The 60,948-nt window shown below is 42.4% G+C and overlaps 1 protein-coding gene across 1 annotated transcript; it reads left to right on the top strand.

Moving 5' to 3' along the window:
* The first annotated feature begins 13,840 nt into the window (after window positions 1–13,840).
* On the top strand, window positions 13,841–57,463 carry LOC111965151 (diacylglycerol kinase beta-like). The gene is made up of 22 exons (XM_023989170.2): window positions 13,841–14,326; window positions 18,915–19,040; window positions 23,347–23,423; window positions 23,801–23,821; window positions 23,930–24,077; window positions 24,742–24,891; window positions 26,623–26,672; window positions 28,076–28,150; window positions 28,341–28,460; window positions 30,669–30,786; window positions 31,008–31,096; window positions 31,373–31,489; window positions 31,955–32,053; window positions 32,251–32,355; window positions 33,296–33,369; window positions 34,059–34,133; window positions 35,725–35,810; window positions 37,352–37,441; window positions 37,804–37,964; window positions 42,922–42,986; window positions 55,834–55,924; window positions 56,968–57,463. The coding sequence occupies exons 2-22, from the start codon at window positions 18,971–18,973 to the stop codon at window positions 57,190–57,192; spliced, it is 2,106 nt and encodes a 701-aa protein (XP_023844938.1). The 5' UTR covers window positions 13,841–14,326; window positions 18,915–18,970; the 3' UTR covers window positions 57,193–57,463.
* Window positions 57,464–60,948: the final 3,485 nt, after the last annotated feature.

Genomic DNA, 60,948 nt, shown 5'->3' with positions numbered 1-60,948 from the left:
ACCCAGAGTCTCTGGTGCCCTAGACCACTGCGCCACCCGGGAGGCCTTCAGTTCCATTTTTGACTAAAAAGTTTTCTGTTACCTGTTTCACTCATCAATTTCAGAAATAAACGCTGTATTAGATATTCATGTATTTTATATAACTAAAACTGTGATTAATTCGTATTAGGGTATATGAATAAGTAACACTACAGTAGAAGCCTTCTCTACTTCACTACCATGGGCTGGAAAATAGTTTCAGGATTCTGCACCAGGTGGCACTATTGTTGCCTTAAGACGTCATTCATTTTATAGATAAGGTTTTGCCCCTAGATTCTGATCTTGGGTGAGTTTTGTATTTTCCCAAATAATAGTTAAGGTAAGGATTGGAGAAGGAAGATCTGTACCTGGGGTTGCCTAATACAGGTAACTGACAAAATAATAGAAACGCTTGAGTAAACTAGGGATTCAAAGTATATTGAAAACAGGTGCTTCCACACAGGTGTGGTTCCTGAGTTAATTAAGCAATTAACATCCCATCATGCTTAGGATCATGTATAAAAATGCTGGGCTGACCATTATTTTGGCTTCCATGGCTATGCCCCCATAGGATGACAATGCCCCCATCCACAGGGCAAGAGTGGTCACTGGAGCGGTTCTGGGGTGACACCAGAGACAGAGTTTTCCACCATCATCAACAAAACACCAAATTATGGAATTTCTCATGGAAGAATGGTGTCACATCCCTCCAACAGAGTTCCAGAATATATGCCAAGGTGCATTGAAGCTGTTCTGGCTTGTGGTGGCCCAATGCCCTATTAAGACACTTCATGTTGGTGTTTCCTTTATTTTGGTAGTTACCTGTACATCACACCGTGGGCAGCTGGCCTGGTCATAGAATAAAACAAACAAAAACAGTGTAGGTGGCCTACCCAATAGAAGCCTAGTTGAACTGCAGAAACGTGAGTAGACTCGTGGGCCTACAGTACATATCTCTGGTGCCTGTTATTCAATGTCCAATGAGCTGTTCACTTACTTACCGTCGGGCAGACGGTATCGGAGTATGAGGTCTGATACCCACAGGCTCAGAGACAGTTTCTATCTTCAAGCAATCAGACTGCTGAACACTTGAACTGGACTGGCCACCTGCTCTGATTCTCCTCACCTTAGCACACGTACACCCACACAGACATACACTTTTGTGTACGAAACAGTAAGAAAACACCTGCTCTTTCCATGGCATAGACTGACCAGGTCAATCCAGGTGAAAGCTATGATCCCTTATTGATGTCACTAAATCCACTTCAATCAGTGTAGATGAAGGGGAGGAAACAGGTTCAAGAAAGATCTTTAAGCCTTGAGACAATTGAGACCTGGATTGTGTATGTGTGCCATTCAGAGGGTGAATGGGCAAGAAGTGCCTTTGAACAGGGTATGGTAGTAGGTGCCAAGAACTGCAACGCTGCTGGCGTTTTTCGCGCTCAACAGTTTCCCGTACGTATCAAGAATGGTCCACCACCCAAAGGATATCCAGCCAACTTGACACAACTGTGGGAAGCATTGAAGACATCATGATTCCGCATCCCTGTTGAACGCTTTTGACACCTTGTGGGGTGGAGGAGGGGTGGGGGGGGGGCAATTCAATATTGCGAAGGTGTTCCCAATGTTTGGTATACTCAGTGTACACACATCCACAAAGACACACACATATACATTCATGCTATACACACATCACAACCGCTACTACCAGACTCTTACTATGACTGCTAAATACTGCACAATTTAAACACTTTCCCCCCAATCCCCCCTTCCCTGAAACACGTGTAAATATTGGACTATACATTGTGCCTTCCTGTATTATACTTATGCTAAAATGTTTATTCAATTCTACTGAGCCATTTACTTTATGTACGTGTTCTTATACTATATTGTTTCTTATTGTTGCGTTGTTGTGTTCGTATCCCGTACACACGACTAATCAAATTTGAAACAATGTCTCTGCAGACATGATCATGGTTGGTATAGAAGTGTATCAGAGTCACTAGCTGAGCCCTGGTCTTCTGATGCTACTGTTTGTTCTGTTGTTGTTGTGTGAAAACACTGTGAATTATTCAGAAACAAACAGGAGAGTCAGATGGCTTCTGTCTCACATATTCCCTCAGCACTGTTTGATATTGCACTGTCGCTTTCCAAAATGCCAGTATGTTACACAGCATATGCCAAATAAAGCTACATGAAAGATGTGTTCCATTCAGTCAGTAGCATTTACTGCAGGTTGTTTTGGTGTAGGAAAGGATATCACATGCACTGTTATTTGGCGATACACAGTTAACAGGATTTTGCCTCTTACCTGTAAGGTAGGCTTCGACCAAGATGTACTGTTATGGAGTGTAGGCGAGCCTGCTCCTTTTTACGTCCAAGGACTTTATTTGTTATGCAAATGTTGACCCTGTGTTTTGCTTGATCATGTCACATGACCTGGATTTTAACCTTTATTTGAAGCCTTTTCCAGAAATGATAATTACACAAAAAATGTAAGCAATTGTCATAGGATGGTGCTGGACCATCTGATCCAGGTCATGTGACAGAGGTAAACTGGCTCTGGCAGCCAAAACAGCCAAAAACGACATCTAAATGTGAATTGATTCTCATTGTGATACAGTTATAGAAACATAAAGCCCTTTACTCTCATTGCAAATCAAAATCATTTCACAAATGCAAATTATACAGTCACTGTATACGTTTAACTCTGTTTTAACAGTATTTGTCAGTTACAAAACTTTTCTGACGTCCTTCCATTACACACAGGTGTTCGGAGATTCTAGATATCTCATAAGAATAGCTGGTCGTCTCTGCTTTCGTAAACGAGAGCTGTAACATGGACATATGGCCGTGTGGGGACCCTAACCATATAAAAGTGTGTAATAATTTAACATTTAGTTTATTGAAAATTATATCTTGCCGATATGAAAGTATCAGCGTTTCGACAGAGCATTTGGGCAGCGTCAGACCCCCTCCCCCCAGCATATAGGTACTCGAAACATCCATGTAGTCATGGATGGACCCGAGCTCACCCACTGGGGAGCAAGGCCCATTCAATCAGATTGAGCAACAACAAAAAAATACATTATTATATATTTTTTAATGCTCTACTTGTCAGTGTTCCAAATGGGACATTATTTTTCGTATTTACCTAAACATGCAGGTTAGGGTAAGGGACGTGGTTAAGGATAGGGTTTAGAGTAAGGTCATCCCAAGGATCTCTCTTAGCATCTACCGTTTGAAAACATTTTACCCACAATGCATTTAGCCTTGGAACATGCCATTAGCCTAATGTTCCCCAATTACCATATTCCCCCAAAGCCGGCTTGCCTGTCACATTCTCTGACCGGGAAACATGAAGGACCTCTCTCTATAATTATGTGGAAAAACAATTAAGCATTAACATTCCTTTAGCTTAACTATGAGCGTTTTAATTGATAAACATGATCCCTTTTGGTAGCAACATTAAATCATAAAATGCATGAACAGGAAGGGTAACCTATTTGTACCGGGGGACGTGCAGAATGTTGTTTGGCAACAATCTTATTGCCGGCGTTCTGACCATAAACATACGTTTCTTCTCTTTTCACAGGGGATCAACAATATGCAACTTCGGGAAAATATCGGACAGTAAGTAGGCCTACATTTTTCCTCACAGGTCGTAATGCTTGGCTGCCATAATCAGGGCATTGTAGGGCTGGATATGGCTCGACAACGTACCTCAATCCAGGGATGGAAGATGTCGCTGTCTTGCTACTTATCCCAGTTGACAAATTTAGATGATTTAAATACTGCTAGTTTTTAATTAATGCTAGGTAGCAGAAGCCACAGCAGCCATTTTGGAATGGCATGTAGAACGTTGTGTTAACGTTGTGTTAAACAACAAAGGATAGTCAGCAAATCAGGCAGCAGAAATGTAATCATCCGAGATATCAAAAGGACTGAACATCCATGATATCAAAATGATAATTTTAAGGTTATATGGTGTTTTGTTTAAATGTCCTTTTTTTTTTTACAAACATTGGAGTAAAAGAAGCTTATATTTTGGGTTCTGATGGGGTACAATTATTGAACTAAACTCTTGAGGCATTTCTAAGTTATATTCTTCAAGAATCAGTTGGTACATACAGTGGGGAGAACAAGTATTTGATACACTGCCGATTTTGCAGGTTTTCCTACTTACAAAGCATGTAGAGGTCTGTAATTTTTATCATAGGTACACTTCAACTATGAGAGACGGAATCTAAAACAAAAATCCAGAAAATCACATTGTATGATTTTTAAGTAATTAATTTGCATTTTATTGCATGGACATAAGTATTTGATACATCAGAAAAGCAGAAGTTAATATTTGGTACAGAAACCTTTGTTTGCAATTACAGAGATCATACGTTTCCTGTAGTTCTTGACTAGGTTTGCACACACTGCAGCAGGGATTTTGGCCCACTCCTCCCTACAGATCTTCTCCAGATCCTTCAGGTTTCGGGGCTGTCGCTGGGCAATACGGACTTTCAGCTCCCTCCAAAGATTTTCTATTGGGTTCAGGTCTGGAGACTGGCTAGGCCACTCCAGGACCTTGAGATGCTTCTTACGGAGCCACTCCTTAGTTGCCATGGCTGTGTGCTTCGTGTCGTTGTCATGCTGGAAGACCCAGCCACGACCCATCTTCAATGCTCTTACTGAGGGAAGGAGGTTGTTGGCCAAGATCTCGCGATACATGGCCCCATCCATCCTCCCCTCAATACGGTGCAGTCGTCCTGTCCCCTTTGCAGAAAAGCATCCCCAAAGAATGATGTTTCCACCTCCATGCTTCACGGTTGGGATGGTGTTCTTGGGGTTGTACTCATACTTCTTCTTCCTCCAACACGGCGAGTGGGGTTAGACCAAAAAGCTCTATTTTTGTCTCATCAGACCACATGACCTTCTCCCATTCCTCCTCTGGATCATCCAGATGGTCATTGGCAAACTTCAGACAGGCCTGGACATGCACTGGCTTAAGCAGGGGGACCTTGCGTGCGCTGCAGGATTTTAATCCATGACGGCGTAGTGTGTTACTAATGGTTTTCTTTGAGACTGTGGTCCCAGCTCTCTTCAGGTCATTGACCAGGTCCTGCCGTGTAGTTCTGGGCTGATCCCTCACCTTCCTCATGATCATTGATGCCCCACGAGGTGAAATCTTTCATGGAGCCCCAGACCGAGGGTGATTGACCGTCATCTTGAACTTCTTCCATTTTCTAATAATTGCGCCAACAGTTGTTTCCTTCTCACCAAGCTGCTTGCCTATTGTCCTGTAGCCCATCCCAGCCTTGTGGCAGGTCTACAATTTATCCCTGATGTCCTTACACAGCTCTCTGGTCTTGGCCATTGTGGAGAGGTTGGAATCTGTTTGATTGTGTGTGGACAGGTGTCTTTTATACAGGTAACGAGTTCAAACAGGTGCAGTTAATACAGGTAATGAGTGGAGAACAGGAGGGCTTCTTAAAGAAAAACTAACAGGTCTGTAGAGCCGGAATTCTTACTGGTTGGTAGGTGATCAAATACTTATGTCATGCAATAAAATGCAAATTAATTATTTAAAAATCATACAATGTGATTTTCTGGATTTTTGTTTTAGATTCCGTCTCTCATAGTTGAAGTGTACCTATGATAAAAATTACAGACCTCTACATGCTTTGTAAGTAGGAAAACCTGCAAAATCGGCAGTGTATCAAATACTTGTTCTCCCCACTGTATAATACATTTACTGCATGAGTCCAAAAATAGATGTAGTATAACCGGTGTCACTGTGCTGGCTTAGTATGTAGAGCTGCCTCACTGAACTTGAACCAGGGCCCTCTAACTCGTCAACACACATGACCACGCGCTTGACAACGTACGAGCCGTTTGAGCTATACAAAAGTTAGCTGTGGAGTGATGTTAAGATTCGCTCTTAACTCTGTTACAGTAGCGTAACCTTTAAATGCGTAGTGCACAAGCTCTGTGACACCGATCAATGTCTATTTTAGATAGAAATTAAGCTACAACCATAGGCTTCAGAATCCAATTTGATAGGATTACTTCTCCAACTCACTCCACCTATCATCACTTTGAGACGAGCCAAAGCATGCCGTCTCATTTCTAAGAATTCTTCACCATTCAGAGGCTCTATTAGGAAATAAAGGCATACAAATGCCAGACTCAATGTTTGAATAGAATGTGTCAAGCCCAATTAGTCTAGAAGTAGTGCTGCAATTCGTTCTACATTATGTACAGAGTGTGTAGGCCATATACATTTGCGAGGCTGTTGGTTATGATGCTTCCAGATGTGTACTGTTTGTCTTTAAATATCAATTAAGCCTGTTGTATGTGTATCAGTCTATCATGTAAACTCAGCAATAAAAGAAACATCCTCTCACTGTCAACTGCGTTTATTTTCAGCAAACTTAACGTGTAAATATTTGTATGAACATAACAAGATTCAACAACTGAGACATAAACTGAACAAGTTCCACAGACGTGTGACTAACAGAAATTGAATAATGTGTCCCTGAACAAAGGGGGGGTCAAAATCAAAAGTAACAGTCACTATCTGGTGTGGCCCCCAGCTGCATTAAGTACTGCAGTGCATCGCCTCCTCATGGACTGCACCACATTTGCCAGTTCTTGTTGTGAGATCTTACCCCATTCTTTCACCAAGGCACCTGCAGGTTTCCGGACATTTCTGGGGGGAATGGACCTAGCCCTCACCCTCCGATCCAACAGGTCCCAGACGTGCTCAATGGGATTGAGATCCGGGCTCTTCGCTGGTCATGGCAGAACACTGACATTCCTGTCTTGCAGGAAATCACGCACAGAACGAGCAGTATGGCTGGTGGTATTGTCATGATGGTATTGTCATGCCGATCAGGATGAGCCTGCAGGAAGGGTACCACATGAGGGAGGAGGATGTCTTCCCTGTAACGCACAGCATTGAGATTGCCTGCAACGACAACAAGCTCAGTCCAATGATGCTGTGACACACCGCCCCAGACCATGACGGACCATCCACCTCCAAATCGATCCCGCTCCAGAGTACAGGCCTCAGTGTAACGCTCATTCCTTCGACGATAAACGCGAATCCGACTATCACCCCTGGTGAGACAAAACTGCGACTCGTCAGTGAAGAGCACTTTTTGCCAGTCCTGTGTGGTCCAGCGACGGTGGGTTTGTGCCCATAGGCGACGTTGTTGCCGGTGATGTCTGGTGAGGACCTGCTTTACAACAGGCCTACAAGCCCTCAGTCCAGCCTCTCTCAGCTTATTGCAAACAGCAATGATGGAGGAATTGTGCGTTCCTGGTGTAACTCGGGCTGTTGTTGCCATCCTGTACCTGTCCCGCAGGTGTGATGTTCGGATGTGCCGATCCTGTGCAGGTGTTGTTACACGTGGTCTGCCACTGCGAGGACGATCAGCTGTACGTCCTGTCTCCCTGTAGGGCTGTCTTAAGCGCCTCACAGTACGGACATTGCAATTTATTGCCCTGGCCACGTCTGCAGTCCTCATGCCTCCTTGCAGCATGCCTAAGGCACGTTCACGCAGATGAGCAGGGACCCTGGGCATCTTTATTTTGGTGTTTTTCAGAGTCAGTAGAAAGGCCTCTTTAGTGTCCTAAGTTTTCATAACTGTGACCTTCATTGCCTACCGTCTGTAAGCTGTTAGTGTCTTAACGACCGTTCCACAGGTGCATGTTCATTAATTGTTTATGGTTCATTGAACAAGCATGGGAAACAGTGTTTAAACCCTTTATTAACTACATAACAGATGTCATAAGAAGATAGCTAGATCTGTGAAGTTATTTGGATTTTAAAAAACGGCAGGGTCCTGAAAAAGGGACGCGTCTTTTTTTGCAGAGTTTATATCTGAAATTGAATCTTAACTGTAGATACCTGTAGTAGAATTGGGCTTGTTGCATCTCTACACAAAGCATTGTTAGTTATAATGGGGCGGCAGGTAGCCTAGTGGTTAGAGCGTTGGACTAGTAACCGAAAGGTTGCAAGATCCCCGAGCTGACAAGGTAAAAATCTGTTGTTCTGCCGCTGAACAAGGCAGTTAACCCACAGTTCCTAGGCCATCATTGAAAATAAGAATTTGTTCTTAACTGACTTGCCTAGTTAAATAAAGGAAAAATAAATCAGGGTGTGGGAGAATATCTCCCCCTGGGTTTACCCTAATGAAAAAGGAAAGACAATCAAGCTCTCACAAGGCACCCCCTTGTGCCAAAGGAAATGCAATGCAATTAGGAACACTCCTTTTCCCCTACAAACATAATGAAACCAGTATCTGTTTTCCTCCACTTCCACTTGTTTTGTCTCCGTTTTAATACTTCATTAGACGGACTGAACTAAATTGTAAATGAATGCAATAAGACTCAGACTGCATGAATGTCCACTTTACTGCATGGCACACCATGTGCATCCGTTCCCTAGTCCCAGAATACTATGTATCAAGTAGTGACATCATACATTAAGGATGCCCATAGGTGTCAAACCTAGTACACAACACCAATATTTGTGAGATATCCTGTATGAGATATTATACAGTAGTTGTATTGTACCTGACTTGTTTTGTTTTGGCCTCTTCAATAGCTGCACTGAGAGACAGCATGCCTGTAAGTGATATCAACATCACAGTGTTTTGTGTTATGACAGCGTCAGAAGCCACAGCGTCATTTTGTCAGTTGTCACACGTTGATACTAGCTGTCTTCTTATTACATCTGTTATGTAGTTAATATGACTTTTTTTTTTCTCTGACTAAAGAAAAGATTGTTTCCTCTCTATCTCAGTCTAAAACGATCCAAACAGTTCCATGATATCATCCAACAAATTAATGTCTTCTACAGGCCCACGTGTATCACTTGCAGACAGAGTTATTGGGTGAGTAAAGCATCTCTGCATCTCCCGCGGGGAACACCAAGCCTTCAGCACAAGATCTCAGGCAGACATCAATAAGAATGCATAGACACTAATGCTATTACTGAATCCTTATTTGTCAGAACGCTTGATTCAATCTCTGTTCTATTCTTGTCTTAAACGTCCCCCACTGAAAAATACTCCAGGATGAATTCTGAGTGAACGCCTATAGTATGGACAGGGATAGCTCAGTATATTTTAATATACACTATATATACAAAAGTATGTGGACACCCCATCAAATTAGTGGATTTGGCTATTTCAGCCACACCCATTGCTGACAGGTGTATAAAATCGATCACTCAGCCATGTAATCTCCATAGACAAACATTGGCAGTAGAATGGCCCTTACTGAAGAGCTCAGTGATTTAACAAGTCAAATAATTGCCCGGTTAGAGCTGCCACAGTCAACTGTAAGTGCTGTTATTGTGAAGTGGAAATGTCTAGGAGCAACAACGGCTCAAAGCGGCGCAAAGTGGTAGGCCACACAAGCTAACAGAATAGGACCGCTTAGTGCTGAAGCTTGTAGTGTGTAAAAATCGTCTATCCTCGGTTGCAGCACTCACTTCCGAGTTCCAGACTGCCTCTGGAAGCAACGTCAGTACAGGAACTGTTCGTCGGGAGCTTCATGAAATTAGTTTCCATGGCCAAGCAGCTGCACTAAAGCCTAAGATCACCATGAGCAATGCCAAGTGTCAGCTGGTGTGGTGTAAAGCACGCTGCCATTGGACTCTGGAGCAGTGGAAACGGCACCAGCCAGCTGATGGGCAGAGCCACAACGACAAATGTGATTTTTCTTCTTCCCTGATAAAATGTTCTAGTGACTCATTTATGGTAATAGCCTTGTGCTACCAACTGTGGCACTGGAGGGGTAGTACACACACACACACACACACACACACACACCACACACACACACAACACACACACACACACACACACACACACACACACACTCGATCGGACACATCGATCTGACAAATCTCCACTATCCCATCCATCTCCAATCTCTCCAAAACATAACACTGCCTTGTCTTGTGCTCTTGTACCCTGTCTTATACTGTAGAATTGACAGATGGAGAAGTTGAGAGAACATAGAGGCCCATTTAGAATGAGTGATGACATGAGGACAGTGTGGAGGAGGTCTGTGGAGAACAACTGTGAATCCCTTCAAGGTTCATGCTCCCATGCACCTCTCTGGGGGCATATACACAATGAGAGGCCCAACTCTCCAATAGGTCATTAAGCTCGAGACCCTGGGTCTCGACCCCGCCCTGTGCAACTGGGTCCTGGACTTTCTGAAGGGCCGCCCCCAGGTGGTGAAGGTAGGAAACAATCTCTCCACCCCGCTGATCCTCAATACTGGGGCCCCACAAGGGTGCGTTCTCAGCTCTCTCCTGTACTCCCTGTTCACCCATGACTGCGTGGCCATGCACGCTTCCAACTCAATCATCAAGTTTGCAGATGATACTGCAGTGGTAGGCTTGATTACCAACAACGACGAGACGACCTACAGGTAGGAGGTGAGGGCCCTCAGAGTGTGGTGTCAGGAAAATAACCTCTCACTCAACGTCAACAAAACAAAGGAGATGATCGTGGACTTCAGGAAACAGCGGAGGGAGCACCCCCCATCTACATCGACGGGACAATAGTGGAAAGTTTTAAGTTCCTCGGCGTACACATCACGGACCAACTGAAATGGTCCACCCACACAGACAGTGTGATGAAGAAGGCGCAACAGCGCCTCTTTAACCTCAGGAGGCTTAAGAAATTTGGCATGTTACCTAAAACACTCACAAACTTTTACAGATGCACAATCGAGAGCATCTTGTCGGGCTGTATCACCGCCTGGTTTGGAAACTGCACTGCCCTCAACCGCAAGGCTCTCCAGAGGGTAGTGCGGTTTGCACAACGCATCACCAGGGGCAAACTACCTGCCCTCCAGGACACCTACAGCATCCGATGTCACAGGAAGGCCAAAAAGATCATCAAGGACAACAACCACACGAGCCACTGCCTGTTCACCCCGCTATCATCCAGAAGGCGAGGTCAGTACAGGTGCATCAAAGCTGGGACTGAGAGACTGAAAAACAGCTTCTATCAAGGCCGTCAGACTGTTAAACAGCCATCACTAACATAGAGAGGCTGCTGCCAACATACATACTCAATCTCTGGCCACTTTAATAAATGTACTTAATAAAGATATCACTAGTCACTTTAAATAACACCACTTTAATAATGTTTACATATCCCACATTACTAATCACATTTGTATATACTGTTCTATACCATCTACTGCAAAATCCCTATATTTATATGTACATATTCTTATTCACCCCTTTACATTTGTGTGATAAGGTAGTTGTTGTGAATTTGTTAGATTACTTGTTAGATATTAATGCATTGTCGGAACTAGAAGCACAAGCATTTTGCTACACTCGCATTAACATCTGCTGACCATGTGTATGTGACCAATAAAATTGTATTTGATTTGATTTGAATAGGGACCCATATTGTAGTTGCTGTAGTATACTGGGGATGGCACTTATGTAATATCCTATTATTATAGCCAGCCAGCCATTCTATACTCCAACCACTATACGGTGGCTATATTTAGCATAGAGAGGGAAGAAGCTTTAGGTGGGGTAGTCATTATATGTGTTTGTTGAAATAGCATACTTCATTCCATATGTACTATTTGTGAGACAACATGCTTTGCCATCCATTAGTGAGACTAGGTCATAGGATTACTGTACAGATACCGTAAAAGTATCTGTTTAGGGAAAAAACGTTTAAAAGTTAATATTCTGTTAACTCACATCCAAATAATGTTGTTGACTCGTCCTATACTCACATTTGTGGCCATAGAACATGATGTCATGTTGGATCATTGGCCGAGCTGGCCAATCAGCAGTCTACCCACATTAATATTTTTAAAGACCGGTATACACACATACCATTCTATTTGTTGGAGTACTCCTACACCATTCCAACAGAGAAAAGCTGCTTTTTAACATATTTAATTAAAAATAATTCAAAAGGAAAACTATTTCACTCATATTGTAATTAATTATAGCTCATATTTCCTAGAAATCTGGAAACACTGGACAGTTATTTTAAATATAGCTTATATCTTTAGTATATAGCTTATATAATGTGTCTACAGTATACAGCTTATATACAGTTTATAGCTTCATCATATAGCTCTATATTTGCTAAGTAGTAATATTTGATTAGTAAGCCCACAGGCTGAAGCCTCATCTGTGTGGTGGATGATCTACAGAAGACAACAGTCAATTATACAGTGATGCTAAGATCAATAACGATTGTGTCAGGAAGTGGAATGACGTAGGTCTAATCTATGCCCTGGTTCATACTTTGCTTGAGTGACTATTCATCCCCACAGCGACTGAGTGTTTTCATTCATAGTAGGGATGATGTAAGCACGGCACAACAGACAATCTGACTCACCTAGCTACTGCACGTTGATCATAATGCAATTCTATTAGCATTTACGTAGTGGTGCTTTCATGTCGTTCAGCCGCCTTTGTTTTGGTCTGCGTCACTGGACCCATCCATAGCATGGCATGATGCGTGTGCGTGGATGCTCCCTCCAAAAAAAGAAGCCAGCCACTACCACCCTACTATATACACTAATTGCACAATCATGGGTTAGCACTAAAAATACACTGTATAGTAAATCCATATTGAATTTGAAACCTGGAGTGGAATATGACAAGTACATGTTCTATATTGCTGATATAATGTGATAAACAACTGCTAGGGAATGATATGTTCTCTACGCCAATGTGATGCGCATTCTCCCAACCCCCGACTGTCACATGGGAGAAAATGTCAATACCTAGACTGGAGCCAGGCCCACTGGCAAACAACACAAATACCATTGGCCTCGGTCGGCTAAAGACTGAGAGAGAGCCTGTAGGTGTTTCTGAAAACATAAATGGTATTGGCAGATTTGGCACATTGGTCAATCATTTCACCTCTATTTTTCGCTCATTGTTTCAGGCATCTGATATTCAATTCAATACACTGAGAGCTTAGTGTCCAATGAGACAGCCATTATTTGGGAGGTTATGTGAAAGGTGTGGAGGCGATAGATAGCTGACTATGTATAATCCGGCGGCTGTTAAATTAATTGGTGGGTATTAGCTTTGGTCCAAATAGCAGAGTAGACTGCTGGGAGGCGTAGTGTTTTGTCCGACATGTTCTCTCTTTTGTAAGGCTGGTACATAACAGCAGCAAGTTGTACATTCTGTATGAGTAGAAATAATGTCACTGCTTTTCAGCAGTAGCTGTTATTGTATTCATATGTTGTGTGCTTCCTTGGTGAACACATGTCGTCAAACTATAATATATTGTATCCCTCCAGTCTTTTCCCTTTGAATTTCAGCTACAGCCATAGAAAACACATACTGTATTTGAAGTATTTAAAATGTCAAGGACCCTGCCTATCATTTTTCCTATTGATTCTGAATGTAATTTGCCTTGGGCTGCTATCCAATAGCCCTCCACAGCTGCAGCACCACAGTGATGAGAGAATATTACTCCTGATTCATGTCTGTTGAGCACGACACCCCCTCCCCGAGACCCCCGGCCCTTGCCCCTTTCACATCCCATCAGTTCAATCAAGAGGTGTTCCCACAGGTCGCCGCGGTTACCACCTGCCTGCTGAATGCTAATGGTGACAAGCGCAACGGCAACGGGAGAGAGAGAACAGAAGAGAGAAAGTGAGGGATAGGGAAAGCGGGAGAGGGTGAGAGAAAGAGTGGGAGAGAGAGTGAGAGGGAGAGAGAGAGAGAGAAAGCGCGAGAGAGAGAGAGAGAGGGAGAGAGAGAGCGGGAGCTCAGGACATCAGCCTCACCAGGGAATAGAGGGGGAGCAGAAAGAGGAGGAGAGGAGGGATAAGGGTGACGTAAGCAGTGAGTATGAGAACTGATTATCATTGCGGACAAGCGGAGATCGTTCTGTGCTTTTTATCACTCTCCCTCTCACACACACACTCCCCCTTTTCTATTGGAGTGTCTATCCTCTAGCACTGACTGCTTCTAAACAAACACACACTTACACACACAAACACAGCCACACACGCATACTCTTACACACACAGCAGACGGGGGGGTCTAACACACACACACTCACAAACACACACACTCACATACACACCATCTGATGACAAACCTACGCTCTCCTCCAGTACATTCAGCGGGGACATGATGTGAGTGAGTGTGTGTATTTTGTATGTGAGCGTGTGAGAAAGAGCAAGATGCCTGTGTGTGAGAGTGTGTAAGCGTCATCTGTAAACATCTGTCTGGAAGACTACTCCCTGCTCCCGGCAGTCTGCCTTGGCTATCCAGCAGGTGAGTATCATGTTGATACTGCAGTCTATTGTTTGTTCGTTCATTGACCGTATGCGAGCGTGTATTTAGTGGGTGTGTAATGAAGTGGGTGTATTTGTTCATGTGTAGTGTCAGCTACTCTAGTTGTATCGCTGGTGTCTCTTGCAGTAGAATCCTCTACCGGGTATCATATTGCCGATGAATTAATTGATAGATGCAGCAACAGTGTTTGATAACCTGCGGTGGCACCACTGGAAATGAATCAAGCCTATCAGTATCACGGTGCTGCTACTACAAATACAGTTCACTGCTCGTGGATTTAGACTCGCAGCATTGAGACATTTGCTAAAGGGTTGAAGTACTGCTGTGATGCTGTTGTTGCAGTTCTATGGACATTATGATGAGGATTATGTGCATTATACTGTATGTGTACAAGTGGAGGCTGGTGGGAGGAGCTATAGGAGGACAGGCTCATTGGAATGGAATGGAAAAGGGAAAGGGGGTACAACGGAACGCCTTCAACTGAAATGTGTCTTCCGCTTTGAACCCAACCCTCTCTGAATCAGAGATGTCCGGGGGGGGCTGCCTTAATTGACGTCCACGTCTCAGACTAGAGGGAATGGAGTCAAACGTGGCTTCCATGTGTTTTATGTGTTTGATACCATTCCATGTATTACATTCCAGCCATTTACATTGAGGCCGTTCTCTTATAACTCCTCTCACCAGCCTCCACTGATGTAAAAGGATTATAAACAATAGAGAATGAGAATCATTTTAAAGCATGTTGCTTTCCTGTATATCTAACACTCGTAGGGAACAGAGTGTAAATGTGAATTACAAGACAAATATAACAACTAGTATTTATGATAGCGATAAGTATGTACGAGTCCTAGAGAGGGATTGCAGAGTAGCGATATGTATTTGTCACACAAGCAATAGATCAACGTTTATGGGAGGGAGTGCCAATGCCTGTAGCGAACGATTTGATTGACTTCTGTGATTTTTCGCAGTCTAAATAGCATAATAATGCATACATGGCACCACATTATGGTCTATTTAGCCACAGATACTGAATGTATTTCAGAGATGTACAGTATATTCTTCTTAAGTCATCTGTCAGTTCTGTACAATTGGATCAATAATATATAATATATAGCACTATATATAGTGCATTCGGAAAGTATTCCGGCCCCTTGACTTTTTCCACATTTTGTTACGTTACAGCCGTATTCTACAATTGATTAAATTGTTATTTTCGCTCATCAAGCTACACACAATAACCCATAATGACAAAGCAAAATATTTTTTGTAAATGAAATGTCAATGAAATATAACATTTACATAAGTATTCAGACACTTTACTCAGTACTTTGTTGAAGCACCTTTTGTCACGATCGTCGTAATGAGCGGACCAAGGCGCAGCGTGAGTATAGTTCCACATATCTTTAATCTCCGTGAAACAAACAAAACAATAAAGAAACAACGAAACGTGAAGTCATGATGTGCACACAGGCAACTAAACACAAACAATATCCCACAAAGCACAGGTGGGGAAATGGCTACCTAAATATGATCCCCAATCAGAGGCAATGATAAACAGCTGCCTCTAATTGGGAACCATATTAGCACCAACATAGAAATAGACATACTAGAACACCGCCTAGTCACGCCCTGACCTACTACACCGTAGAGAACCAAGGGCTCTCTATGGTCAGGGCGTGACACCTTTGGCAGCGATAACAGCCTCAAGTCTTATTGGGTATGACACTACAAGCTTGGTACACCTGTATTTGGGGAGTTCCTCCCATTCTTCTCCCATGCATATCCTCTCAAGCACTGCCAGGTTGGATGCTGCACAGCTATTTTCAGGTCTCTCCAGAGATGTTCGATCGGGTTCAAGTCCGGGCTCTGGCTGAGCCACTCAATGACATTCAGAGAGTTATCTCGAAGCTACTCATGCGTTGTCTTGGCTGTGTGCTTAGGGTCGTTGTCCTGTTGGAAGGTGAACCTTCGCCCCAGTCTGAGGTCCTGAGCGCTCTGGAGCAGGCTTTCATCAAGGATCTCGCTTCACTTTGCTCCGTCCATCTTTCCCTCGATGCTGACTAGTCTCCCAGTCCCTGCCGCTGAAAAACATCCCCACAGCATGATGCTGCCACCACCATGCTTCACTGTAGGGATGGTGCCAGGTTTCCTCCAGACGTGACGCTTGGCATTCAGGCCAAAGAGTTCCATCTTGGTTTCATCAGACCAGAGAATCTTGTTTCTCATGGTATGAGAGTCCTTTAGGTGCCTTTTGGCAAACTCCAAGCGGGCTGTCGTGCCTTTTACTCAGGAGTGGCTTCCGTCTGGCCACTCTACCATGAAGGCCTGATTGGTGGAATGCTGCAGAGATGGTTGACCTTCTGGAAGGTTCTCCCATCTCCACAGGGGAACTCTGGAGCTCTGTCAGAGTAACCATCGGGTTCTTGGTCACCTCCCTGACCAAGGCCCTTCTCCCCTGATTGCTCAGTTTGGCCGGGCGGCCAGCTCTAGGAAGAGTCTTGGTGGTTCCAAACTTCTTCCATTTAGGAATGATGGAGTCCACTGTCTTCTTTTGGTACGCTATCCTGTCTCGGAGCTCTACTGACAATTCCTTCAACCTCATGGCTTGGTTTTGCTCTGACATGCACTGTCAACTGTGGGACCTTATATAGACAGGTGTGTGCCTTTCCAAATCATGTCCAGTCAATTTAAGATACCACAGGTGGACTCCAATCAAGTTGTGGAAACACCTCAAGGATGAGCTTTGGAAACAGGGTGCAGCTGAGCTCAATTTCGAGTCTCATAGCAAAGGGTCTGAATACTTATGTAAATAAGGTTAAAACAAATATATAATACCTTATTTATTATAAAAAAATATTTTTGCTTTGTCACTAAGGGGTATTGCGTGTAGATTGATTAGAACAAAAATATAATTTAATCCTTTTAGAATAAGGCTGTAACGTAACAAAATGTGGAAAAGGGGAAGGGTTCTGAATACTTTCCGAATGCACCGTACGTGTCCATGCATATTCAAGTGTCTCAAGGGTTCCTTAAGTTTAGAACTGTGCGTTTACTATGGGTATGTTCAGGACATCCACATACAAACTATGCCTGTGCACAGATACACATATATGCGCAGACACACACGTACACGCACACGAATTCATGCATACTAGTACACACACACACGGATGATTTCATGCCAGCTCTTTCATTATGAAATAGTTGTGCACTGAGGTGGTAAAGTAATGTTACATGCATTTGTTGCTGTGAGGTTTTATAATTGGTCAGAAGGAATTGGGTCAAAAAGGAAGGAAGTTGGCTCTGAGAGTAACACAGGTGCATTAAGAGAGAGGAACATTTAGCTTCAGTAGCCCACAGAGCACAATACCCCAGGCTATATACTGTAGCAACCGACTAACCCCAAAACACTCATTCACACACACACACTCACACATGATTTATTTCTCTTTACATGAATGTGTAACGCTTTTTGAACCCTTCTCAATAGTTAAAGTAGTTACAATGTAGAACAGATTAACATTACAGTAAGCATATCTTGTATTGTGCTAACCCATTGATTGTGTGTGTGCGTGCGTGTGTGTGTGTGTGGGAGGGGGTCTACTGCAAGGGAAAAGTGGCATAACATCCCCTCTTTTCAGACACTGTCCAATCTTCTGTCACCATGGCATTGTCCATAATCAGTGATGCCAGCTGGCTGTCCCCTGGCAGCCGGCCCATCATTCTGTTGTCATCAAACAGCAGCAGCAGTCCTGGACAATCATGAATTAAACTCTTACATGTCCCTTATACTGTCTGTCATAAATGCTTCTTTAAGCATAAACTAAATGTTGTCCTCGGTACAGTTGAAGGATCTTAATTTGAGCCAGTTTGCTAAAGCAGGCAACAGGAAATGTGGATTATAATTAATGGACATTTTTGTAGGGGTTGGTAAATTTTTTTAAGGGAAAATGAAGCCTGAAATTTCAACCTTTTTAAACCTCAAATACACTACGTGTTTTAAATGTCCTGCATTGCAGGAAAGTTCTCCTGCAACAGGGTGATCAAATTAAGATCCTACGTCTGTAAGTAGGACAGACGTCAAATAATGCATTGAGTTGATGAGTTCATGTTGGACATTGACATGCCATTTAGCAAATTACGAGCTAGCTATAGCACATAGTGCTGGATAGGACAAGATAGCATTGGCTTGGTTGTCAGTCGTACTAAGAGTCATGTACTTGTCTGATGTAATACTTATGATAGCATGAAAAATGCGTTCATTAGGGGGTTCAGTACGTATTATGAATCAAAAAAAGTCCACAGTCTCTAATTGACTAATTGACTGACAGACTGATATACCTTTTAGTTACAGATGGACATTTTAGTTTCTGCTAAACTACGCTATACTATACTATAGCAATGTAATGATGTGAGGATCAATATACAGTAATTTTATGCAATTTTATGACCGGAGATGATGGAATGAATGTCAGAACCCAAACCAAATCTCTTTCTGTTAGAAGTCCGCCACAAGAGACTATGATGAAAGAGGCCTAACAACATGTTCTTCTACGTTCTGTTCCAGAGAGTGGACTGTGGGCTGATAGTTTGGGGATGTGAGGAAGAAGAGGACTCATCACAATGACCAACCAAGACAAGTGGGTCACTCTGACCCCAGCTGAATTCTCCCTTCTGCAGGAGTACGCTCAATGTAAGTCTGTGTCTCTGACAGTGTGTTTGTGTGTGTGTGTGTGCGTGTGTGTGCACGCGCGTGTGTGTGTACGTGCGTACACGTGTACACCGTCACTTATACTCTCACAATCAAGTTTAAACTTCATTGAAAATGGAATCTAGTCACGTATAAAATGGGACACTGGATTAGTAAACCACTGTAGAGCCCATCCCAGCAGTATGCCCTAATCCACCTCACTGAGAGAGAGATTTTCCTACTGCTTGACTATGGCAGGATAACAGAGCCCAGTTACTGTAATGGTGACTGCATAAGAGCAGAGAATATCTCCATGCACTGCCACTGTGTTATGAAACCCAGCCTAATCCAACTTGATTTGGTGTAAAGCTCAAACAGTACAAAACCCCCTCTTTCTCTGATGACTTGGAATCATCCATATGTCTGTAATCTGTTATTTGGCGCCCCTTCTGATTTTGCAGCATACCAGCTCAAGCATTAAATCTGTCTGGTGCTCTGGTGCTGTTTATGTTAAACCATTATTAATCATAACACAAAAGCTTCCCCTGCGGGCCAAAGAGAGTTATGAACCTCTTGAAGTTATACTGCAAGTATTCAGATTTTTGGAAATGAAACATTTGACTGTGCAAGTTTTGAGATGGATGGTTTTGTTGCCTTTCAATGGGAATAGTGAGATATACTGAAACCTTTCTTGCGTTGGTTGTTTCCAGGGTAACAATTAGATTGAGTAACATTATTATTTGCAATATTGAATATATTTTGGTTTTAAAATATTTTTTCGGAAAAGGAAGGAATCTCAAAAGACTTCCCACATGACCACAACAATAAGAACTTCATCCCAGTATAATAGAGGAGAATAAAACAACAGAGCTAATTTGAGCAGCAATAAAGATCCTAAATCTATATAGCGTCTTGACTGGAGGTTATTTTATTAGATATTCACATACCTCAGTCCAAATCTGCTTTTTTTGCTTGGGATCTCTTCTGCAGGCAAAGGGTTTCACTTGGCCATGACATCTCTCTCGTTATTTGTTCTACGTGTTTTGACAGAATTGTTCCGCCGACTGTAAGCAACTCTCCAGCCTCTCTTTACTGTCTCTGATTGGGATCGTTTCTCTTCTTCTGCAGTGTTTACCAGGGGCGCAGCTTTGGTTCTAGAAGTGGGGGGGACATAAGATCAGATTTAATATTGCAGATAGATTGTGGCTTCTATCAATGTAATTGTCTGCATCATTTCCAATCCCCCATGTATTTTTTGTAAATATTTTACATAAATGTATATATTAAAAAAAATATATATATATGAGGGATTGGAAATCATACAGACAATTTACATCTGCAATATTAAAGCTGATCTAGCCTCTAAAAAAAATCCAGCTCCGCTATAATGTCTGAAAGTCTGAGAAGAGACAGGGTTTGGGACCAGGGGGTAATGAGAAGGAAAGAAAGAGTGAGGGACAGTGTGTGATAGAGAGATTTGGATAACCGTGTTTCAATGGGCTCACAGCTAGTCATTATGCTCCGTGTGCAGCGTCAGGTTATAAAATATCCCATTCTCCGAGCTGCAACAATGGACCTTCCGCTGTTTCCACCTCTCCCTCCCTCCTTTTCAGTCCCTCCAGCTTACTTTAGCCTCTCCCCCACACCCTCTTCTCATTAAAAGGTGAAGTGAGCGATATTGCACACTTTTCCTCACTTCAGATACCGCATGAGCACCAATACTCTACAGTCTACTTCACTGCAGTTATGACTTCATAATCAGAGACGATTATTAGAATGGATTTTTTTTGCACAGTGACGTTGCGGTTTGTATTTTCCCAGGTGCTGTGTAAAAGAACACTGATGTGACATGCATTTTGGCCTAAAGTAACCTACACTAAGTAATTTCCTTTTGAAGTGTTAGCATAAGGACGACAACGTGACAGTTTTTTGACCGTGTAGAGGAGTGATAAAAAAACAGTGCATGAGTTAATACTTTTTAATAAATTTTGGTGGGTTTATCACGCAGGCAACCAGTCACACGTTTCATGGTCTCACATGGTCATCCTTCAAAATCTAGCCTTGTTGCTCCAGAAGCTACTGTCACGCCCTGACCATAGAGAGCCTGTTATTCTCTATGTTGGTTAGGTCGGGGTGTGACTAGGGTGGGTCATCTAGGTAATTATATATTATAGTTTTCTCTTCCTAATAAAAAGGATGGAAACATACCACGCTGCATTTTGGTCCACTCCTTATGATGATCGTGACAGAAGATCCCACCACCAAAGGACCAAGCAGCGTGGCCAGGAGGAGCAGACATCCTGGGCCCGGGAGAGAAAGGAGGATCAACGGCGACTCCGAAGTTCACGACCACGACAGAAGCCCGAGAGGCAGCCCCCAAACATTTTTAGGGGGGGCACACGGGTTGTTCGGCGAAGCCGAGGGGCGAGTCTGGGAGCGAAGAGGAATATTGGGATAGACTGAGCGAGGAGTATTTTGAGATAGTTGAGGGGAGTGATGAGGTAGAGTGGATGGTTTGGTGTCTGGAGCAAGACAGTTGCTGTGAGGAGCTTGGGACCAGTCAGGCACCATGTTTTGCGGAGATACGCAATGTGTCTCCAGTGCGCATCCACAGCCTGGTGCGTTCTGTGCCAGCTCCTCGCACTTGCCGTGTGAAAGTGAGCATCCAACCAGGACGGGTTGTGCCGGCTCAGCGCTCCTGGTCTCCAGTACACCTCCTCGGTCCAGGATATCCTGCGCTGGCTCTACGCACTGTGTCACCAGTGCACCTTCACAGCCCAGTGCGTCCGGTGCCAGCGACCCGCACTTGCCGGGCTAAAGTGAGCATCCAGCCAGGACGGGTTGTGCCAGCTCTACGCTCTAGACCTCCACAGTCTAGTACGTCCTGTGCCTCCTCCCTGCACTCGTCCTGAGGTGCGTGTCATCAGCCGGGTGCCACCTCTACCGGTCCCACGCATCAGGCCTCCAGTGCGCCTCCACAGTCCAGTACGTCCTGTGCCTCCTCCTCGCGCTCGTCTTGAGGTGCGTGTCACCAGCCCGGTACCACCAGTGCCGGCCCCATGCACAGAGCTTCCGGCGACAGTTCCCAGTCCAGAGCTTCCGGCGACAGTTCCCAGTCCAAAACTTCCGGCGACAGTTCCCAGTCCAGAGCTTCCACGACAGTTCCCAGTCCAAGGAGCTTTCCGGCGACAGTCCCCAGTCCAGAGCTTCCGGCGACAGTTCCCAGTCCAGAGCTTCCGGCGACAGTTCCCAGTCCAGAGCTTCCGGCGACAGTTCCCAGTCCGGAGCCTCCGGCGACAGTTCCCAGTCCGGAGCCTCCGGCGACAGTTCCCAGTCCGGAGCCTCCTGCGAGGGTTCCCAGTCCGGAGCCTCCGGCGAGGGTTCCCAGTCCGGAGCCTCCGGCAACGATCTACGGTCAGGAGTCCCCGGCGACAATCCACGGTCCGGAGTCCCTGGCGACGACCCACTGTCCGGAGTCCCCGGCGACGATCCAGGGTCCGGTGCCTCCCGCAACGATCCACGGTCCGGTGCCTCCGGCGACGATCCTCGGTCTGGAGTCCCCGGCGACGACCCACGGTCCGGTTCCTCCGGCGAGGGGGGGTACTGTCACGCCCTGACCATAGAGAGCCTAGGGTGGGTCATCTAGGTAATTTTATATCTATGTTGGCCTGGTATCAGCTGTTTATCGTTGTCTCTGATTGGGGATCATATTTAGGCAGCCATTTCCCCTTTGTGCTTTGTGCGATCTTGTCTAGGTATAGTTGCCTGTAAGCACTACTCTGAGCTTCACGTTTCGTTTTTTCGCGTTATTGTTTTTATTATTTGAGGTTTCTCTTCCTAATAAAAAGGATGGAAACATACCACGCTGCATTTTGGTCCACTGCTTATGACGATCGTGACAGCTACAAATATCATAATGGAACAGCTAGAATAACATAATAAAACAATGTCTACACCAGGGGCCCAAATGGACCAGTCCTGCCAGGACACTCCTAGGGCTACACTCCCATAGTTTGAAAATACAGGAAGAGACCTTGACAGGAACCAGACCAAACGGACCAGGCAGAGGCGTCTAACCTCCTACCGGATCCAGAGTCTGGTGATTCCTCCTGTAATTTCGATGCGGTCTGGCGGGTGTCAGATCTAATTCCTCCTGAGCTGTAGACTGGATCTTTTGCACTCTAACTCCAAGTTTAGAGATAATTGGATGAGATCCCGCAGTGGGATCTCCCTTCACGGACATGATATGAATTGCTATTTAATGGGAAGCCTTTATGGTTATAACATGTGTTGAGTGTTTTTCTTTTAGACTCAACCAAGAAGCTGAAAGATGTGCTGCAGGAGTTTCATGGAGATGGAGTGTTGGCGAAATATAACCCAGAGGAGGTAGTCTTTCTTTCCATAAGACACTATTCTGGTAGTAATGTGGCATCATTAGCATTGCATGAACCCTTGTAGAACTATTTTAAGGCTTCTTCATAATGTAGAACACTACCATCACTTCAGACTTGCTACCAATTCTTGGTCATTTTGATATCAACAACATTCAACAATGATATCGGTCTATAGTCACCTCAGACCAATATATCTTTGTTAAGTTTGGGTTTTTGAAAGTAAGAGGCACTACTTACTTTTGTTATAGTGGAAATGCCGAAAATGTCACACCATGGTTGTTTGTATGCTTTACAGGATATGAGTAACTTACTTTTTTTTTAAAGTTTGATTTATTGAGATGCCCAATGTCTTTATTCAATGCTGCATAGAGGAAAGACATACTCAATCAGGTAATGCATTCCTTGTTCTCCCACGCATGATTTGGTAATGATATGGTAATCAAAGATTCCTTCATGGGAATTATACCAACCAGGATCATGTTCTGTGTCTTGTTTCAGGAGATTGACTTTGAAGGATTCAAGGTCTTCATGCATACGTTTCTGGAGAGCGAGTTGGCAGAGGAGTTCTGTCAACACCTCTTCTTATCATTCAGTAACAAGGGACCAAAACCCAGCCCCTCTTCCATAGACAAGCCCAGAGTTACTGGTAAGACCCTGCACTTCAGCTATAACCTTCAGATGTCCCTAAGAGGCAAAGTAGCTTTTATGTTGTCTGTGTGCGCTGTTACTGAATCTTTAAAGCTACTTTGCCCTTAGGAACACCGTACCTTTACTTCAGACAGAAGCAAAGGAACAGATCGAGAAGGCACAGAAACTATGACCTCAGCAGCAGACAAATAAAAACCTAAAGTTGTTTAGGTCTGCTTTAGTTTTTACTCCTACCACAAAGAGCATGTATGTTCACTTGGTGATAGATACTGTTGTAATTGGTTCAGTATTGTTAACTCTGTCGTCAGACCACCCCAGATTGCCTTGTTGTTGTGGACTGTAGCTTACAGGCAAGTCATTGAGTGCAGTGTATGTAGCCACAGCTTGTACTTTTTCACAAAATGTCCAAACTGTACGTGTCCTGAGGTACTACCTACAATCATCATAAACTAAACTGTGCTGTCTAGTCAACATTTACTACCGTAATATTGGCAAAAACCACACCTATATAACATCTGCAATCAATTTCACAACATGAATTTACATTTATTGGTAGACAGTTTGAAAGACAGTTTGAGGTTGACATTAGAGGCATAAAGCTCAGCAATGATCCTAACCGGCCTACCTTTTGACCTTCTTCTCTGGCCTTCTTCTCTCTGCAGGCCTCAAGCTGATCAAAGGGAACTCGACCCCTCTGAAGGTGCCCCCTCTACCCAGGACTCTGCCCAGACCTCTAGGCATGGTTCAACTGAAGGACATCGTCTGCTACCTCTCACTGCTGGAGGGTGGCCGACCCGAGGACAAACTGGAGTGTGAGGACTAATGATTGTTTTTCCTCTAAAAGGGGAATATACTGGCGCTCACTTGGCTATAATGCAGAATTAGGATTTCCAGAACAAGAATGTTATTTTGTGGTTTACCCGTGAGAATAATGACATTTGTGTACCGTAAATACAGACACTCGTAGCCAAATGAGATAGAGCTTCATCCCAGTACACTGCTATATATTTCCCATTACCTAAGGAGGAGTAGCAGTCTAGCCTTTTCACTGTAGTCTACTTGAATCATTATGTTTACTGAAAGCCCTTATTAGCGTTGCCATGGTATCTCTTTATTCTACTTAAACTTTAGATGTGTACTTATTTATTTATGATGTTCAATTATCTAATATAATATCAGACTTTCTATGTGTTCTTATAATTCTCATCCAACTGCTGAATAATTGAAGAACAGAGCTGTTCATTAAGGATTAAGTGTGTTAATAATTTAGCTGGTCTGGCCCAGGGAGCACATCATTGGTTTAGCCTTGGATGCTACAGTATCTCTCCTTGTAGAGAGAATCCCACTCTGCCCACCCTACCCCTCCTTCCGTCCAGCCTCAATGATGTCTTGTGGAGCTAAATAGGGCCCTCTGCTGGTTCTTCTAAGAATGACAGGTTTCAATTTACACTTACAGTACATTCATTTTAGCTGCTATATCTGTAGGTCTACATACCTTGTGCAAAGTCAGGGAATGCATGGCAAAAAGAGAAACATCGAGAAAGTGAGTATTGATCATCATCAGTAGCAAGCTAAATTCCCTTGGTTCTGTATGATTGAGGAAATACACCCTATGTCACCACAGTGGATTTAGTTATTGTTACTGCAACTAGTACTAGTTCGGCTTTGAAGAGGAGGTGAGGTGATAACAACAATAAATAACAGTCTTTATACTCTAGGTTCATAGGGTTAGACAACTTAGCTCTGTGCTTTTTCTGAGTGACTCGAGTGTATGCTATTCCTCTCGTCTCTCTAAACCACAAACACCTTCCCAGCTCCAGCAGAGTTCTCATTCCTCCAGGCATCTACCTCACTTCCCCTTCCTCCGGCCCCAGTGGACCGACATGACTGCACCACAGCAGGAAGCTGTCAATTAGCTCCTAATTAGCGTCTGACAACCAGCAGCTTGACGTCAACCCCATATGAAATGAACAACCCCCCTCTTCGAGTCCTTAGTGAACTCACCAGCTCACCCTCCTCAATCCAGCTGGGTTTGTCACCAGCCGCACCACTACTGAGATTGAGGGAGTGGGTAGCGTCACGCTGAGACTGGGCTAAAAACACTTTTTCCACGTATTGGGAATACCCATTAGTATGTAAATTACTTGGGGCAGAGGAGAGTGTTGTCACGATTATATTACTATAGAACTGGTGTGTGTGTGTCTGTCAGTCACTCTTGTATTAGATAGCCAATCACTGTTCTGGTGAGGGAGCTGTCTGTTTCCATGGTGATGGTGTTAAGTTGTGGCTGGGGGCTAGTGCAAGAACCAATCAGACTTCAACACTGAGATGCTAAGAACACTTTTATGAGGGGAAACATTGCTTTGAATTGATGGGAGTTCAATAGCTGATTGTACCCTTAAAAACTAAAGGAAGTTTTTGTGCTTCAACATAGTAAAGTGCATCCATGAAACTAAATTGGTAGTAAAAATGTGTCTCAATGACATCTATTGCATCTCAAAGAACAATTGAAACTCATAAATGTTTGATCTCTTTCTCTACAGTTATGTTTCGTCTCTATGATACAGATGGGAATGGGTCTCTGGATAGTTCGGTAATCATTTTTCCTTCTTCATACATATTCAAAGAATATGCCAAACATTTGAACACAGCCTTACATGAAACATCATCTTTGTTATTTGCTAAAGCCTATACCAGTGCCATGTTTGGTTCTGTCCTATACACGTCGTGTTATTTACTGTACTGAAAAATGATTTGGTGCTGCAACCTGAGCTCAAGGGTAGACTTAACATAGTAAATGTAAATCCGTGACACTCCAATTAGAATGATATGTTACGTTTCGTATGGCATGTATTCATTTGTGGATGTATGTCATCCATTTCGTATGATATGTTACAAATTTGCAATATGTATGATATGTTACGAATTCCAATTTGTTGTGGCTAACGTTAGCTAGGTGGCTACCGTTAGCTAGGCTAGGGGGTAGGTGGTAGGGGTTAAGGTTAGGGCTAGGGCTAGGGGAAGGGTTAGCTAACATGCTTGTAGTTGCAAAGTTGCTAAAAAGTAGTAAGTAGTTGTAAAGTTGCTGATTAGCTAAAATGCTAAAGTTGTCCGTGATGAGATACGAACACGCAGTCTTTTGGGTTGCTAGACGTTCGCGTTATAAGTCTACCCATTCACCCCGACCAACCACCCTGCTTTTGTTTTTGCCTTAAGTAACCTTCTGTATTATTTAACTATACCAAACATAACATATCATACTAATTTGAGTGTCTCAGATTTACATTTACTATGTTACGTCTAGTCTGAGACCATGCTGGGTAGAATTGTACATAATAGCTACCTAATGTTCTATAAATACAATTATGCAGTAGAGAACCTTCTGGAAATCTGAATCTTAGTCATTCTAACCATGACACTGACATATGGAAATGTAGAATATTTTGTACAATATAATCTAAAGTAACATTACACATGCCCGAGTGGTGCAGCGGTCTAAGGCACTGCATCTCAGTGCAAGAGGCATCACTACAGTCCCTGGTTTGAATCCAGGTTGTATCACATCCGGCCGTGATTGGGATTCCCATAGTGCAGCACACAATTGGCCCAGTGTCGTCCGGGTTTGGCCGGGTAGGCCGTCATTGTAAATAAGAATTTGTTCTGAACTGACTTGCCTGGTTAAATAAAGGTTAAATAAAAAAAAGCTTTGGCTTGTTGCGGAGGAGCAGGCGAGTAAATGTTGCATGTGATGACTCTCCACTAGACGATAATTGCCCTCCCGTAGGGCAACCATTGTAATTAAGTCATCAAGCCTGTATCAGTTTTCAAGCTGCTTTTGTTGTGCATTGTACAACTCTCCTTAAGAGAGGGAAGATTGAACCAACTGACTATTACATGCTGTTCATCAGTCTAAAACCATTGATGTTTGTCGTCAACTGAAGAATGGCTATTGTACCATAGATATGTTTTGACACAAGATTTGTTTTCTACTTCTAGGAACTGGAGCACATCGTCTCTCAAATGATGCATGTTGCTGAGTACTTGGAATGGGACGTGACAGAATTGAAGCCGGTAAAATACATATTTTTCATAAACATTTAATATACTGCAGATCCATAGACCTAAAGATCTAGGGCCCCCTAGTTTCAGTTATATCAATAACAAGAAAATACTGTAACTTTGTAAAGCTTGAATGAGGGTGTCATATATTTAATCTGTGTTGACAGATCCCACTGTACTGTCTCTGATTGGTTGTGAGTAGATTCTGCAGGAGATGATGCAGGAGATCGACTATGACCATGACGGTACTGTGTCTCTAGAGGAGTGGATCCAGGGAGGCAGCACGACCATCCCCCTGCTGGTACTACTGGGACTAGAGACGGTGAGTAGTCAAGAAAGTGTTACCTAAACATCATCACTGTTCTTACTTTCAATGGCAGATTTTCTAGACCAGAGCCATAGAGATTGTCTATGTAAGGCTCTGAGGTGTCCAATTATGGTCCTGGAAAGCCACAGTGTGTGCAGGATTTAGTTCAAGCCCAGTTCTAGGCCAAATGCAGCCATTTTTATTTCAATATCAAATCATATCTGGGTAACAATTTAGTACCTTCATGTAAAAAATAAACAAAAATACAGTATATCACAAAAGTGAGTACACCCCTCACATTTTTGTAAATATTTGAGTATATCTTTTCATGTGACAACACTGAAGAAATGACACTTTGCTACAATGTAAAMTAGTGAGTGTACAGCTTGTATAACAGTGTAKATTTGCTGTCCCCTCAAAATAACTCAACACACAGRCATTAAWGTCMAAACCGCTGGCAACAAAAGTGAGTACACCCCTAAGTGAAAATGTCCAAATTGGGCCCAAAGTGTCAATATTTTGTGTGGCCACCATCATTTTCCAGCACTGCCTTAACCCTCTTGGGCATGGAGTTCACCAGAGCTTCACAGGTTGCCACTGGAGTCCTCTTCCATGGCGACATCACGGAGCTGGTGGATGTTAGAGACCTTGCACTCCTCCACCTTCCGTTTGAGGATGCCCCACAGATGCTCAATAGGGTTTAGGTCTGGAGACATGCTTGGCCAGTCCATCACCTTTACCCTCAGCTTCTTTAGCAAGGCAGTGGTCGTCTTGGAGGTGTGTTTGGGGTCGTTATCATGTTGGAATACTGCCCTGCGGCCCAGTCTCCGAAGGGAGGGGATCATGCTCTGCTTCAGTATGTCACAGTATATGTTGGCATTCATGGTTCCCTCAATGAACTGTAGCTCCCCAGTGCCGGCAGCACTCATGCAGCCCCAGACCACTCCCACCACCATACTTGACTGTAGGCAAGACTTGCTAAAGTGCCAAGATTTCAATCTACTTAATCCAAAAATGTATCCAAGTTACACCATCATTGTAAAGCTCTAGTTATTTTTTCTTGCTTTGACAAAGTCATTTATGAAGATTGTGATTTATTTCTCATGTGATTAGTGATTCATTTACGCATGTCCCTCATGTTCCTAACCCTGTTGAGTGAATTGAACTCTTGTTTACATTTGGCGGAACTAGTCCTTTCAAAATATGTATTTCAAAAGAAACGTTGAACATCTAATAGTCATATAATAGTGCAAAAGCAGGTGAGCTGGTTCTACTCTTTTTGGCCATTTTCTGGTGTTTTTGGGTGGGAAACTGTGCGGGGTCGAACAAAACACGTCTTCCCTGTTACCCATAGATAGACAAGCTAGAAATGTTTTAGATATGTAATTGTTTTGTAAAAACTTGCATTCAATTGCCCCTCCCTGTTGCACACAACAATCAGACAGTGTTAGTTTCATCAGCTGTTGTTGTATAATATGATAGAAAACACAGACTAAACAGAATTTTGACTGCATTGGCCCTTTAAACCCACCATAGCCTGATTCACACTACCAAGCCAAACCGAGCCAAGGCAAGCTGTACAAGGACAGCCTGGTTCCTCATCCACCATAGTTGCTGGAACCGTGCTGGAAAGGACAATGTGGGGAAACAATATTTGAGCCAGCACAGTATGGTTGGGGTGTGAATCAGGTACAAGGTCTGGACATTCCCACCACTTCCTAACTAGTCAATAGCTTCGTCAGACGGCACCACTGATGTCCCAGCTCTCCTTGTCCACTAGATGGAGTCCTCTTTTCAGTTTTTTGCTGCCTTTGTCTTCAATGATCTTGAACAAGTCGTCACTTATCACAGGCTAAGTAGACAGTCTCTTACAGTGACATCAGACTGTCATTTTGCTGTGATTGACGTAATAGGTGACATGATTAATGACACGGGATTAAAGGGAAGAACCCAGGCAATCCTCCCCACTAAAGTTGATGGCTTTGGAGAACAGTAAAAAAATATCCAAATCTTTCACATGGGCCACATTCAGTTGCCAAACGTTGTCGAGCGCTGCAGATAAAAATGCCATGAAAAGAGCCGGTGTGATTCCTTATTGTGCATGTCAGAGAGGCATGTTTGTTTTACATGGCCTATTTATATCTGCCATGTAACGAATCACCCAACCATCAACCAGTCAATAATTAACCAATCAATCAAACCAATCAATCATCTTTCCTTTAGAATGTGAAAGACGATGGGCAGCACGTGTGGAGACTGAAGCACTTCAACAAGCCGGCCTACTGTAACCTGTGTCTGAACATGCTTATAGGCCTGGGCAAGCAAGGGCTGTGCTGCTCATGTGAGTATGGTAACAGTAACAGTTGTTTCCTCATGTCTACTCTAATTTTTACCAATCATAAAAGGTTTATTCCATGCACTTTTTCATCATTAAGAAGGCATTTTTGTGACCCAAATCGCCCCTCGGAAATGTGTATCTCCAACCTCAATTTAGTGTTTGCTATTCTTAGTTGTTTTTGTGATTTTTTGGGGGGGTCAAAATGTGTGTTCCACCTCTCCCAGTCTGCAAGTACACTGTCCATGAGCGCTGTGTGGCCCGTGCTCCTCCGTCGTGCATCAAAACATACGTGAAGAGCAAGAAAAACACAGAGGTGCGTCCAATTGGAGTGTTTACTAATCGGCACGCTCGGATCAGCGATGCCCCACGGAGCTTAGATCCAGGGCTCATTCCTCACTAATGGAATTAAACAACTCATTCTGATACTAAGCATAGCTAATTACAATATTTAGTCTGGTTTAAATACATGCCCAATACACAGACAGTATTGTTACAATTCTTGATTTCTTTCTTTCTTACTATTGTGGATTTCTGACTTGTTTTCTGTTCTGCTTTTCTCATCTGTTTCTCTCTGTTTCTCGCTCCACAGGTGATGCACCATTTCTGGGTGGAGGGAAACTGCCCGACCAAGTGTGACAAGTGTCACAAAACCATTAAGTGTTACCAGGGTTTGACTGGGCTTCACTGTGTGTGGTGCCAAGTCACGGTACGCCCCCCCCTGAGGAGAATCAGCCACCTCCTCATTATTTTCCACTGTTTCTTGCTGTTTATGATTTCTTTTTTGCACCTTTTATCCGAGTCCTCTCACTTTGCCAATTTACACCAAGTAACAGTTACTTCCAGTATTCTGCTAATAGAAAATAAACCACATTAAAAATGTGTTTTGATATCATTCTTTTTTAAATAAACCCAGTGTTAGGAGTTGTGTTTTTGTAAATCACACAACATGCGCTTGCTTTTTACGCAACAGCACTTGGTGTTTAGCTAAAACCAATTATACATAGCTGATACAAACTGAACTTTATATTTTATGGCCCCCATACATTTTAAAGGAACTGAACTCTAATCTCAAATTACAATCAAATGAAAGGTAACATTGAACAATATGTTATGATCTTGAATGTCACCCTAATACTAATATGGTTGTAATTGAATGTTTCCCCTTATCCAGCTTCATAATAAGTGTGCCTCCCATGTGAAACCTGAGTGTGACTGTGGACCACTGAAGGACCATATCCTGCCTCCCAACACAATCTGTCCTGTCGTACTGGTGAGTTTAACATTCAAAACGATGCCATATTCTGCTTATATACAAATTTACCACAGGATAGCTTTATGAAAAGATATGTATATTTCCTCATACATAGATCACAGTTTCCCATATTTATAGTGGCACTATCTTTTTGATAATGTCTATTAGATTGTTTTCAAGATGCCCATTTCTACTCTCTGCACTTTGACCCCCAGGAAAGACAGTCTACGGTGAGGAAAGATTCCAGATCCAGCCAATCAGGAGGCAGAGGGAAGATGCAGAGAGCCAACTCAGTCACAGTGGATGGCCAAGGACTACAGGTGACAATCCAAACCTTTTTCATTTTCTTCAAAATGTTGTCGAAATTTGTGAAAAATGTGTACTGTAAATTGACATTTCTAATCTAACCACAATTTAGCCTTTGATGGGCGCAGGATAATATGAAATGACACTGGTGGGATTAATATGAGATTAGTTTCTACTGGTGAACAAAACAAGAATCAGCTCCATCCAAATCCTCCCTAATATCTAACAGACAGACAACCGGTGACAATCAACCTGAATCATCTCCCCGCCATATCCATCTCTGCCTTCTCCGGCTAACCAGCGTAATAATCAGGATTATTATTTATAATTAGAGGAAGTAATGGATCACTCCTGGCTGGACAGGGAGCTCATTAATCCACCGCTCGGCCTGCTGGGATAGCAGACAGGGAGAGTTAAGAGCTTCATCTGTGTCAAGGAGATGCACGGGCGCACTGTCACCGCCACTGAGCGGCAGGAAGGCCAACTCGTAGGCTACAGCCCGCGATTAGGGCTTGTTTTGTTTATGCCTCGCCTCAGCCCTGGCTGCCTCCAGCGTGGTAGAGGCCTACTGCTTCTCTCTATCTACTGCTATACCAGAGGTAGCGATGGAGAGGCTTGTCCCTAAGGATGGCCCCCATGTCACTCTGTCCCCATGTCACTCTTCTCCCAATCAGGAGATGGGGATGGTTATGACTTGAATTAGGAGGCGCATCGTTGTTCAATTTCCTGGGATTTTGTTGGGTATTATCTGTTGTTCACATGAGAAATGTTTGAACCTTACCAGTAACAAGAGGGGCCAGGGTGAAGCAGCCAGGCATTTTTTTAAAATAAATATAAATATTTTTTATTCACTGTATAATAATGATTTTACGCTATACTCTAATGTAAGATCAGCCTACTACATTATATGCAATTGGACTGAAATTTCTTTCTGTTTTGATATATGTTGCATAGATCACAACAATAGAGGGAACGCATCCTCTACTAGTGTTTGTGAATCCAAAGAGTGGAGGGAAGCAGGGAGACAGGTAAGCACACTCTAACTCTCTGTAAAAAGAGATTCTCAGAACTGCTCTTCAATCAAAGAGCTGCAAAGCTTGGCTGCACACAGAGTGCTCAAGGCTTTAGTTAGTCAAATAGAAACACAATAACATTGACCTACGGACTCCTGGTTGATTCAGCAGAGGTTCTTAGATGGCGCTGTGGTTGACTGTCACATCCCTGGTTGTCAGTGTATAGATTTAGACCTCCTTCTTTAACCCAGGGCCTAATTGGGTTATTACTGAACATATTCATTCTACTCCTTATTACTCCAGTCCTCATTTGTTTAAATGATGAGATCAAAATATGACTGAGCCAGTTGATATAATGAAATTGAAATTAAAATGAATTAGTCTTTCTAATGACTTCGTCCTATAGCCCTCCCAGTTGCTGACAATGACACTGTGATAGGGCATTGGAGCTGTCAATCATACTGTAGCAAAACAGCATACAGACAATGTACAGGGGTTCAGTTGATCACATTTCAATTAAGTGTTTGCATTTGGACTTTTCTTCACGATCCAGATGTTCTGTGGTAGCTGTAAGGGGGAGATGTTTCTGTGGGTCAACTCAACACTGTATTGCTGGTTGACACAATTTCATCCTCTTCTTTCCTTGTTTCTCCTCTTTTTTCCCTCTCCTCTCCTCTCCTCTCCTCTCCTCTCCTCTCCTCCAGGATCTACAGAAAATTCCAGTACCTCTTAAACCCTCGGCAGGTATACAACCTGGCCAAGAACGGACCCATGCCTGGGTAAGTTCTGCTCTAATCATCTCACACAGACTCTGCAACATCACCTAAAGTGCACAGAACACTCTACAGTCATGATTCAACTATCATTATTATCCCCAAGTTACATGTGGAATCAGAGTGGTGGATGAGCGACTGTTTACAAAGCCCTAATGTATTCCGCTATTGCCCAGTCATAATATCCAACATCTCATGCAAGGGAGGTCTCTCAATTTGAGCCTCTCACTCAATCCGGATTCATATGCAGACGTGATTGAAAGGTGAGATCAGAGATCACAAACAGCTAGACAACAACACTGTGCTTGAGTCTAGTATTGGTTACAGTGTGTGGGAATAGTGATATATTGTGAGTGACGCGAGGCATGCTGATGTGTGATCACGCATACTGCTGTAGGCTGCACAGGCATGGGTCTGGGGTTGTTGGACTATCCGTGTCTATGATTAAGAAGATGAGCAGATCATTTCGATGCACAAGGTTCCGCCCCTTTTGTTTTAGACACACCAATTCCGGAACGTTCTGAAATGCAGGAACACGTCACCGCCGTGCTCTGATGTTGCTGGACTTTGATTAGGTTTTGAAAGCAGAATGTAAATGGTTTGCGAAGAGGAAAAGTCCAATATAAACTTTTGTAGACGGTTTAGTTTATGCTCATAATTACAGTGGCCCAGAGGGGCAAAATAATGGCTTTACGCCATATATACATAGTCGTAAGATTTGAAATTGACCTTGTCGGCCATATTGTGTCTTCAGTATTGATTCTCTGTGTTTGGAGCTTTGTTGGCTGGGAAGGCCATGTTTATTGACGAGGCTCTAAGAGACGTGTTGCACTCAGAAGAAGCCCCTCTATCTTTAGTTGGGAACATTCAAGATGACCTTGCCCGGCTGTAACCTTGTTAATATTTGGTGAAGTGTACGTAATGCGGTTGGCATTAGCAAAGTGACTGGTCACCGTGGCCACTAGCAGGCTGAGGCAGCCGCACACACTGCTGTCAATTAGCACTAGCGCTAATGCAATTAGCCCAAATTAAGTGTTTGTTTCTTGGTATTTAAATATCCCCAAAGTTGCCTTTCATGTTCACGGCCGTCTGTTTTGCACCTAATGCGGTTTGCAGTCCCAGTTGGAGAGTAATTGAGCGAATCATTTATCCGCCATATGAGGCTTGGAGGCTCCCTCATTCAGTTAGGGCTTTGTTATTGTGAAGGAACGGAAGAAGTTGGACTGAACATTGGCCATCTTGATCCGATTAGCCTCTAAACAGACTAGCTGGCTGAAGGAATAATTGTCAATGTGATATGTGTTATTTTGTGAGATTATAGGGGCCTTTCCAGTGCAGCAGAGTTACAATATACTGTAGATGTGAGATAAAATAGGGATAAGTATGGAGATAAAACACGTACAGTACCTTTGAATAAGGTAGCCTTGAGTTCAATTTACTGTTGGACAAAATAGTGCATTTTTTCAGGGCAGAATGTCTGAAGATTTTTAATGAATTTATAGTAGATAAAGAAAATAATGTGTTTCTCTCTAAAAGGGGATTATTTCCTGCATTACATGATTAATATTGTGTATATGATTTTTTTGTTGTGTTCAAGGTTGAATTTCTTCCGAGAGGTTCCAGATTTCAGAGTGTTAGCTTGTGGTGGGGATGGGACAGTCGGTTGGATTCTGGATTTCATAGGTGAGTGTGCACTTCCACTGCCACACCAGTGCTACATTGGTGAACAGACTGGTGAATACATCCTGGTATATACTAGTGATTATACTAGTGGGATGAATGGAACTAGGCCTAAGTATGAATTTGGTCCTCACAATTTTATAATAAAAAATTGCATTTAGATTCTAAATATAACATAACTTTTGCATTATAACAGTTTTCCCCTTTCCGTAACATTTCATTGTGCTTTCTTCAAAACCTGTACATTTATGCCATACAGTGACATTTTTTGTGCGTTTCAATTATTATTATTTTGTATTACTTTGGTGGAATAAACAGTGCTCTTGTTATTTTGCAAGAAAACATCAAATATACTTTTATGATTTGTATATGAACATTTTCATTACGTCCAAGCCTGCGTGTTCAAGGGAGGTAAAAACAGGATGATTATGTGAGTTCAAAATCGGCATATTAGTCGTCGTTTGAGAAACAGCCTGCCTGAAGTCAATTTTTTCTTGAAGACTTATTCCTGGTTCTGCCTTAAAAAATTGCCTCAATTTTTTATCCATCAAAACAAAGAGAAGTAATAACATGGACAGAATGAATGCTACTCCTGAAATAGCCTGTGAGACTGGACATTCACGTCGAGTCAAGGTCTATCTGTTGTTGCACAGATGTCAGAGTTTAGATTTGAGTGATGGTCAGATAACCATGCTGCACTGAATGGGATTTTTTATTTCTTTACTCAGAGACCTGGGCAAATCAAAGTTAAATAAAAAATATATACAGTATGTTAAAGTGGATTCGTGTTCAGTTTTGTTGTTGTGGTCAGAATGTGGGGGTGAGGTCCTCTGTAGCTCAGTTGGTAGAGCAGGGAGCTTGCAATTTTATAGAACCTTTATTTAACTAGGCAAGTCAGTTAAGAACGAATTCGTATTTACAGTGACGGCCTACCCCGGCCAAACCCTAACCCGGACAACGCTGGGCCAATTGTGCGCCGCCCTATGGGGCGCAGCGATCTAAACATACCTTTTGAACTTACAGTCATGCAGGGCTCCCGAATGGAGCAGCGGTCTAAGGCACTGCATCTCTGTGCTTGAGGTGTCACTACAGACACCCTGGTTCGAATCCAGGGTGTATCACAACCGGCCGTGATTGGGAGTCCCATAGGGGGGATTGGCCCAATGTTGTCCAAGTTTGGCAGGTGCCTTAGACCGCAGTGCCTTAGACCACTGCGCCCCGTAGGGCGGCGCACAATTGGCCCAGCATCGTCCGTGTTAGGGTTTGGCCAGTGTAGGCCGTCATTGTAAATAAGAATTTGTTCTCAACTGACTTGCCTAGTCAAGTAAAGGTTACATTGGACTCCCAATGGCCGGTTGTGATACGGCCTTGAATCAAACCAGGGTCACATCTTAGTGATGCCTCTACCACTGAGATGCAGTGCCTTAGACTGCTGTGCCATTCGGGAGCCCTGCATGACTGTAAGTTGCTCTGGATAAAAGCGTCTGCTCAATGGCATAGTAATAATAATACAGTATGATGTTTTTGTTGTTCCTCTTGTGTAGATAAGGCCAACCTGGACAGGAACCCCCCTGTGTGTGTACTTCCCCTTGGAACAGGAAATGACCTGGCAAGGTGTCTGCGATGGGGAGGAGGTATGTTTAATAGCAATTTACTGATGCAATAGCAATTTTTAATAGCAATTTTTTTTATGAATTATATTATTCCTTTTTAAATGAGAGAAACATAAATCTGTGGCCTCATTTTTTTGTCCAATTACATGATTCATGATATTGAATTTAGATTTGACCATACATTCATTTTCTCCTTTGACTGTAAATGTTACCTATGTTTTCATGTAGGAATAAATCAGTAGGCATAAATAGTTAGAATAGCTAAAATGACAGAGAATAATGTTATATTAAAATACTTATGGCCTATACTATAATGTGTTTTAGCTTATGTTCTGGGGTATTATCTACAACATAAGCTATCCTATATGTTGTTTGTGTATTAGGTTATGAGGGAGAGAGCATTCTGAACATCCTGAGGGGCATAGAGAACAGCTCTGAGGTGATGTTGGACCGCTGGAAGATTAGCGTCACACCCACGGACAAAGAAGAGAGGGGAGACCCTGTGCCTTACAGCATCGTCAACAACTATTTCTCTATTGGGGTGGTGAGTTACTTACACTAATATGCAGAGCATATGTCACATTAAAGGCATAGTTCAGCGATTTTAAATATTTGTTTCCTAATATTAGCACATCTTGGCAGTGGCTATTTTAACAAAACGAAAGTGTGGATTGCAGTCACTCCTTGTCCATAGACGGCTTTCAAGATAAGTAAACACATATCTAAAATGATCTATCCCTTTCAGCAAGAACAGTGGGTCAACAACCTGGACTAGTCAATAGGAGAGGGCCGTGTTTAATCTAAGGCTCTCACCTAAAACAACATGACTGACAGCTTCATGCTTATCGTGGATCATCCATTTCAATCGAATAATCTATATAAAGGCCTCAATTGGATAAATACTGTATACCGAATTTAAAGCAGCAACATAGTCATATGTTCTTCTGAGTAATCTTACTCATTTTGATCAAATGCTAGTTAATAAGCCTTTATTGAGATGTGTTAAAGCTTCAACCACCTCTGATTGAAGAATATGTTGTATTTTGTGCGTCTGCGTGGTGCTACGCACCTTTAAACTCATCAACAGCAGAGTCTCTGTCCATCTTCAACATAATGACACTGATTACACCCAGCTCGTGTGGGTCATTACTGATAAATGTCAGGGGAAATACGGTAATTGACATTTGCAGGTTGGGAGACGGTGGCATCTTGGTGTTGTGACATTCGAACATGACGGGGAAATGAGGGATGCATGTCCTTAGAAATGTTAGTCAAATACCTTGGCTTTGTCCCGTATTGACGAAGGTAGGTCCACTTAACAGACGAAGGGGTTGTAAGCATTGGAATAAATAAAGATAATTTCTCTCATAATTCCTCAATATTCGTCGTGGCTTGAGGCAAAACATGTTTTCTGAATGTATGTACAGATATTGCAATACCCTTCAACCAAAGAAGGATAGCAGCCTTAGCAGAAGTATTACTTTAAGCCATTGCAACCAATAGACTTCATTGTTATAACACTATTTTCATGGCCTTCTAACAGTGGGATTAGTATCTAACGAACGTGTTGACAAATGAAGTTGTTTGCCCAGGATTAGGAAGATTCTGAGCTCTCGATGGAATTGAGTGTGATATATTTTGTGTCACATTTCACATCAAATCTTGCTTTCCATTGGAAAGAAACACTGAATACAATAAAGATTACAAAACAAGTCAAGCTAATAATTACCTCAGAGATTATGCAGATGAAGAAAGATTGTTTCTGTAATGACATTTCTGTAGAGTCAAACTCTGAGGATCAGTAGCAACCAAAAGGTTTCACTGTCGAGCCACAGAAAAGTGTAATCATAAGCATCTTATTCTTGGATTTCAAACATTTCATGTGCAGAGTGCACATCTTTTTTCATCTTAAAAATTCTAAGCATTGCATCACAGGTTGGCATTTATTGTTGTTATTGCACTGAAGTCAGCTCTGCAGAATGGTTACCAGCTGGCACAGCCACCAAGTCATAAAATTAGATTTTAAACCTAACCTTAAATTAAGACCAAAAATATAATTTTTGTTTTCCTGAATTTTTACAATATTGCCATTTTTGCAGCTGGCCCATCCAGCGGAAATCGCTAATTTCAGATTCATGACAATAAGCATCAACCTGCCATTGCATCAGGCGTTGAAGGTGGCTGGGGCTTTGCACAAACCGATAGGCGTCTGTTTGAACTTGCACAAGCCCAGGGGTTGGTGAATGAACGGGTAACAGTGTTGGATGGGGAGAGTATATTTCAAAACGTATTTTAAACCCACCATCCCTGTCGAACTTCACAAAGTACCAGGATCACCTACAACTTCCTCTTCCATTTTTACAAGATTTACACCAAACGCCAAGTCATAAAATCTTCCCAATAGACCATCATCCGACCACATCGTCAACTATTTTAGCACACCTCCTGTTTCCTATCCTTCCAATCCAGCCATTCCGTCCAGTTGAATGGAATTAATGGTGCCATCCCTTTATGAGGACGTTAAAAGTGACGTGAAGTGTAATGATCTCAATCAGGGCTTAGTGTGCTGAGGAACAGACCTAATCACAGAGGAGGTCCTAAGATGATGCAGTCAGTTCATCTAATGACCCAGGCTCGCATGTCAAAGTCATTACTCTCCCCGTGAAGGAGAGTCATCAGCTGCCTGAGCACCACTCATAATTGGACTAAACTTTGAGCTATGAGGGCACATTACATTACACATGTCCTGTATTAATTTGGGTGCCAGAGTTTTACAATGGTAATTATTTGAAGGCGTCCCCAAGATGAGTGAGAGGGAGCGTGAGAGTGAGACTTCCTTGTCCTACTGCTGTTTGGGGATTGAGGTTGAAGATGTTTGTATCATCAGCTCAGATGATCTACTGTTAATGTCCTCTTATTGTACATATGACCTTGCGATACATTACATTGGCCCTAAGGGACAAAGTAGCTTTAGTGGAATGTAGTTGCAGTAGCAGTCCATCTAGTTACAGTTAGAGACTGACGGGAACTTCTACAGGAAGGATAGGAACTTCTACAGATGCACCATTGAGAGCATTCTGTTGTGCCGTATCACCGCCTGGTATGGCAACGGCACCATCCGGGACTGCAGGGCTTTCCAGAGGGTGCTGTGGTCAGCCCAACACATCACCGGGGGCATGCTGCCTGCCCTCCAGGTCATCTACAGCACCTGGTGTCACAGGAAGGCCAAGAAGATCATCAAGGACCTCAGCCAGCCGAGCCACGGCCTGTTCACCCTGCTACTATCTAGAAGGCGGAGACAGTACAAGTGTATCAAAGCTGGGACAGAGAAACAGCTTCTATCTGCAGGCCATCAGACTGTTAAATAGTCACTACTAGCTGGCCTCCGCCCAGTACCCTGCCCTGAACTTTAGTCACTGTTACTAGCCGGCTAACACCCGGTACTCAAGGCTGCTGCAATATGTACATAGTCATTGAACACTGGTCACTTTAATAATGTTTACATACTGTTTTACCCACTTCTTATGTATATACTATATTCTAGTCAAGGTTCATCCTATATAACTACTACCGTAAACACATTTTCCATTCATATACTGTCCATAATGTCTATACACACCAATGTATATACACACCGAACTCTGACATTGCTCGTTCTAATATTTATATATTTCTTAATTCCTTTATTCGATTTTTTTGGATTAGCGTGTATTGTTTTGTATTTCTAGGTATTACTGGACTGTTGGAGCTAGGAACATAAGCGTTTCGCTACACCCACGATAACATCTGCAAAATATGTGTACGCGACCAATAAAATTTGCTTTGATTTGACGTATTGTATACAAGGTTATAGTGTACCTTCTTCAATTTGGAGGTTACTTGAAGTGGTTGCTCACTGGTTTCTGAGCTGCAGTATATTTTCACAGATTTCAAACCAAAAGGGAAACAACTCCTCCTTCCTTGCACTCTCTTGTTTTCAGTTATTGTCCTGTTTGTAAGAAAATCAAGTTCCAATCTTTCAGATATATCCATCATCTCACCTTTTCTGGCTCATGTTGAAGATAAATAGAGTCTGCGGGGATCTTGGAAATTCTTTGGTCTTTATTTAACAGCGTCTTGAAAAGACATCAAGAAAACGGCATTGATTTTTTTGGTTTCTCCTACATGTTGTACTGAGAGCTAGCAGGGGGTCATCCCTGTGGCTGGCGTTTCAATAGAGCCACTCAACATGGAGCGGGTCAAAACAGATTGCTCAAGTGGGGGGATAGGAACAAACCCGAAAAGTTTCCTGAAGTTTTCCCCCCTTTTTGTGGTTGAAGACTATTCGTCAGTTGTTTTTACTTGGCAATCATCGTGACTCACAAAGACCATGGTAAATTCTAGTGAGGTTTCATCTTCAAATGGCCCAAGGGTAGTCTACTTTTTTGGTAGCATTTCATAGAACACACAGATTTTTCAACAAACAGGCACAGATTTACTTTCCTTAGATTCTCTTGATTAATAGAGTAGCTGTCAATCTCACAGTCTGTCATTCTCATCACACATGCCTGCACGCAAACACACACACACACACTCACACTCAACAATGCCAGTGAGTCTACCAATGTGGTGCACTTCTAGCCCCGGGTCAGAGAAAGAGAGAGAGAGAGCGAGTGAGAAAGAGAGAGCGAGAGAGAGTAAGAGAGAGAGAGAGAACAAGTTGGTTGCCACGGGAGCCGGCAGCATCCTGTACGTTGGGAGCTGTGATTACTAGCAATGTGTGTTTAATTAATTAGCCTGTGTGGAAAGACGGCGTGCTGTTCGTCAAGCTCTCTGTCAATACCCTCATCCCTGGCTCAAACCTCAACCACCYCCCGCCTTCCAGTTGGCCAGGAATTCAAAAACACCCTGGTTCTGTTTAGGCATATCAATATGCATCGGGCATATGTGTCGTTTTTTGGGTGCAATAGAAAGTTGGCTGAGATGCTTATCACCAGAGGGGAAGAAGTTGACTTTAATTGGTGTTAAAAAGCCATCGTATTGATTTTAGTACCAACATCTTGTCTATATTTTGCGACATCTTTGTATCTCATAAATTAATTAATTTAAATAACAATATCCCACATGTAAATGTAAACTCTTTTAGTCTTGTAGCTTATTACAAAATGAAAATATTTGTATTGTTTTATACCCCTAATATACAGTACCAGTCAAAAGTTTGGACACACCTACTCATTCCAGGGTTTTTCTTTATTTGTACTATTTTCTACATTGTTGAATAATAGTGAAGACATCAAAACTATGAAATAACACATATGGAATCATGTAGCAACCAAAACATATTTTTTTACAAATAAATTACAAAAAAATGGAATGAGTAGGTGTGTCCAAACTTTTGACTGGTAATGTACGTATACCCCTTATTTATACAGTCATTGGTTAATAGGCCTTTTCCACTGTATAAATTAGTATAAAAATCAAAGTCATTGCTGAATCCATGTTATTTTCTCTCCCTTATTTAGGATGCTTCCATTGCACATCGGTTCCACATGATGAGGGAGAGACACCCTGAACGCTTTAACAGCAGGTATGTGTTGTTGGGTTTTAACCAACACTTCACCAACACTGCATGTTAACTCCTCTCTCCCTGTTGACTGTCAGCACCTGTGAAGCTGCCACTTCTAACTGGTATATGGTTAGCTCTGGTATCTCCTCTCTCTTTCCTCATACTTTAGCCCATATCTTACTGAATTTATTTTGTTTACCACAAATATATTTAGGAGCCAAGCGGATTTTGCATTGGTACAGGGGGACTTTTAGATTGTTTGATTGACCAATGTATACAGCTAAAACATACTAGGGATAGTTCTGAAGTGGATCATTCATTTAGCAATATGGGGAAAAAAAGTGGCATTCAAAACCTCTGGTAGTGTGACACCTGTGAACAGAAATACTCACCAAGTCAGAAAGCTCTATACAGGGAAAAAAGCTCTATTGGTCCTTTAAAAAACATGGCTGGAAGCCTCATATTGCAATAGACTCTTTCTTCTTCTTTTCTTCAGTAGTCACTTGATGCAGTAAATGGACATGCCTCATATTTAGCATCTGTGATTACATTAAATAGATGTGTTCACCGTTGGAGATGAGCAAATGTGGCATCTATGTTCCCATCAATATTTAACATGACCAATACATCTCCACTAGCAGTAAGGAGTAATGGCGTGGGTAATTGAATTTGCTTGGGTAGTTTGACATCATGTATCTGTCGGAGTGATGACACACAGTCTCCTAATAATCCCATTCGTATTCATTTATCATATTTACTCTGACTTTAGTTCAACATTTAGCAAACTATTATCCACAGGTTCGTTTAGGCTACGTGATCTGCAAGGGTTGCTGCAGTGCAAAATGATATATGGGAGAGTACTCAAATTTTCCTTGTATTGCAGTTTTGTGTTTTTTTTCTCTCCAGTATGTGTGTTTTTAGGCATATTCCAATGCTAGTGTAGCCATACATTGAAGGTACAGGTTTAGCCACACTGCATATTTTTTTAAATCATTGGGTTAAATCTCAATTCCCAAACTGTTAATATCAATCAATAACACTATATGGCTATATATATGAATACACAGGAACAAAAAAAACATGTATACAAAGACATCAAAGATATTGTTTTATACCATTTTTAAGCCCATGTGAAAAATGATTGAGATATTTAAAGAAAATTGTACCATCTGTTATTTGAATTCAATGAATAATTTACAGGAGGGAATGGGTTTAGGATCTCTCTATTACACACTATCCTTGCCAATTGAATAATGCATGATTATAGTTTTTCAAGGTAGCATATATTTTGTTGGATTTGTCCAAGGGGCTCATGTCCATTGCAAGTAGAATGCAACTTATCATGGAGCCATTTCCTTCCGAGTGTATGAACAGTGTTCAATAGTGGGTGTAAGGCAGAGAACACTGTCTGTACAGGATAGAACATTTGGGCCTGTGTAAAGCCAACACCAAGACACATGAAAAGTTCACAGCAGTCGCAACTCAAAAACACAGCCTGACACACATTCCCACATGTCACAGTTGAACTGCACATACATGTATGACTCTTCCAAATCAGATATATTCACCATCTCTCAGTTACTGTAGTACTGTCTTTCAGCAGCCATCAGGCCTGGCATGAGAGGCTACTAAGTTACAATGAATGGAAGAAGCATCCTCCCACTCCATTCCTCCCTTCCTCCCCCATCGAAATCACAACAGAGACTGCACTACTCTCTTTCTCTCAGTCTTTCTCTCTTTCTTCAGAGGATATCAATTACATTTGTCATCGGGTTGACCTTAAAGAAGACATACATATTTGATCAGGTTTAATTAGCAACAAAATAATGGCATATTGTGTTTTAAATTATGAAACGAGGGGATTTGGTTGATGAATGTAATGAATGCTGGGGCCGGGCCGGGGGTGACTCCCACTCTGTATTGGCACCTCTGGGCGGTTATGAGGGAGAATGTGTGAAGATTTGACACGTCGGCAGATAGATTCATTTACTGACTGCAGCCTGACCAAGAGGTGATAATGAGGTCGAGGATTAAAAGTAAGACAATCAGTCGACCCGTGACGACGCCACACACTACCTCCCTCTGCCTAGTTAAAATATACTGCTCCTTTTTCTATCTCTCTTTGTTACTGATCTCCCATGTAATTACACACTAATCTCTGCCTCAGAAAGAGAGAGAGAAACTAAGGGAGGGGGGGGGAAAGAGAGAGAGATGGAAAGAAAGAAAAATACATGATTATAGCGAGATAGATTCTGTCGTCGTCTTTGCCATTGTACCCTCAAAAGCAGTTACACTTTCAGCCATTTTCAATAATCTGTTAGCAACAGTTCAATGGCCACCGACACGGGTCTGTGTTCTAAGCCTGAGGTATTGTATTTGATGTATGGCAGTCTATTACTATTACTACTACTGTCTTAAGCACGGGTTATATTACCACTCTCCCTCGTGTAGCCTGTGGCTGTTCTGTTGAACCACTCTGGCGTTAACCTTTCCTGGAGGCACAGGGAAGCCCAGGCATGGAGCGCTCTTTAGCATAATGAGTGTGTTCATCAAAGCCTGCCGTGCGCGCAGGGCCCACTGGATCCACTCACACACTGCCACACACACTCCCAAACCGCTTCCCCACAGGGCCCCTGTGGACCCGGGCAGGGGCCGCCCTCAGACCTCATTTGAGGATGAAATCGTTTGTCTGACCAGGATGTCATCTATAATTAATGGCCACTTGTGAGTGTAATTTAGAGAGATCTCACCTGTGGCTCTGTCCCCGACCCAGCGTGAATGTACACACAGTCACACACATGCGCATACATATACTGTACACACAAAAATGAACAAACGCACACACTCACTAATGAATGGACACACACTCACACACTGGACCTCAGAAGTGAGCCACCAGTCTTGTTCAGTAAATCCCATAGACTCTAATTCTAACTGGTTGGTATGTAATATTTAATATGATACCTCTATACAGGCTTGGAAACAAAAGTTGTAGAATCCTTTTGGATTCCAGATATCACCCTTTTGGGTTCCAGATATCACCCTTTGGGCTTCCATGTGGAACCGTTTCCACAGAGGGTGATACATGGAACCAAAAAGGGTTCTACCTAAAACCAGCCGAAGGATAGCCGAAGAACCCTTTTGGAAACCTTTTTTCTAAGATGAAAGCCCGATAGTAGTCTCAATGCCCTCTGATTTCTCACATTGTAGCAGCAGCTCTTACTGTCCAAGACCCCAGCCACACATATTGACTCCCCACCACTTCTCCAAAAGTCTCCTAGTCCCTGTTGTGTCCCCCATAGCCCCTGCAGAGCCACCAGCTGGCTACACGGTTCCCTTCTCACACCTTCCCACCAGCAGTATGTTCACGTGTAGGGTGACAGATAACAGACAGCAAATAATGTACATTAGATAGATAGTTTATAGATTTTATGTGTCTGATTATTGTAGTCCCTGTATTATAACAATTGATAGGACCATATCCCTTACACGCCATTCTGTTACTTCAGTACATTTATTGTGATGAATCTAGAAATATTGGTATTTCAATATTGGACAAAAAAACAAAACAAGATCCCTCCTTATAGTATGAGCTGAGCTTTGTAACAGAAAAGTTCCAACGACAAGGACAATTTTTTATAAACTCAGATAAAATGATTCGAGCTATCCCAGGAAACCATCAACATTCCCAGAACATTAGCTAAGATTCCCATTTAAGTTCTAGGTAGGGTTTTATTAACATTATGATGATAACATCCCAAAAACATTCAAATGTTTTTGATAACATTTAATTACATGGATGAAATGAAATGCTGTGTGTCTATATCACCTTGTAGTTGGCCTACAATACAATCCTCAAATGCAAATTGCCATTAAATCTGTAGAGAAACATCATTTGGGCTGTGTTCCAATCTGCTTTCTTATGCTTCAAGGAACTAGAAATATGTACGCTGAGAATGTTGTGGTAATATTAGGTCAAACTTAAACATAACGTTTTCGAAATGATCTTGAACTGTTCTGAGAGCTTCCAAGACAATGTTAATCTGGAGGTGAAAGAAACTCATAGATGTTTAGACGAGGTGCTGGCTAGCGGAGTAGAACACTAGAAAAAGAAAAGGAGAGCCACACCCTCTAGGAGCTCAGACGCAGTAATTGAATAACCAACGTTTTGACAGACAAGCTGTCTTCCTCAGGGTACCTCCAAGACCAGGTAAAATATATATTGTGTGAACGTCAATAGAATAGTATGCTAAACCTAAAACAAATAAAAGTTATAAAAACAGACTCATTTGGAAATTGTGGAACATTGTGCAACATTGTGGGTATGTTCTGTGCAACCTTTTAAGTACAATACGTGAGTATCACAAGAATATTCTTGCAACATCCAGACAACTCCCATAACTTAATTAAATGTTCTGGGAACCTTTAAAAATGTTGGACCAGGTGTTCGGTCAACATTCTTAAAACATTAAGGGAATGTCGAGTGCAACCTAACTTAAACATTGAATGTCATCACAACTGAGCATATCTTGTACCCACCCTGTTCCCATAACCTAATGAAATGTTCTGGGAACCTTTAAAGAACTTAGAAACGATGTTCTGTCAACGTTCTTGCAACATCAAAGGAATTTTTTGTGCACCCTGATACAAACATTATCTGAATGTCAGCACAACTGGACAGTTTTAATGTTTTGGGAACCTTGTCATATATCCACAACGTTCCCACAATCTAATGAAACATTCTGGGAACCTTTAAAGAACAGACTAAATGTGTTCTGGGAACGATCTTGCAACATCAGGCAAATGTTTTATGCAAACATTGTATAATCATTCGCAAGACTGGACAGTTTTTGTGTTATGAGAACATTTGCTGCAACTTAACAAATGTTCTGGGAAATTTGACAAACACTATTGGTTTGCTGGGAGGATACTGATATTATAAATACACCCAGGGATCATTTGCTTGTAGTTCAAACAAACCCATTCATTGTACTGTTTTATTTGGCATATCTCTTTAAGAAAGGGGAGACAACACGACACAGGCCATTTCTCAAGCTGCCAGTCAGAGTTGTAGCACTCGGGGTGGTGTCATGTTAAACAAAACAGTGCATTGATGCAATGCACAAAGAGTTGGTTATGTCAATGTGATATTTATCACCTCTGATCAAAAATAAATTAGTGTGAAAATAAGGTCATAGATCACGGGGGCTTAGATTAAGTGTCAGAGGGGAAAATCAATGGCTCTGTGCCTCATGCTAACAGTGGACAGTAGAAAGAGCATTAAAGAGTATTACAAGGTGCTGTGGCCTGGGGATAGCCTAGCCATGCTACACTGAAGCCTGTTTGCCTTTGACACTTTTTAATACAGTGACAAGACAGGGGTTTATAAAGTAGATGAGTTGATTGATGAGGAGAGAACAGGGGCATAATACTGTGTTAAGTCTGCGCAGGGAGCTGCTTGCTTCAGTGGTTGGTGAAACCTGAGACAGTGTTGTCTTTGACATTGCAGTTGTAGCTACAAATTGTCTCTCGTGCACTCAGTGGTGGAAAAAGTACCTTTCTTTGTTTATCTGATCTTCAAAATGAACTTACATTTGCGATATATTATAAGTTATGATATTATGGACACACTCTGGTTAATGAAACCCCTTTATATTCACTTTTATTGCAAAGTCAAACCTCTTGACCCACAGTAAAAGTATCAACCTGTTCAGACGATCATTTTCAGTTGATTCTCCATTGATCCTCAATGGCCAGGGAGCTTCTCCCTGTTCTAGCTGTGTTTCAGATCATGGTGCTGAGCGCCAGTCTATCAGCACATAAAGGATGGGAATCCGATGGGGCCAGTGGGATGCTCCTAATTATCTAATGAGCAGGGAGATAAGGCCGTGATTTGTTGCCATGGCTCTCTTGTTAGGTTAAGTGGAGGGAATCGACAGGACAGTCAGATGTCGACTCTATCAATTCCATTTATTCCCATGTTTAACTACTACACAAAGTTGTAGACGCCAAAGTGCTGCGTTTTGGTTTTGGTTATATTGTACTGTAAAGAAGTCAATGTGTAGTAGTATATGTTGATTTTGACTTTATCTATTCCCTTGTTTAGCTACATTCAGTAGACTTGAGGARGACAAAGTGCTGCGTTTTGGTTTTGGTTACAGTAAAATATAACCTTGATATTGTACTGTAAGAGTGAATTTGCTGTATAAACCACTGTATGTTTTACAAGTGTTTTAGACATCCTATGTTAAGTGGAGGGAACAAACAGGACATTCAGATATCAGCTATCTATTCCCATTTTTAACTACTACAAAGTCGACTTGAGACTGTCTAGAAAGTGCTGTGTTTGGTTTTGGTTATATTGAACTGTATGTGCTGTGTGTACTGTATGTTATGTGTTTTAGACATGCTGTATTAAGCCTATTACTGTGGTGATAAGTGGTGCACTGTACAAAAGGTAATGTACATCAGAGGAGAGTAATAGCCTCTTGAGTTTGCCTCTCATGTAAACAGAGAGAAACTTTCCGCCTGGCAACCAAATAATACAGCTGCTTGGAAACCTGGGTAGTTCCCCTGTGTCTTAAAGGTCGCAGTGCTTCAGATGTGCGAGAGCCTCTTGAAAATAACAAAAACAAACCAAAACAATTTCACCTCAGCGAGTGCTGCAAATTATTTGTCCAACAGCTCACTGCAGGTGTAAAGACTGCACATTGTTTAGTTTCAGTCACACCACAAGTTGCTTTGTTTTTTAATAGACTCGTGAACAGGCCACCACATTTGTTTGTTTGCAAATGATGCTCATGTCTGCATTTGTGTTTTGTCTGCGACAGGAGTGCTTGTGTGTTTTCGTTCTCGGCTGCCATAGACAAGTCTCTCATGAGAAGGAACCAGACCTGGCTTCAAATAGTATTTGAAATAGCCTACATTGCGCATTTGCTTTAGCCGGTCTTGTGTTAGGTCTGCTAAGCACACACATTTATGGTGAGGGTTGCACATGGAGCCCAGGGCAGCTGTTGGAAGTGATGTTTGAGAGATGCTAGATGTGTCATTGTGTAGTAGGCCCTCTCAGCACGCCCCATGTCTTCCCCCACTGTCTCTCGCTCTCTTTCGCTCTCTCTTTTGCTCTCTTTTTCCCTCTCTCGCTCTCTCCCTCTCCCTCTCTCTCCTTACTCCTCTCTTCCCGCACCTATTGACCATCTTGCACATTATAAATCAACATTGAGCCCGGGCTATCCTGCAAGTGGCTAATGAAAGCTAATTTATAAAGCAGCTAAATGGCCCTGACAAAACTCCTAATGAGGAAATCAATAATTTAGTGATTGTTACTCTGCTTACACTAATACATCCCGCTTGTAAGGCTTTTTGATTCCAGCGAAAAGAAGGCCATTTTTTATTGTCTTCAGTTCTGCATGTCAGCACTGTGGTAAGGTTGTTTTTTTCTCTCGCGTGCGAAAGCCCCATGATGATAAATCTTCTGTCGGCTGTGTGGTGTGCTTTCAAAGAAATCTCTAAAGAAAGTCAAGCATTTAGCTGTAAATAGACATTGGTGCTCATAAACAGTCTCTATACGGATGGGATGTGATGCTATGAATGTTAGAGCAGCATTTAGTCCGCCATCAAATCAAATGTTATTGGTCATATGCACATGTTTAGCAGATGTTATTGCGAGTGTATCAAAATGCTTGTGCTTCTAGTTCCGACAGTGCAGCAATATCTAACAAGTAATATCTAACAATTCCACAACAAATACCTAATGGAATAAGGAATGGAATGGAATAAGAATATATAAATATATGGATGAGCAATGACAGAGCGGTATAGGCTAAGATGCAATAGATAGTATAGAATACAGTATATACATATGAGATGAGTAATGCAAGATATGTAAACATTATTAAAGTGACTAGTGTTGCATTTATTAAAGTGGCCAATGATTTCAAGTCTGTATGTAGGCAGCAGCCTCTCTGTGGTAGTGATGGCTGTTTAACAGTATGATGGCCTTGAGATAGAAGCTNGCATTGATGCAATGCACAAAGAGTTGGTTATGTCAATGTGATATTTATCACCTCTGATCAAAAATAAATTAGTGTGAAAATAAGGTCATAGATCATGGGGGCTTAGATTAAGTGTCAGAGGGAAAAATCAATGGCTCTGTGCCTCATGCTAACAGTGGACAGTAGAAAGAGCATTGAAGAGTATTACATGGTGTTGTGGCCTGGGGATAGCCTAGCCATGCTACACTGAAGCCTGTTTGCCTTTGAGACGTTTTAATAGAGTGACGAGACAGGGGTTTATAAAGTAGATGAGTTGACTGATGAGGAGAGAACAGGGGCATAATTCTGTGCTAAGTCTGCGCAGGGAGCTGCTTGCTTCACTGGTTGGTGAAACCTGAGACAGTGTTGTCTTTTGACATGCAGTTGTAGCTACAAATTGTCTCTCGTGCACTCAGTGGTGGAAAAAAGTACATTTCTTTGTTTATCTGAACTTCAAAATGAACTTACATTTGCAATATACTATGAGTTATGATATTATGGACACACTCTGGTTAATGAAACCCCTTTATATTCACTTTTATTGCAAAGTCAAATCTCTTGACCCACATTGAAAGCATCAACCTGTTCAGAAGATCATCATTTTCAGTTGATTCTCCATTGATCCTCAATGGCCATCTCACTGGAGCTTCTCCCTGTTCCAGCTGTGTTTCAGATCATGGTGCTGAGCGCCAGTCTATCAGCACATAAAGGAGGGGAATCCGATGGGGCCAATGGGATGCTCCTAATTATCTCATGAACAGGGAGATAAGGCCGTGATTTGTTGCCATGGCTCTCTTGTTAGGTTAAGTGGAGGGAATCGACAGGACAGTCAGATGTCGACTCTATCAGTTCTATTTGTTCCAATGTTTAACTACTACACGAAGTTGTAGACGACAAAGTGCTGCGTTTTGGTTTTGGTTATGTTGTACTGGACAGAAGACAATGCTGTAGTAGTATATGTTGATTTTGACTTGATCTATTCCCTTCTTTAACTACGTTAAGTAGACTTGAGGACGACAAAGTGCTGTGTTTTGGTTTTGTTTACAGTAAAACATGACCTTGATATTGTACTGTAAGAGTGAATTTGTGTTTTAGACATCATACATTAAGTAGAGGGAACAATCAGGACATTCAGATGTCAACTATCTATTCCCATTTTTAACTACTACAAAGTCGACTTGAGACTGTCTAGAAAGTGCTGTGTTTGGTTTTGGTTATATTGAACTGTATGTGCTGTGTGTACTGTATGTTATGTGTTTTAGACATGCTGTATTAAGCCTATTACTGTGGTGATAAGTGGTGCACTGTACAAAAGGTAATGTACATCAGAGGAGAGTAATAGCCTCTTGAGTTTGCCTCTCATGTAAACAGAGAGAAACTTTCCGCCTGGCAACCAAATAATACAGCTGCTTGGAAACCTGGGTAGTTCCCCTGTGTCTTAAAGGTCGCAGTGCTTCAGATGTGCGAGAGCCTCTTGAAAATAACAAAAACAAACCAAAACAATTTCACCTCAGCGAGTGCTGCAAATTATTTGTCCAACAGCTCACTGCAGGTGTAAAGACTGCACATTGTTTAGTTTCAGTCACACCACAAGTTGCTTTGTTTTTTAATAGACTCGTGAACAGGCCACCACATTTGTTTGTTTGCAAATGATGCTCATGTCTGCATTTGTGTTTTGTCTGCGACAGGAGTGCTTGTGTGTTTTCGTTCTCGGCTGCCATAGACAAGTCTCTCATGAGAAGGAACCAGACCTGGCTTCAAATAGTATTTGAAATAGCCTACATTGCGCATTTGCTTTAGCCGGTCTTGTGTTAGGTCTGCTAAGCACACACATTTATGGTGAGGGTTGCACATGGAGCCCAGGGCAGCTGTTGGAAGTGATGTTTGAGAGATGCTAGATGTGTCATTGTGTAGTAGGCCCTCTCAGCACGCCCCATGTCTTCCCCCACTGTCTCTCGCTCTCTTTCGCTCTCTCTTTTGCTCTCTTTTTCCCTCTCTCGCTCTCTCCCTCTCCCTCTCTCTCCTTACTCCTCTCTTCCCGCACCTATTGACCATCTTGCACATTATAAATCAACATTGAGCCCGGGCTATCCTGCAAGTGGCTAATGAAAGCTAATTTATAAAGCAGCTAAATGGCCCTGACAAAACTCCTAATGAGGAAATCAATAATTTAGTGATTGTTACTCTGCTTACACTAATACATCCCGCTTGTAAGGCTTTTTGATTCCAGCGAAAAGAAGGCCATTTTTTATTGTCTTCAGTTCTGCATGTCAGCACTGTGGTAAGGTTGTTTTTTTCTCTCGCGTGCGAAAGCCCCATGATGATAAATCTTCTGTCGGCTGTGTGGTGTGCTTTCAAAGAAATCTCTAAAGAAAGTCAAGCATTTAGCTGTAAATAGACATTGGTGCTCATAAACAGTCTCTATACGGATGGGATGTGATGCTATGAATGTTAGAGCAGCATTTAGTCCGCCATCAAATCAAATGTTATTGGTCATATGCACATGTTTAGCAGATGTTATTGCGAGTGTATCAAAATGCTTGTGCTTCTAGTTCCGACAGTGCAGCAATATCTAACAAGTAATATCTAACAATTCCACAACAAATACCTAATGGAATAAGGAATGGAATGGAATAAGAATATATAAATATATGGATGAGCAATGACAGAGCGGTATAGGCTAAGATGCAATAGATAGTATAGAATACAGTATATACATATGAGATGAGTAATGCAAGATATGTAAACATTATTAAAGTGACTAGTGTTGCATTTATTAAAGTGGCCAATGATTTCAAGTCTGTATGTAGGCAGCAGCCTCTCTGTGGTAGTGATGGCTGTTTAACAGTATGATGGCCTTGAGATAGAAGCTGCTTTTCAGTCTCTCGGTCCCAGCTTTGATGCACCTGTACTGACCTCGCCTTCTGGATGGTAGCCGGGGAAACAGGCAGTGGCTCGGGTGGTTGTTGTCCTTGATGATCTTTTTGTCCTTCCTGTGACACCGGGTGCTGTAGGTGAAGGGCAGGTAGTTTGCACTCGGTGATGCGTTGTGCAGACTGCACCACCCTCTGGAGAGCCGTGCGGTTGTGGGTGGCGCAGTTGCCGTACCAGGCGGTGATACAGCCCGACAGGATGCTCTCAGTTGTGTATCTGTAAAAGTTTGTGAGGTTTTTAGGTGACAAGACAGATTTCTTCAGCCTCCTGAGGTTGATTAATGCCTCATTAAATTCACTTATTAAACTGAACTCCAATGTGTACTACATGCACAGTACAGAATCTACAAAGAGTAGCTAATATTCCTCATTCAAAGACTGCTCCATCTGTTTTTGCCAAGCGAAAGATGTTTGAACATCTTTCTTAACACATGTTGATAGATATCTTCTTTCCCCCACTTAATTCATGCTCAAAGGGGGATGAGCTGTGAGTTATTATGACTCTTTCAAGGCTCACCATCTCTATGGGCAGAGTGCAATAAGTTGAGACAAGTAATCTTTGCTGACCAAACTGAGGCTATCAGAGCGTTTAGTAATATTGATTCACCTTGTAGGCCTTTTAAACCTGGAGAGTCTATAAGAAATCCTGTCTTCATAGATATTGTTGTTCTCTGTTCTGTATAATAATTTCCCTTTGTGTATTAGGCCTACAGTTATTAATTCTCACTCATCGGTCCACGTGGAGTATTTCAGAGTTTCCATTTGCTTTGTTTTACAGCTTGCTCTGTCTTAAGGTGTAGCCTACATTCTGCACCAATCTTCAGATTAAAGTCTGGGACAGTATTCAGAAAGCATCTCGGGGTAGGAGTGTTGGTCTAGGATCAGTTTGACCTTTTTAGATTGTAATGAATGGACAGCGGGGACCTGATCCTAAATCTGCACTCCTGCTCTGATACGCTTAATAAATACAAGCCGGCTCAGTAAAGTAAAAGCATATAGGCTCTATACAAAGTATCACACTGTTATAAAGACAGATGGTGACTCTAACTAGCAGGGTCATTGATCATCAGGCTTAGCTCTGGGATCATGTGTCCCTAGGAACCCGGGGGAGCAGCACCCCAGTCCTCAGTTAATTGAAGGGCCAGTTAGATTACCCTCTCTCACCCCTTGCTGTGTTTTAATGCTAGGTACCCACCCCACATACTCTAGTGGTTAATCGCCTTTACGTTAGTCTTTGGGCTTCTGCGTGTGTGAGACATTATGATTAATGAATGACGTTGTATGTTTTTGGAGATTGGATTTTGTGAATATGTTTTAAATCCAATATCAAATGTATTTTAAATTCTCAAACAATAGTGGATGGTATTCACTGTAGCGGGTTATAGGGCAGCAGGTAGCCTAGTGGTTTTAGTGTTGGGCCAGTAACCGAAASGRTGCTGGTTTGAATACCCAAGCCAACAAGGTGAAAAATCTGTCGATGTGCCCTTGAGCAAGGCCTTTAACCCTAATTTGCTCCATGGGCGCCGTACTACTATGGCTGACCCTGTAAAACAACACATTTCACTGCACCTCTCCTGTGTATGTGACGATAAAACGTATTTTATTATTAGATCATTTTTGTTGTTGATACACAATGGTGGAGAATACTTCCAAGTCAATTGTGAAAAGTCTGAAATAAATACATTTAAATACAAACTGTACATGAATTAAAGCTATTATAGACAGAGAGCTATTCCATAAAACGCAGACTAACTAAAAGAGAGGAATTGCGAGGAGAGAGAGGGAAATCGCTTCATCCACTTTTTGTATTGCTGACTGTATGGCAGTAGATTTTGATGTGGGAAGAGATAGATTTTTGTTTCCTCCTAGTCCCCTTACACTTCTTGTTGTCTTGTTTTTCAGAACAAAGAATAAGCTGTGGTACTTTGAGTTTGGCACTTCTGAGACCTTCTCGGCCACATGCAAGAAGCTCCACGACTTTCTGGAGGTTGAGGTAAATACAGCTGCCTGCTTTCAATTTTGGGAGATTGGGACTAAGTGTTTTTATGCCATTTAATGCTATGACTTGTCATAGCATGAATAAGCAATAATTCAACATAAACTACATAAACTACTCTCACTTGTACTGGTCTCTGCAACAATAACACCTACTGTTATTAACATGCAAAATTAAGTCTTTTGAAAGCAGACACAATGCAGTGAGAACAAGAGGCAAAAAGTCAAACACCTAGGTACAATCTCCCAGGGAGAAAGAATAATGCCTCTAATCTAGTGCACACCATTTTAAGACACTGAGCACCAGCCACCTCCTGATCCACAAATAGCCTTCCATTTGTACCAATTTCAGTCTGGAAGTGTTGAGGAGGGAGGGAGGCCTCCCCTCTCCCCCTCCCACTCCCCTAACGGATCCTCAGCCCAACACACAGGTAATTATCCCGGCACGGCCCTGCTGTGTGTGATATTGAGGGATAATGAAGGTGGTGTCTAGCCGATCCATCTCCCCCTCCTCAGAGCCATCAGCGGTGGCAGAGGTCTTCATTAATTAGCCGTGGATGGCTACTTAGTATGGTACTGAAGGGGAGCAGGTTTGGTGTGGAATACAGGCCATGTATTTAAACTCCACTGAGAGAGGACAGAGAAGTGGCCTGTTATTATACAGCTGGCAACTGAGGGAATTCCTAATATGGATGCCGTACTAGTATAAGGTTGTTAGGAGTCATGGCTGGTGGCAGGTCCCCTTCTGGTGGACATTTCCAGCTTGTCAAAGATCAAATGGCTTCGACATAAACTGTTAATCATCACTCAGCAGTGAAGGCTGCCAGATGAGTGGTAAAGTTTTGATAACACCTAACTGAGAAGCTCTGGCTCAAGCATAATTAGCATGATCTACTTAATGTTATTTCATTGCTACACAAATGTTTCAAGAGGAACATTTTGATTATTGATTTGATGTCATCCCTCTCTCTCTCTCTCGCTCTTGCTCCCTCCCTCTTCCCTCTCTCTCGCTTTCTTTCCTGACCCTTATCCTTTGTAAAGTGCGACGGCATCACTCTGGACCTAGACAGCATCTCTTTGGAAGGCATCGCAATTTTAAACATTCCCAGCATGCATGGCGGCTCCAACCTGTGGGGTGAGAGCAGGAAAAGGCGGAGCAACCGCCGGGGAGGGAAGAAGACCCAGGATAAGAGGACAACAGTGCTGGACCCCAAAGAGCTTCAATTTGCTGTCCAAGGTAGCTATCGTAATGATGGATACTGGTGAATTTGAAATGTATTTATTGCAATTCCAACTTTGAGGAAACATTGTTCACATTGCCACATTTATTTTACATGGGGTATTTTACATAGGTCCTTTAAGGTCTTTTAAAATGTCAAAGGCTTGCTCATATTCAGGTATGCCTCTTACAGATCAGTACTACAACCAAACATACACAGGATAACACCAGGCTTGAAATGCTACAACTCAATGGCTGATTGGCTGCCATATTGTGTATAGATTTTTTAGCATAGAAGACCCTTTCTCCTAATAACCTGTGACACTAAGAGGCAAGACCTTGTCCAAGCTCACATTAGACAGATCAGAGACAAACTTTGGGACAAAGTTTTCCCTGGCACTGGTATGAATATTTCACCAATGACAAGTTGAATCACAGTGCTTAGATTTGGTTTGGGATGAAGGGGTGCGGTTTAATGTCACTGTTTCGCACTGTCACTTGACTGGTAATGGCTTGTGTAGGCGGAAGTGGACAACCTGGCCTAATAGGAGCAGACTTAGGGAGCTCAGTGTGAATTCTGCCTCCTTTATGGGCACTGAACACATAAATATGTCAGATGGGAGCTCATCAATGAGAATCTATGAATTAACACATATTATTGTTTAGGAGGAGTTAAGGTCAGCCGGTAAACTGGTAAATTGTCTTCTCATGTCTAGTTTGTGGACGATCACCTCAGTCACTGGTTAAGTTACTGTAAACACACATTTATCACCTTCATTGGCAATACTATGTAGAGGGTTGTCCTCACACAGAGCAGCATAATGTAGGGAAGTGCAATTCACAGCTGACTAGGGCTACTCCTTACACCTTGATCACAGCGACAGCGTCATCGCGTTTTGGTACACCAGAAGTACATTCATTTCCAATGGAACGCTGCGTTTGCTTTGCAGCATTCCATTGCAGAGGCAGTTGCAGTGAGTTATGTGAGGTGGATGCTTTGGATTTATCAAACATATCATCAAATTGTATGCGTAGACCTCTTGACAGTTAATGGTGAATGTTACACTTTTGTCGCACACATGTCCAGATGATGCTGCGTACCATTTTGCACAATGACGCTGTAGCTGTGATCAAGGTGTTTGTATTAGAAGGTGTACAGTATTTTATTGCAAGGGCATTGTACAGATATAGGATCTTAATTTGACCAGCATTGTTGTAGCAAAATAATAGCAACATGATTTAAACGTTTGGTACGTAATGTTGCTTGATTGGTGGTTAGGCTATTAGCTGGACAAAAGTAGGCCACATGAAAAGTGCAATACTGTTAACACAACCGTGTTTTAGTGCGGGTTTTCAGTGAATTTATGTAAATCACGAAACTAATCTGCCTTCCCTGCACCGCAGGAAGATTCTCAGCAACAAAAGAGTGATCAAATTAAGATTCTACATCTGTGGTACGTGGTAGTGTTTTGCTGGTGTATTATGTCCAGGCTTGATTAGATCATAGATCAACCAAATCAGATTCATACAGTGTATAGTGAAAGTCAAATCATACAAGACTGGGCATGTGACAATTTCTCACAGTCAAATGTACAATCATACCAAGGATGTTTTCATGAATTAGTAACACTGCGATGTACACGGCACTGTATAATAGGCAACCCATTGACTACATATTCTGGGATGTATCCACCTCAGTTAAAATCAAAGTACCAAATCCATTATCTGCCAGTGTGCTTCGCAAACAGTGGAGATTCCCCCTGCTCTTTAATTTCAGTCAATACGAGTCAAGCACTGATGAATGCACCCATTTGGATCATGCATGTTCTTTCTAATAACATAGGGCATCATCCATTTCACTGAGTTCTACTCTTATAGACTGGGAGAAAGGCAATGGACAGAGCCCTAGAAATGACAGCTTTGGCAAGGGGGGTTAAGATGGTAGTGGTGGTCGGAGATGATCAATTCACACCCCGTCGATACACTACAGTAGTCCCTCCCTTCCATTAATTCACCAAAATCATTCGATTTGTGCAAAGGATTTTTTTTGTTTATCCCTAACCCTCAGCCTGAACTGAAAAGGCACTTAGTGGCAGTGATGAGTGTGGTTGCCCTTGCTAGTAGCAATCTAAAAATGTGTGCTCAGATGAGAGGCAACTTGTCAGATCAGAGAATGGCGTATTAGAGGGGCCCGTAAACACAGAGTGCATTAGCCTGGGGGGCGTGGGCTGGGGCCATGGGCTGTGGGTGTACGCTCCAACCAGAGGCACGGGAGGGCGACAAGTGCAGATCAACTGGAAAAACGACTGACCTTTCTGAAACTTGTTAATCGGTCCGCTGTTGACGCCAGTAGACAAGCCCCTCAGGTAGGAAGGGAATGGCTATGGGGAATTATTTTAGAACGGGACCAGGGGGGGGGGCGGACTGATGCCTAACATGTACCATGAAGATTTCTAAAGGTGAAGTCCAACGTCGTTCACCCACTCCCTCTCTGTCACTCTGCATGTTGTCAGTGGAGTAGAGACTGCCCTGGACAGGTATTTGACAATGACAAGGATATGCTGGGACTAATCTTGCACTGTGACAACTAGATTATGAGGCGTGGGCTGCCTATTAGAGGACTTGGCTGTGTGCGTAAGCCACTGTAACATCTCTGTGACCCGGTCTTGTCTTCTATCTGAAATAAGTGATGTTGACGTGCGAACAGGAATGATTTGGTCTTTATTTGGTCCCCTCTTTTAAAACAGATTGTTTTGAACACTAAATTTGTATTATTTGTATGACTGTATTTTCCATTTATCTACGATAAGGGGTGTTGATGTATGAAAAGGACAAGTTGTAGTGCTAAGCGATTAACCAAAATGTATTTTTCCCACCCCAGTTATTAAACAACTAATCAGTTAATTTACATTAATTCCATTTAGTTCTGTTTTTTTGTGAGACCAATGTGCCGTTTTCCTAGAGCGAAATCAAATTATTCATGAGAGTGGGACGCTGGGCTGAAGGGAGTTGTAGTTTTCATTAAGCAAATATTTAACCTAGTTCAGTGCAGAAACGTGGTAATTAACTACAATGGCCATGATCTATTGCACCTGTTCTTTCTGGCTCAGACAGAGATGGATATACTTTATGCCTGCTGCATTAGGTGAGATACACAGAGACCGCATAGACCACATGAGAGAGGAATGTACACAACACTACTACGAGTGAGCGAGATATGTATGCCTTATCTACCTTGAAGAACTAGTAAAATGGTTTCTTCAGACAGCTTCGCAGCATACTTAGGCAGGCTAGCCTAGCTAAATAGGATGACTACAGACAGTACAGTATGGCTTCTACTGCCAAAGCAGAGATGAGATGATGACTTTAAGGAATGAAAATGTAATATACACAACTGAAATATTGTATTATTTCATAGTAAATTTCTATGTTTATATTGATGTCTACCCAGTTTGGACCTGACCGAGACAATGGAATATTTTGAATATTTTGGCGATTGAATGATCACTGTTTTTGGCTTTGGAATTTCTATTAAAAAGCTCTAAAATCATTTGAATGTAAATGCAATCTAAACCAATTATTTTTTACTAATCGAACCAAACCGACCTTAAAAAAATCACTAATCGCTCAACACTAACAAGTTTTTATTTTTTGCAAGATCTATGTTTCTACTTCACCCTCCACCTTTTAGCCCTTTTAAACACTGCATGATGAGTGAATGTGGGTCTTCTCTCAGAGTACAGCGCTTGATGATATGTTACACAACATCTCCGCTATGACCAACTCTCAACCAATAACACTTG

This window comes from Salvelinus sp. IW2-2015, linkage group LG6.1 (assembly GCF_002910315.2).
Source record: "Salvelinus sp. IW2-2015 linkage group LG6.1, ASM291031v2, whole genome shotgun sequence".
Classification (NCBI taxonomy): Eukaryota; Metazoa; Chordata; class Actinopteri; order Salmoniformes; family Salmonidae; genus Salvelinus; species Salvelinus sp. IW2-2015.
Note: the sequence above shows the minus strand (reverse complement) of the source record. Positions and strands in the feature narration are given on the sequence as shown.

Coding starts and splice junctions, on each gene's coding strand:
- LOC111965151 (XM_023989170.2), top strand. CDS start 18,971: ATGACCAACCAAGACAAGTGGGTCACTCTGACCCCAGCTGAATTCTCC. Junction 32,054..32,250: donor CAATCTGTCCTGTCGTACTG/GTGAGTTTAACA, acceptor TTTGACCCCCAG/GAAAGACAGTCTACGGTGAG. Junction 35,811..37,351: donor TTGGATTCTGGATTTCATAG/GTGAGTGTGCAC, acceptor CCTCTTGTGTAG/ATAAGGCCAACCTGGACAGG.